This window comes from Coenobita brevimanus, chromosome 34 (assembly GCF_032717465.1).
Source record: "Coenobita brevimanus isolate Jiangsu-jjx chromosome 34, ASM3271746v2, whole genome shotgun sequence".
NCBI lineage: Eukaryota > Metazoa > Arthropoda > Malacostraca > Decapoda > Coenobitidae > Coenobita > Coenobita brevimanus.
Window position 1 is genome coordinate 6,845,668 of NC_136987.1, and position 72,089 is coordinate 6,917,756.

The window sequence follows — 72,089 nt, forward strand, 5'->3', positions numbered from 1 at the left end:
AGGGTAGAGCGACCAGGCTTTTAGGAGTCTTTGTTTATGTGCAGTCGTGAGCGTTCCACAGACTTGCCCACCACCGCTACCACCACCAGAGCTTCTATATCCCTTACTCATATGACCATGGTAAAGAAGAAAAATCTGGGAACTTCCGTGCATGTGAATCAAGAGTTGGGTGTTTATGCGGGTTGCTGTGGAATGAGTGAGATCGTGTTTTTTCATATATGGGTGTTTTTTTGTCAGTGGGTTGCGTAGGTGAGATTTTGTTTACGTCGATGCTAGTTTGGGAAATATGATTTTGCGTTTTGCATGAATGAGAGAGTGAATATGTAAATTTTTCATTGCCTGCGTTTGTGCTGTGCTTACTGCATTCGTGAGATTTCCACAGACGTGCTCACTACAAGTAGCACATCAAGTCAAGCGTATTCTTTATTCACTTGCGCTCCTAACCTCGGACAGAGGATGGTGCACCGCAGGAGGAGAGCAAGTGAAGCCTGCAGTCCCACAACAACATCAACAACTCATGAGTAAAAAAAATTAATAAATAAATAAATATCGAGGCCTTCTATGCATGTGAATCAAATAACGGTATTTAGGTAAGGGATGGTGGGACTCCGAGTTTCATGTTTTGCGTGCATTGTGTGAATGAGTCCCACACTCCTGTCCTCCATTTCAATTAGGGCATTATTTCTTCTTGCTGTGGTAAGGATAAAGAAAAACAAGTACATAACTCATAGATAGATGCGGGACCATTTGGGGCGTCGATAAAGTGAAGCATTATAGGGGGCTTTGCTGGAGTGAATCCCCATGGTGTGAAAATTCTCAAGGTGTGACTAATTGACTGACTAGACCATTCTAGGAAATCACCTAAAAATCGGTTGTCCGTTTATACGACCCTGGTAATGGAATTGACTTTGTAGTATTTTGTGTGTATGAGTTGCATGGGCGTACAAAGCGGGTGATGCGGGAGATTGGCATCCCTCCCCCCCTCCCTACGACTGGGAAAAAGTGTATTTTTCAGGGCAAAAGCTGATTTTTCGGGGCATATCCTCTTGTTGATTTACTGATTCATGCATCTTTAAAATTAAATATGATTAAAACCAGTCGAATCATCGCATTAATAGGGTATTGTCCTTAATGAATGAGGGTATGCTGTTTTAATTGCTTTTGGTTTATTTTGAGACGCATTCCTTATATCAGTTTTTAGGTGAATGCCAGATTTTACCATGGTATATTTAGGCATGTAATTACTTAAACATAAATTATATTATTTACTCATTTGTGTACACTGCATATTTAGTACTATACATTCAGATATTGTAACATGAGTCGTTCTATATTATTTTCAAATTAACTTTTGATTTCCCAGTTATACCCATATTCAACTGTATTTGTGGTATTTCATACATGTGGACATACTTAGTTCTTATCAGGACAACCTTCAGTATTTTCAAGGCAGACTCCTTTCCCCTTCCTCTCTCCCCGCGTGACATGCCTTCCCGCACTCTTAGGTTTGAGTGATTACTGTGGTTAGTTGAGCCTGTGCGGATGTGAAATTGTGTGTGTGTGTGTGTGTGTGTGTGTGTGTGTTCGATGGTTATCGCGTAGTTTTGAGCTGATGTTTTCTTGTACTGTGTGGGATAGTGTCTTGTGTTCGTGCGTATACAGGGAATAATAATGCTAAATTTATATACAACCGTGGATGAGTAAGCCTCCGCTTTTGTCCATATGTAAGATGTGTTTGTGTCCAATGGTTCTTGCATACTTGTAAGTTTACGTGTTATTACTATGTGGTACTTGAAAGTGATGTGCCTTCGTCTGAGGGATGTGTAGGTGAGATATGCTCCTGTGGTGTTTAGCTGGTCATGTTCCTGCTGTGTTTAACTGGTCATGTTCCTGTTATGTATAACTGGTCATGTTCATATGGTGTTTAGGTGGTCATGTTCCTGTTTTGTATAGCTGGTCATGTTTCTGTGGTGTTCAGCTGGTCATGTTCCCGTGGTGTATAGCTGGTCATGTTCCTGTGGTGTTTAGCTGTTGAAGTTCCTGTGGTGTTTAGCTGGTCATGTTCCTGTGGTGTTTAGCTGGTCATGTTCCTGCGGTGATTAGCTGATCATGTTCCTGTTGTGGTCATGTTCCCTTTGTGTATAGCTGATCATGTTCTTGTGGTGTTAATCTTCCGACTAACACTACAACTGTCACTTCTGCTCCTGTTACTCACTTGGAGGTAATGAGAAAACCCTCCCCCTGGGGAAGAGAGGAGAGTGTACTTCCCCAGTATCCCTGCCTGTCGTAAGAGGCGACTAAAATATGCCTTCTGGTCTCCAAATCTTTCTTTCATTACTGTTCTCCTCTGTTCTACCTTTCTTGTTGATATTTGTCCATTTCTTCCAGCCTTTGGTTCCCCTCTACTCCAATCAGGTTAAGCATTTGTTTTCATGACATGAATAGTTTAAGGACCTCTCATTGACACTGACCCTTCCTTCCATCCTAGGTCAACTGACTAATCAAACCATTTCATCGCCACGCCCCTTTATCACCAAGCCGCTTCATCGCCAAGCTACTTTAATGCCAAGCCACTTTCATCGCCAAGTCACGTCATCTCCAAATCACTTCATCGCCAAACCACTTCAACGCCAAAACCATTTCAACGCCAAAACCATTTCAACGCCAAAACCACTTCAACGCCAAAACCACTTCAACGCCAAAACCACTTCAACGCCAAAACCACTTCAACGCCAAAACCACTTCAACGCCAAAACCACTTCATCGCCAAACCACTTCAACGCCAAAACCACTTCAACGCCAAAACCATTTCAACGCCAAAACCACTTCAACGCCAAAACCACTTCAACGCCAAAACCACTTCAACGCCAAAACCACTTCAACGCCAAATCCGCTTCATCTCCTTCCTCGTTTCTGTTCCATTTGTAGTCATATATTTTTGGTTTAAATTACTGCCATATATATCATACCTGGCGCTAGGATTCTATTTTTTTATTTCAGTTCAAAGAAAAAATAACTGTCCTTTCATACGAGACAAAAGCAAGTGTTTGTGTGGGAGGCTGTGGAGTTGAAGTGCTTGTATTTTGCGTGTAGGAGAAACCGAGCGAGGGAGAAAGTGCCTTCATTTGTGAAACAGAGAGTGAGAGAGAGAGAGAGAGAGAGAGAGAGAGAGAGAGAGAGAGAGAGAGAGAGAGAGAGAGATTGTATGATATTGCTGTGTGTGTGTGTGTGTGTGTGTGTGAGAGAGAGAGAGAGAGAGAGAGAGTGTGTGTGTGTGTGTGTGTGTGTGTGTGTGTGTCCGTGTCTGTGTGTGGGAGTGTTCGCCCGCGCGTGCGTTTTGATGTGTTTGAGAAGAGTACGTGGTGCAGCTGTGTGTGCATGTTATGTGTCTGTCTACTTGTGTGCGCGTGTACGTGTATGAAACAACCAAGGAGTACCAGCATCATATTTCTATTCACTCACACACACACACACACACACACACACACACACACACACACACACACACACACACACACACAACCAAAACATGAACCCGTGTAGGAAATTCTTGCGGGCGGCTGTACGCGAAAATAGTTCCATGACTGTTTACCAAAAATCCCTGATGAAGTTGCTCCCCGTGAGGCCGCAGAGAGAGAGACAGCTGGATTATATTTACTCTCTCTCTCTCTCTCTCTCTTTATCTACCTTTCGGCATTCTGGTCGGAGGGAGAAGGAGAGAGGGTGACCGAGAACGAGCTGGTAAAAAATACAATTACGACCCATAGTTGTCCATTTTACCAGTGTTTTTTATTTAATTTCTTTCTTCTTTTTTTTTTTTGCATATGATACATTAATACTCTCCATCAAAAATATTAATAGGATATAAGAGAATAATGGCGGGCAATATTCAAAGTAAACAGGAAGAGGTGATAGAAAGAGACAGCCTCCAAAGGTAAAGAATATAGGGAGCAAGTTGCGGGAGTATGTATGTAGGGAAAGGTGGTGTGTTGTGGGAAAAGAGGATCGTTGCTGAGTAGGGACAGAAACGAACACTTGGCAATAGAGAGATAAAGATAGACAGATAGATGGACTGATAGCATTCCGGTGGGTTTGGGATTAGGATGGGAGTTCGAAATGAGGCGAAAAAGTCGGTGAAGACATAGGCCTGTACAGTATTCTCATTGGTTTAGAAATTAGAAGAAAAAAGCCCTATTATTTCTTAACCAACCAGTTCACTTCTACATATGGTGTGCTAATTAAAATCTTCAAGTGTTGGTTTAAATAAAATACCCACTTGCACACACCTCTGGGAAAGGGTTAACTCCACCTAACAACATTAGTGAGGTACCGGCACTGACTCAGCACTCATCAGTTATTATGAATCATATGTCACCTCTGACTCATCAACCCTAATAATTACACTTTGCAGTTTCATATTCTTATCAAGCATCGTCAACCACCTACAGTAAGAGTGTTACAATTGAGCTGCCACACGTCATCGCTGACTCATCACACGTCACTACAGACTCGCCATAAGGTCACCACAGGCTCATCACATTCCATTACCACCAATAAGACTCCTCTCCTGGCGCATCATACGTCATTACCATCAAAAAGTCGTCACCACTGAAGCATCAGGCACACATCGCCAGCAAATCACCATGACTGCATACACGTCATGCGTCACTACAAACTCATCACAAGTCACTAGTGAGTCACCGTATGTCACCATTGCCTCACCATACGCCACCCTCTCCTGATGAAGGAGAGAGACACTTAGGCCGAGGAGCTAGGTGAGCAGAGAGACAGTAAAAGAGACACCTGAGTTCAGTTATTGGAAGCCAAGACAGTAGATGTAAATACTGGGTGGGCTGTTAGCACATTATGTTCTCTGTACAGTGCTGTAGTTTACTCATATGAACTAGGTGGAGATATTCTCTCTTATGCAGGTGGCAGAAAAGGACAGTGTTGTAGTTCAGCATCCTTTCCATATCACTCATTCGTGACTAGCAACATTTTTTATTCTCGATCTCTTGTAACACTTCAGTATTCAAGATGGAGAGATGCCAATTTTATGTCATTTCAGAATAAACAGTGGTAAGTATGATTCCGCGTAACATTATTTTCAGTTTCTTCTTCTTGCTACGATATTTTATCAACTTTAGAAATATCTTTTATATTCTAAGGGGCTTATCAAGGCTGTATCGAAACCCACCAGTTCAGATTTTTTTTTTTTTTTTAACCTCAGTAAAATTATCAGAAGATAGTAATGATGAACAACAAAAAATTTCATCGGGTTAGCGGTAGTAGTGGTTGTAGTGGTAGTAGTAGTCACAGTTGTTGTTGTTGTTGTTGTTGTTGTTGTGGTTGCAGCACCATGATCATCTGAATGTAAACCCAGAGGACTGCAGGTTGAAGCTCTTCTCCTGTAGCCCACAGTTTTTTTTTTTAAGGGGGGGGGGTAGGGAATTGAGAGACGCTTGCACAACCGGGAAACGGAGATGCTCTGTTATATCTGTGCCACCACATGAAGGTGTCCCTTTCCAGCACTAGACCATTGCTCAATTGACTAAATTTAAAAATATGTAATAATAAAGTGACAATACAAGGCAACACAGCGCCGACTTCTGCCAATTCTCCAATAAAACCCACCGCTAAGACCTTTTACTTTTGAGCCTCTGCTGACAATATCCTCTGTGGTCAAGTGAAGTAGTTGTTGTAAGGGAGAGGGCCGTAGCGGGAGAGGTCACTGAGTTACAGGCTCATCTGATGCCGTCGATTCAGTTTGTGGTCACATTATGGCCCTGAGCACCAGGTATTCTTAATAAAGGTCAATTTAGCAGCAGCACAGACCTCGCCAGCAATATTAACACTTTCAGACCGGAAACCTCCCCCCCTCCCATCCTTTTTTGTAGTTTATTCTTCTTACTGCCAGACGGGTAATAGAGAGGGACGCCTTCACGTGGTGACACCGATATAACTGGGTTGTGGAGTTGCACGGCTGTACAAACGTTCCCCAGTCCCCTTTCTACTGTCTGAAAGGAGGATGTTGGACTGCAGAAGAATTTCGATCTGCAGTCCACCACGTTCAAGCTCAGGTGGGCTTTGGGTTGTAATTGTACAACTACTGCTACTACTACTACTACTACTACTACGAGATTTTATCAACTTTAGAAATACCTTTTAAATTCTAAGGGGCTTATCAAGGATGTATCAAACCCCACCACCTCTACCACCACCACCTCTACTACTACTACTACTACTACTACTACTTCAGCCAGACGATTTTATTCAGTGTAGGAGGGCCCCCTGGTAATGAACGAGATAAAGGAGGATCTCTTGCAATTCGAAAAGACTCTCCTTACCTAAGCGAAATCGCCTGGAGAATGAAAGAATAACATACGAAATACAGTCATCATAGTGAAGATGTTAACAAAGGTATATTTAAGAGGAGAAATCTCGCCAACACCATTATCCCTCATGGTGCTGGGGCCTTTCCTTGGATAATTACCCGTGTCTAGAGTTGGTTTTGGCAGGTGTTTGTGTATTGTAGAGGACGGTTAGCACGCGCCTGACATGGACGCTCAGCTTTACTGTTTTACTACTATACCATTTTTACTCTAACTTGGCTTAAAATTGCCAGCTCTCCATGTAGAATACTGAGCTGTAGAAAAAGATTAACGCTAGAATACGATGATAGTCACGAAGAAGTGCTACGGACAGGATGCATAGCCGTAGCATTGCTTTTTTCTGCCACTCAGCTACATGACATAAGCAGCGAAAGGACGAAAATCTCGGCCAAGGTAGGGTAAAAAGGGTATGGTATATAAGCATCGTCATAGGCTCTTGAAGGGCAGATGATCCGTAATGCCGAGGACGCAACTTTCAGTCACTGGAGAAGTAAAATCCACGAAAAAAAATTACACTCAAAAGATAACTACCAATCCTGTGAAGTCTTTTATTAATTTAATCTACTTTCCTCCACACGAATCTTTTCAGCCGAGGGGCGACCTCCTCTAGTGAAGGTGTGAATGAATGCTACTTTTGTCCCGTGCAGTTTGAAAATACATCAATCCTGTGCTGTTCAATATCATCTGTAGGCGAGTTCAATTGTCTGATGACGAAAATGTAAAAAAAAAATAAAAAAAAAATAAAAAAAGTATCATCATGGTGTAATAGATGAGATGAAGAAAAATTGTTAGAAAAGTAAATAACTAAAAGCGTATGTTTTCGAAATATTCCCGCAACGAAAAGGGATTCTTCATGATGAATAGCAAACTTCTCCACGTATTATGGCGCTGAATCATAAAACATAATTAATAATGAGAAACAAATTATTCCCCTTTATCATGACCTTGGACTTATCTACCTATAGCCAGATACCATATACCTATCCACCTCATCCCTCCATCAACTCCTTCATCTCCCCATCCTCTTCTCCCCCTCCATCACACTCACATGCTTTCTCCCACTCTCTCTCCCACCCTCAGATCTCACCACATGGCCAGGACACCTCCAGGTACTTCTTTTAATGCCTTCTAACCCATCCACAGCAATACCACAGCGCTCCTTGAATCACAAAACGTTTTCTACAATAAGTATCAAACTGCTCTCGGTGTCATATCATTCAGTCACAATGAGCAGCAAACAACCCCTTGCACTACGACCCTGAATCACCAGACGCGTTCCTCATCGATTCCAGGCTGTAAAACTCGGCAAGGCTGATGTATTTAGGCGAGGCGAGGAGGCGGGGCAGGGCTGAGGCGCTAACAAGTTTGCTCGTTACGTCCAGGATCACCGCCGGTGAGACCAGGCGAGGCTCCAGCAGAATGTTCATTTTTATTAAAGAAACCATTTTATCCGAGCGTTATTTGACAGTAATGGGAAAGTTCAATTAAGAAATGCTCTGGGAGATAGTCATTTTATTTCACGTAGTATTAAACAACATCGAGAAAAGACTACAGTTCTTTCACCTTAACTTGGCCTAGGTTTTCGTCCTTTTGTAGTTTCTTTCACGTTGCTCATAGACGGAAAAAATCATGTCTAAGGCTTCATCCTTTTCATATCACCTCTTTATGACAAGTATCGTATTCTAGGTAGTGTTAATCTGTTGTTACAGTCCATCATTCAAGATGGACAGACAATCATTTTTGGTCAAGTTAAAGTGAACAGAACACAGTAACATCAAGGATCACCAGCGCTGAAGCCAGATGAGGCTCTGTCAGCAGTGATTTATTCACGTAATGGCCAGAAAGTTAACTGTATCCTTTTTGTTTTTCCTTGACTTAAAATTGCCATATCTCCATTTTGAGTGCTGAGTTTTAGAAGTATCTTAATGCTGGAATATATAACTACTCAGGAAGAAGTGCTCTGAGAAAGATACAGAGCCGTAGCATTGTCATTTTCTGATCATTTATTATTCGGCAATAGCGGTGAAAAATAAATTAGGGATCGAAAAGGTGAGTGAGAGTTTAAGAGAGAGTCATTTTATTCGCATCAATATTTTACTGGTAGGGAGACAAATAAAAGCTCTGTGAAAGAGGCATAATATTCACGTATTTTGCATTAATAGCAGAAAAAAATTAAACTGACTATGAGGGTCCAGGAGAGTCATTATATTCACTTAGGCTAATCTTCATCAGCAGAGGAAGAAACTTAAAGATCGAGCAGTGAGTGATGAGGAAAGAATAGGTCAATCGATTCACGTGATATTCACAAACAACAGGGAATAATAAAATTATTTTATTATTATTATTATTATTATAGAAAACCTCTAGTAGTGAAGGGGTTAAAAAAAGTTCCCGGAAACCCCTTCAGGCACCCGGTGATCTAGTGGTCAGAACGCCCCGGTCGGAGTGACGGCCATCCATTGATCCAATGCCCAAGATGACTGGAGGCTTTTCGATCATATAATGACATCAAGGGGGGTAGACTGGTCATCTACCCTTGTATGTGTTGGACTACGGTAGTCTACCCCCGGGACCATACACCTCAAAGGAGTACAGGGACACTGACTCACTTTGTTTTCGCGATTTTTAGTTTATTAATGATTTTATGAATCCCACTTAGTCACGAAATTCATCCAGGTACTGTATTTCTTATCCCACCAGACGATATTACTCAGCGGAGTCCTTTCATAGGAAAAAGATTAACCGTAACCTTTCCTCTCGTGCAACACAATGGAACACTGAAACATTGGCCAATGCAATTATTACCCTCTTGTGGTTATACCGGAAGCTAAAAGAAGGACGGGGGTGGAGAGCTATTACCAGGCAAAGTCCAGGCTTAACTGTGCCAACCACCGTGGTTAGACAGGCCTCTGCTCATGTACACAGAATCGAATACGAGGAGACGTGGGGTAGGGCACAAGGAGGTTGGACAGGGAAGTAGGACAAAGTAGGGTAGACGGTGAGGCAGGAAGGAGAGAGTAGTGATGGACAATTTGAGGAAGGACACAGTCATACTCAGATGTGTTATTTCGGTTTCTAAAGTTAGCTGTATCAGCAAGAGTGGTTAGCATTCCATTCCCAGATTTACTTAGCACCCATTCCTATAGAGGAGGTCTGATCTCCGCCATGGTTAGATGCCCCTTTGTTGGTTAATGCTAAGGGACATGGTATAGAAGGATTAGTCATAGTGGTTCAGGTGATGGTTTGAGCCTGTACCTCGCAGAACCGGCTCAGGCAAATACTGCGAGGGGAACACTTTTAGTCTGATCCCTAACAGTGAACCTGCCTAGTATGGTCGCACCTGACTAGTATAGCTTCACTGATCACTGGGATACACAAACTTCTTCACCACGTCAAGGTAGTGTTCCATCGAAGAAGTACTATGGTATGGAGGTGGTAGAAGAGAGACCTCCATACCATAGCACTACCATATTGAACATAGCAATTAATTACTCCACCACATGAAACATAATCAGTATCTTTTATACCACAGTGAACATAACCACCACCTCCCCTTTACCTGTATACAGAATTACTATATACAGAAGGGAGGGGGTGGCTATCATCACTGTGGTAGAGAAGACACTGTTATGTTCCATGTGTTACAGGCGAGTGTTTGCTATGTTCAGTATGGTAGAGTGGAGGGTGGTATTGGTTTATGTTCAGAGTGCAGGGGAAGGTTGTGTCCACAGGGAGTGAGTGGAATGGAGAATAGACTCGTTTGAATCAAGCTGTGGCAGGAAAGGGCTAGAACGGAACAGGATCATGTCATAAATAATCATTCAGTGCCGGGACGTGAAAAAAGTTCAATTCCGTACGGACGAATAGATATAACTCGTACGGTGGAGGAGATCCATTCCATTGGATGACCCTTCTGACTGTGTGAGGGGCGAGGCAGGGTGTGGCGGCTGTGGCTCTGACTGGGGCGAGGCAAGGTGTGGCGGCTGAGGCTCTGATTTGGGTGAGGCAGGGTGAGGCGGCTGTGGCTTTGACTAGGGTGAGGCAGAGTGTGGCGGCTGAGGCTCTGACTGGGGTAAGGCAGGGTGTGGCTCTAACTGGGGAGAGGCAAGGTGTGGTGGCTGTGGCCCTGACTGGGGCGAGGCAGAGTGTGGCGGCTGTGGCTCTGACTGGGGTGAGGCAGGGTGTGGCTCTGACTGGGGCGAGGCAGGGTGTGGCGGCTGTGGCTCTGACTGGGGCGAGGCAGGGTGTGGCGGCTGTGGCTCTGACTGGGGCGAGGCAGGGTGTGGCGGCTGTGGCTCTGACTGGGGCGAGGCAGGCTCAGACTCGGGAGAAAGACAGGGTGACCTCGCGTGACGGTCTACTAATGGTCCAATCCATGATGCCAACACCACATTCTGCTGCAGGGGGGAGGCAGGGTGTGGCTGGGGCGAGGCAGGGTGTGGCAGGGGTGAGGCAGGTTGTGGGGGAGATGGTGTCATCGACAGATCTAACAGAACTGAGCAGTATGGCGACCGTTCTGACTGTGGCAGGGGTGAGGCAGGGTGTGGGGGAGAGGGTGTCATCGACAGATCTGCCTGAACTGTGCTGTAGGGTGACCGTTCTGCCTGTGACAGAGGTGAGGCAGGTTGTGGCAGGGGTGAGGCAGGGTGTGACAGGGGTGAGGAAAGATATGGCATAGACGGAGCAGGTTGTGGAAGGGGCGAGGCAAGATGTGGCAGGGGTGAGGCAGGGTGTGGCAGGGGTGAGGCAGGTTGTGGCAGGGGTGAGGCAGGGTGTGACAGGGGTGAGGAAAGATATGGCATAGACGGGGCAGGTTGTGGCAGGGGCGAGGCAAGATGTGGCAGGGGTGAGGCAGGGTGTGGCAGGGGTGAGGCAGGTTGTGGCAGGGGTGAGGCAGGGTATGGGGGAGAGGGTGCCATCGACAGATCTGCCTGAACTGTGGTGTTGGGTGACCGTTCTGCCTGTGACAGAGGTGAGGCAGGTTGTGGCAGGGGTGAGGCAGGGTGTGACAGGGGTGAGGAAAGATATGGCATAGACGGGGCAAGTTGTGGAAGGGGCGAGGCAAGATGTGGCAGGGGTGAGGCAGGGTGTGGCAGGGGTGAGGCAGGGTGTTGCAGGGGTGAGGGTGTGTGTGGCTGGGGTGAGACAGGATGTGGCAGGGGTGAGGCAGGGTGTGGCAGGGGTGAGGCAGGTTGTGGCAGGGGTGAGGCGGAGTGTGGCAGGGATGAGGCAGGGTGTGGCAGGGGTGAAGCAGGGTGTGGCAGGGGTGAGGCAGGGTGTGACAGGGGTGAGGAAAGATATGGCATAGACGGGGCAGGTTGTGGAAGGGGCGAGGCAAGATGTGGCAGGGGTGAGGCAGGGTGTGGCAGGGGTGAGGCAGGTTGTGGCAGGGGTGAGGCAGGGTATGGGGGAGAGGGTGTCATCGACAGATCTGCCTGAACTGTGGTGTTGGGTGACCGTTCTGCCTGTGACAGAGGTGAGGCAGGGTGTGACAGGGGTGAGGAAAGATATGGCATAGACGGGGCAAGTTGTGGAAGGGGCGAGGCAAGATGTGGCAGGGGTGAGGCAGGGTGTTGCAGGGGTGAGGCAGGGTGTTGCAGGGGTGAGGGTGTGTGTGGCTGGGGTGAGACAGGATGTGGCAGGGGTGAGGCAGGGTGTGGCAGGGGTGAGGCAGGTTGTGGCAGGGGTGAGGCGGAGTGTGGCAGGGATGAGGCAGGGTGTGGCAGGGGTGAGGCAGGGTGTCGCCTCAGCCCAACATAGGCGAACTTCTGACCGTATCCATCACGCCCGCCCACCCTGACTCCCGCCCTCACGCCCATTCTGCTAAGGAGCCGCCCAATATTGACGATGGAGGCGATGTGGTGGCCGGCCGCGTGGCAGTAGCGCTGGTAGTGGGCGAACAGGTCCTCCCGCAGAACCCTATGCTGGGGGCGGCGGGTGATCTGGTAGTGTTGCCCCAGGAACGTGACGAAGCTGCCCTTGCCCTTGAACTCGTGACTTTTGGCCACGTCCTGAACAGCCTGCCGTGCCTTCGGTTGGGGTGCAGTGGGAGAGGCAGGCTGTGGCAGGGGTGAGGCAGGCTGTGGCAGGAGTGAGGCAGCCTGTGACACGGGTGGGGCAGGCTGTGGCAGGAGTGAGGCAGACTGTGACACGGGTGGGGCAGCCTGTGGTCGCGTTCGTTCCATCGAGGAGGACAGCTTCAGCCCAACGTAGGCGAACTTCTAACCGAAGCCATCTCGGCCGCCCACCCTGGCTCCCGCCTTCACGCCCTTTTTGCTCAGGAGCCTCCCAATGTTGACGATGGAGGCGACATCGTAGCCGTGTGCGTAGCAGTACCACTTGTAAAGGAAGAAAAGCTTTTCCCTCAATACTTTATCGGTGGGGCAGCGGGTGACCTCGTAGTGCTGGGCCAGGAAGGCCTTGAAGCTGGCCTTCCCCACGAAATTATCCTCTTTTCTCATCGCGGGAGTTATCAGAGCTTAAGTCTTAATAGCAAGACTTGACAGAGAGTGATACTATATAATGCAATAAAGAGAGTGATAATATATAATATAATGTGATCCTGCAATCACGCAGCACCGCACAACTCGCTTATCACTCTCAGAATGACCCGCCGATCCTCTCTGCTGCCTTATATAACCTTGGAATACCGCCCGGGGAGTGTTTCTTACAGTAAATACCGCCCGGGATTTTTCAGGTGCACTAAATACCGCCCGGGATTTTTTTCTATTCACTACATACTGCCCGGATATTCGGGGGGGGGGTTGCACTAATTACCGCCCAGGGGTTTGTATGGTTGTTGTGAATATTGCTGGGGATTTACATGTTGCTACTAAATACCGCAATAGATAGTGAAGATGAGATTAGTACAAGAAAAAAAAAAAACAGCTGTTTTTTAATGCATGGAAGAAGAAACCAAAGACATGAAGCCTGCCATTGTTCCCTCCAAGAAAAAATGAAAACAAGATACTGAAGAACCAAATTCAAGATCCGTTCATTTCGAGATGCCTGGACACTGCGTTTAAAAGACTAGAGGTCATAGGTAGCAGGAAATACAGACAGAGGGAGACAGTTCCAGAGTTGACCACCTGCATACATGAAGGACTGGATGTAACGGTGAACTATGTAATATGTTATACCTAACAGCCAGCGCCAACTAGGATGATGTTGACGGATGGGTAACACCTGAATAAAGTAGAACAGTAAAGTTGCACTGTTGTACGGTAGTGTACAGTGTACGGGAGTGCTGTACAGTAATGTACAGTGCACAGCGGGAAATAATGTTCCGTAGTGATTTACAGTAGTGAACATTGTTCAGTGATGTTTTGCAGTACTCAGCATTTATCAGTGGTGGTTTAATAGTGAACAATATTCTGTAGTGTTTAATAAAACACAGTATTGTTCAGGAGCGTACTCAGTATTGGTCAGAGGTGTTCTGTAGTAAAGAACATTGTTCAGTAGCATTTTACAGTATTCAGCACTGCTCAGTAGTGTTCTACAGTATTCGTTATTGTTCGTTAGTGTTTTGCAGTGGTGAACATTGTTCTGCAGTGTTTTACACCGATAAAAATTGTTCATTAGTGTTTTGTAGTCCTCAGCATTGTTAACTGGTGTTTTACAGTATTGTACTCAGCATTGTTAACTGGTGTTTTACAGTACTGTACTCAGCATTGTTGACTGGTGTTTTACAGTACTGTACTCAGCATTGTTGACTGGTGTTTTACATTACTGTACTCAGCATTGTTAACTGGTGTTTTACAGTACTGTACTCAGCATTGTTGACTGGTGTTTTACAGTACTCAGCATTGTTGAGTATTATTTTACAGAAATGACCAGTGTTCAGTAGTGATTCACAGTAGTGAACATTGTTCAGTAGTGTTTTACAGCACTCAGCATTGTTCAGTTGTTTTCTACCGTAGTGAACTTTGTTCAGCAGTGATTCACAGTAGTGAATATTGTTCAGCAATGTTTAACAGTTGTGAACGTTGTTCATTAGTGTTTTACAACACTCAGCATTGTTCAGTAGTTGTTTACACAAGTCAGCATGGAGTGGTTGGGGTTCATTGCTCACATAATGCCACTCAGGGATGAGTGAGGCTGGTCACTCTCATCTTAAATGTCAGGACCAACTTGTCTAGCCCCGGGCTGTTAACGCTTCTCATGGGGCAACATAGAATTGGATGATGGATGGATGAACATTGTTCGATAGTCTTTTACGGTAGAGAACGTTGTTCAGTAGCGATTCACAGTAGTGAACATTGTGCAGTAGTGTTTTACAGTATTGAACATTGTTCAATAGTGTTTTACGGTAGTGAACATTGTTCAGTAGTATTTTACAGTAGTGAACACTGTGCAGTAATGTTTTACAGTTATGAACATTGTGTATTAGAGTTTTACCGTAGTGAACATTGTGCAATAGTGTTTTACAGTAGTGAACATTGTGCAGTAGTGTTTTACAGTAGTGAACATCGTTCAGTAGTGTTTTACAGTAGTGAACATTGTGCAGTAGTGTTTTATAGTAGTGAACATTGCTCAGTAGTATTTTGCAGTAGTGAGGCTTGTTCAGTATTGTTTAACAGTTGTGAATGTTGTTCATTGTTTTTTTACAACATTGTTCAGCAGTGGTTTACTGAAGTCAACATTGTTCAATAGTGTTTTGTGTTAGAGAACGTTGTTCAGTAGATGTTTGCAGTAGTGAACATGTTCAGCAGTATTTTACAGTGGTTAACAATGTTCATCAGTATTCTTGCAATATTGTTCACAAGTAGTTTGCAATTGTCTATATTATTCAGTATAAATTTACAGTAATGTACACCTTTCAGTAGTGTTCTACGGATGTACACTATTCCTTAGTGTTATACAGTACTGTGCACTATACTGTCGTCTTTTCCAGAGGCATACTCTGTTGCACAGTGTTTTACGTTTGTGCACAATGTTTAATATTTTTACACTAGTGCACACTAATCAGTAGTATTTGTCGTAGTGTCCATTTTTCAGTAGCTTTGTACAGTTTAGTAGAATGTACAGTATTGCTGTATTTATGCAATGAGTGTACTAGTGTTGTTCAGTAGTGCACAGTGTATAGCTGTTTGGTATTGTTATGTAGTGTATTGTAGTACTGGACAGTACTGTTCTTTGTAAGTATTATTGTGCAATGGTGTTCTACAGTAATGTACACGTAGAGCACTGCTGCATAGCAGTGAACAGTATAGAAGTGTTGTACAACAGTGTCCAGTGTTATGTTGTACGGGAATGCTGGAATTTACTTTACTGTACAGAGAGAAGTGATGTACAGTGGTGTATAGTGTGGAACAGTGTTATGGAATAGTGCACAATGTATATTTATGTAAAGTATTATTGTACACGGAGACAACTTATTCAGTAAAATCGTCTGGTGGGATTGATTAAAATCTTTAATCATTCATCCAGCCTACAGATGGAAAAAAAAAAAAATCGCTGAATGAAATCGTTTAGTGGCAAGCGTGATGAAAATGATAAAAAAAAAACAAGACAAAAAGTCACTCTATGGAGGCAAAGCGCTGTGTGTGATGGCAGGCCGTGTATGGCGGAACCAAAGCCTCGGTGTTCGGACTGGCACGGGACCCAAATGATGACGACGCTGCAATTTTGAGGCGAATGTACGGAAATTATGCAAATGTCGGCCGCCACGTCTCCAACTTTCTTTCCAATTAACGTCATTGTGTTTCTCGGAAGCTTTGTATGATACCGCAGTGTGGGTACAGTTGAGAGAGAGAGAGAGAGAGAGAGAGAGAGAGAGAGAGAGAGTGATGACTAACGTGACTTGCGGTCTTTATCATTTTCTAATATAACGAAAGGCGTGGGAAGACTGTGTCTTATTTCCTTCTCAATGCCTGTTATTACATTCTAGACTCAAAATTTCTTCATATGGATACGTGGGGGAAAGAACGGTAAAAAAAAAAAAAAAATCTGAACGTCCATTTTACTAATTACATCTTTTTTTTAATTCCTCGTCAAAGCAGCAGCTAACTGGCGTGAACTTGAATTTTTTACTAGTTTCAATCATCACACACTCCAAAACATAGTATATATTGCTCTAAGTTAAGTTTATACTTTCCTTTGACTGCACAGCGTAATTTCTTTTTGCCCCCGAGGTAAAGAACGAGACCAAATTCAGTAAATATTATCTTAGCACTAAAACGGTTTCTCGAATTATCAAAAAATAAATCCTAACGCAGTCTAAGGAAACTTGTGCAAGATTTTGTGTTTTAAGGCTGACTCAACCTATTTCAGACTCAAGGAATCACACCAGGTTCAAGTCCTCTCTTTACCTAAACATGTTATTGAGTTTGGAGCCACAGTAATCCGCTGTTCGCGTGTTCGTCTGATGATCTGCATGTGCTCGGAGTCCGTCACACACACTCGTAGTCATAACATAGATTTTCGCATGCATTCTCGTCCATACAGACGCACCATCCTCATTCGTACTTGACATGCATGGGGAAGGGGTAATTCTGTTTATCACTCTCCTTGCACTGAAAAGATCCGGCCTTGCAATGGATCTCAGAGCAATTTTTACAGCACCAGTTACAGATAAAGTTACAAAGTTTAACAGAAGGTGCACGCTCGTAACGTGACAAATGGAAACAAAGGTTGCTTTATTCCTTATTAACACTTCTGGTCTGGCATTACAAAGAAAATAAAAAATAGACAGAGAATAACACATTCAGGCGGGAAATACAAAAGTATAAAAAAAAATCAATAAAAGAATTAAAATTAATATATGACCCGAGGAAGAAACGCCAGACAACTCGACACTGACTGAAGAGAGGAAAAATATTAAGGGGGGGATAGTAAGTCTGTTAGGAATATTTCTGCATTACCAAGGCGAGAGAGAGAGAGAGAGGGAGAGAGAAAGGAACAGAGAGACAGACAGACAGACAGAGATAGAATAATTACAAAAATGATATGATTCCACCAATTTACAGACATGCACACAGAATTTAAATGTTCCTCTTTTTGCATCTCCACAATATAGATCTAACGCATTCCATTTTACACTGAAAAATAAAAACACCACATTAATCTGTCCATGAGGTATATAAATAAATGAATTATCACCACGTAACATGAGTCATATACAAAATTTATGACGCCAAATAAATGATATCCCTGGGCATCAGTGTTACAGATATGAAGCAGTAAACATGTCAGAGTTGAATATATTAATCTAACAACGAGTATAGGGCTCGTGTTCACTTCAGTATTTATCTCTTGCCAACGAGGGCATTTAATAGAAGCTGTTGCATCATCGGGCCACCAAACGTCATTAATAAAGCCTCGTTAATGGCAATGACTTTTTTCTGGCATACTAATTTTAGGTTGTTGTTGCTCTGTTTGGTTATGCAAGTTACCCACATTATAAGATATCTAGTCGTTATAATTTTATGCATAAACAGACATACTAACAAATTGATAGTTGATGGTACGACGAAGAGACATTGATGTACTTTATGACATACACACATATACATATTACACATAGATACATGCATAATTACCTACCAAACTACCTGCATACATACATACGTACATACATACATGCATGCATATAAATACAGATGATTGGATGCACTGTAGACAGGTACAGATAATTAACCAAATTAGCAATTAAGAAGAAACACCTCTCACATACCGACATAAACTCCGGGAACGAAATATCTTGTAATAATATAAACCACCACAACCATTCCCTCAGTACTTTACAGGTGGCTCTGTCGTCTGTCACCAAACTCATACGTGATTGTTGGCTGGATAGAAATTAAGTGTGTGTGTGTGTGTGTGTGTGTGTGTGTGTGTGTGTGTGTGTGTGTGTGTGTGTGTGTGTGTGTGTGTAAGAATGAATTTAGCAACTCTATATATCTTTTATTCTTGTTCTGCATCATCGTCATTATCATCATCATCATCATCATCATCATCATCATAGCTCTTTCGTTTAGTAATACATAGGAGGGTTTAGTTAAGCTTGGCTGTTATTATTTGTTTATTTTTTATTTACGTATTTTTCTTGTTACTTTCATTATTATTATTATTATTATTATTATTATTATTGTTGTTATTATCATTATTGTTAATATTATTATTATAATTTTTTTAAATTAATATTATTATTATTGTAGTTATTATTATTATTATTATTATTATTATTATTATTATTATTGTTGTTATTATTATCATTATTATTGTTATGATGATGATGATGATTATTATAATTATTAACAGTATTATTATTATTATTATTATTATTATTGTAGTTATTATTATTATTATTATTATTATTTTATTATTATTACTATGCTGACAGTGGACCGAGATGATTCGAAGAATTTATTACCGAGGAATGTATGACAAAGGTTTGGCACTCCCGGTTTTCTTGGTGACGTGATAGTTGATGGATTGACCAGTTGACAGGTGGTATACCAGGCGTAAATGTGGATGTCATTTCCTGTGAAGTGGACTCAGGATTCCGAGGGCTTCAATGGTGAATGAATGAACGTGTGACCTATTTAACTGGGCAGACATTTGGTTAGTTTCTTTTTCTTTTCTTTTTTTTAATTATTTCTTGCAATCTGGACTCCACCTGAGGTCATCCGTCTGTGGGAAAAGTGACTTGATGATGGTGATGATGGTGAAAATAGCTGCTGCTATTATTATTTTTATTATTATTAATATTATTATTATTATTATTATTATTATTATTGTCATCATCATCATCATCATCATCATCATCGTCATCATTGTTGTTAAAATTTCCTACGTTTTTTCGATCTTTCCATGGTTTTACATTTTTTTTTCCAGCTTCCAAAAAAGCGAATTTAGGCTCATGGGAGACCACTAACAATACAGTGAAAGAGCAAGCATTCATTCTAATTTTGTCATTTTACATAAATTTCACAAGCAATTCACTTCCCGCATTCCGAATACACATTCCAAATTGCCCAACTGCTGTCTCTCCTACCCTTGTCCTGCTTAATTTGCCACTGAATAGTCCTATCACAGATGTACAGAATACAGGGATTTATGTTCATTTCACCTGCATAAATTTTTCAGTCTCCTCGTCATTATAAGTTCAGGTTGGAGCGTGGACTTCGATCAGTATCATAGTTGTATTTCTTATTAAGTTTTATTGTTGTTCCAAAGGCTTTTCAGTATTGCCACTTATAGCTATTTATCGACGACAGATATTTTATCATGTTCCTACTTTTCATGTTGTTCTCTGTAGTACTGTAGGTCATATGTGGCCATCTGGTGGTTCTATCAATGTCTCATCTGGTCTTCTCGCCTCTTTTACACCTATATCTCGACTTAGATCTCTCAGTTCTTCAAAAACAACGACCAAGATTGCTTCATGAACAAGAGTTTGGACGTTGTACAGTCGATAAAAGAACTCCCGATGAACATTTGCCACAAAGCAATCCAATACCATGGACAATGAGTACTAAAGAAAATCCCGATGTTCTTAGGCAGCATTAGTATACCTGCTTCGCTGTGGATGACTTACAGTGCATGGTTGTGACAGTCCTTAGTGGCTGTTGTTATTACATGCATATTCAGATGATAACAGGTTATTTTTATTTAGACCTAGCAACATACATTGACCATTGCACATAACGTCGAACCCTTCCGACTTTGGGCATAGGCTTCACAGCCTGCTAACAAGGCCCAGTAGTCCTCCTACATACCATACACCTCTACATGTCACCACTTCGTCGCTAACACCCATCGTCCATATTGAATACATGCTAGGGCTGTCTCATACAGGACATCGCAACACCACTTCCTTGGCGACTTATTTTGCATTAATTTATATCGTTTTTTTTCTTTTTTTCTAAGTGTCCATTAACACATGAAGATATTGAAATGTGTATAACAAACCGCTAAGAAAACAGTGTTACGAAACTTCCAAAACCACTAACAATACAAGGGATACACAAAGCACTATGCGCCTTCACATTTGGGTCAAGGTCGCTTCCCGCCTCCCCCCCTTTTTTCAGATATTAAAGCGAAATTTTTCACTAATATTCCGCTTCCACTCTTCTTTTTGGTGGTTGTATTGGAGAGGACAAAACCAAAGTACTATTAGAATGGTTACCATGAATTCCTTAGTGAGCTCCATACCTCCCCAATGTAGCTTACCTTACTGAAGACTGTTTTCGTTGAGACGCAAATAAATCAAGTGTTGAAGTAAACATTTGATTAGGACTTACTGTAGTTCTTTCACTTGGCCCAGATTTTCGTCCTTTTGCAGCTTATTTCCCGTTGCTCAGTGTCGAAAAAATACAGTGTTACGACTCGACAACTTTCTACAGAACTTCGTGAGGTAGCATAATATTCAAGTGTTAACCTTTTACTACAGCTCAGATTCAGGACTTAACGGTGGCAGTTTCAGGCCAAGTTGTAATGAACAGAGTATAGCAGGACTTGGATGTACCGACCTATGCGCTGATCTGAGTGACACTGACAGGCAGTTCCACGTTATGAGAGTTCCAGTATTCTCCTGCAGAGTTGCCAAGTCGATAGCAGAGGCAGGGTCCATTATATCTTGTGCCACATAAAATCTAATTATTTACACATTATTCATACGCTTGAGGCATATGTCTTTGATATTAGATGATTAAAAATATATATAAAACAGAGAAACTTGAAAATGCTACGGAAGTGCTAAAAAGAATCCCATGAAGGGCTTTGATAAAAAAAAAATAAAAAAATAAACTGCAAATAAGAAATAAGGGCCCCATCTCGCCTTGAAGATTACCCCTTCAGTCCGATGAGGTAATTTTTATTCTAGTTATCTTCTGGAGGTTTTATTCACCTTAAGTGAGACTTCTCAAACTGATGAGCCTAGATTTAACCTTCATTAACCTCTTCACTGATATGGAGTTCCTTCCTACATTAAGTGAAGTAAAAAATTGTTTGGTGGTCTATCTATCTATCTATATACCTAGGCTGCTTCCCCCAAGGAAAGGGAGGTAGCCAAGACAGGACGACACACTCCCCATTTACTCATCCATTCAAACACATTCATTCGCACCTTAGCCCCAAAGGGGAGAACGGACAGATCCTCACCGCACCACACCACACAAGGGTCAACTGCGCAATGCAATCAGTGACATCCGCAGCAGGGCCCGACAGCAGGACTGGTTTACCCCTGCCACATCATAACAGACCCATCCCCTTACTCGCACCTGACCTGACTAGCTGATCAGACCAAATGCGGGAGAATATCCCCTCAGGGCTGCGTCATCACTTATTCATTCACAATTTCTCTCCATTTATTTCTGTCATGCACAGCCACTCTTCCTTGCTCAACAGACATCCCTCTCGCGTCCAGCGCTCTCTTCACACTGTCCATCCATCCTATTCGTGGTCTTCCTCTCAGCCTTACACCTCTCACATCAGATCTAGTTATCTTTTTCACCAATCGCTCATTATCCATTCTCTCCATAAGCCCAAACCATCGCAACACCCTCTGCTCAACTCTACCAGCCATCTCCTGAACAACTCCAGTTCTCCTTCGCACTTCATCATTTCGCACTCGATCCATACGCGTCACTCCACACATACTCCTCAGACACCTCATCTCCATTACATTCAAACTTTTCCTCTCTGCTACACCCATATTCCATGTTTGAGCCCCATATAACGCAGTCGGTACCACAACACCCTCATACAGCCTTCTCTTTACATCCATTCTAAGCGAACGACATTTAAACACTTTTTTCATTCCTCCCAGCACCTTTCCTACTTCATTTATTCTAAACTTCACTTCTGCATCTATTCTTCCATCCACAGCAACATGTGACTCTAGATATTTAAAACTACCTCCTCAAGCAACTCGCCATTCAAAACTATATTCATCCCCCTACCATCTATCAACCTCGCACACTTCATCACTTTACTCTTATTCTCATTTACTTTCAATTTCCTCCTTTCACACACCCTTCCAAACTCCTCTACCAACTGTCTCAATCTCTCCTCTGAATCAGTCACCAGTGCAGTATCATCTGCAAACAGCAGCTGCTTCAGATTCCACTCTCCACTATCAACATTCACAAGACTCAGACCTCCACCTAAAACTCTTGCATTCACCTCCCTTACAACACCATCCATGTAAATATTAAACAACCAAGGCGAGATCACACATCCCTGTCGCAGCCCCACTCTCACGGGAAACCAATCACTCACAGCATTTCCCACTCTTACACACGCTCTACTATTTACATAAAAACTTTTCACCCCTTTTAGTAACCTACCATCAAGTCCATACAATCTTAAAACAGTCCACAAAGCCTCCCTATCAATTCTATCATACTATCTATCTATCTTTAGCCCGACGCCCTAATCCCGCAAAGGGTGGCCGCAGACAAAACGCCTCCAAGTCGCTCTGTCACCCACCATTTGACTACCCTCCCCCCAACTCACCCCTCCTCCCTCATATACCTCTCAGCTCCATCCCTCCACCTCATCCTCGGTCTACCTCTCCCTCTCCCTCCCTCCACCTCACCTACATACACCCTCTTAGTCAGTCTTTCATTCTCCATTCTCTTCACATGTCCAAACCACCTCAGTGTATTTCTCCTAATCTTCTCAACCACATCCACATCCATCCCACATCATTCCTTCACTTCTTCATTCGTCAACCTGTCCCTCCACGTCACTCCACATGCTCCTCTCAAGTAACTCATTTCCACTGCTCTCACTCTTGACTTGCTCCCCTCTTGCAAGGTCCATGCCTCGCTTCCATACATCTGGGTAGGGATCATAATACTATCATGCAGTGACTTCTTAACTTCCATACTCACCTCCCTATTTCTCATCACTGCTTTCAGTGTACCAACAACCTTCCTTCCCTGCTGTACCCTTTCACACACTTCATCCCCCATAGTTCCATCCTTACTCATCACACTACCCAAGTACTTGAATGCACTCACATTCTCCATATCCTCACCATCCAACCTCACTGCACACTCTGTGACTTCATTCCTCTCAAACACCATAACTTTACTTTTGTTTACATTAACTTTCAGATTCCTCCTCCTACACACCGTCCCAAATTCATTCACCAAACCTTGCAACTCCCATTCATCTTCACTCAAAAGTACTGTATCATCAGCAAACGGCAACACCGGAAACTTCCAAATCTCACCCTCATTCATTAGAGCCACCCCCACATCCACTGCTCTACCCTGCACCTCCTTTACAACCCCATCCATGTATATATTAAACAGCCATTGAGACATCACACACCCCTGTTTCAGTCCCACATTGAGATCAAAGAACTCAGCTCACCATACACTCGCACCGTAGCCCTAGCTCCCTCGTACATACTCTTCACAGCACTCAACAATTCCCCCTCCACTCCATATATTCTTAATACATTCCACATACCTTGCCTATCTATTCTGTCATAAGCTTTCTCCAAGTCCATGAAGGCAGCATACACTTTCCTTCCCTTCTCTAGATACTTCTCCACTAAACATCTTAGAACAAATATCTGATTTACACACCCTTTTCCCCTCCTAAATCCCCCTTGTTCTTCTCCAGTTAGCTCCTCTGTCATATGCCTAACCCTATCAATGAGTATTCTACCATATATTTTACCAGTCACACTAAGTAGGCAAATACCCCTATGGTTACCACATACTTCTCTCTCTCCTTTTCCTTTGTATAAAGGAACAATTATACCTGATTTCCAGTCCTCTGGAACCCTTCCCTCTTCCCAAGCCAATCTACACAACTTCCATATCCACTCCACAACAATCTCACCCCCATACCTAAGCATTTCACCACACACTCCATCAATTCCTGGGGCCTTTCCCAACTTAATATTCTTCATCGCTTCCACTACTTCCGACCTACTGATCTCTTCCTCCCTCCTCTCATCTCTTCTTCTCCCAGCCATTCCCCAACCACTTATACTTGCACTGCTCTCACTCTCCACATTCAACAGATCCTCAAAGTGCTCCTTCTATCTCCTCAGTTTCTCTCTCTTCTCCACCAACAATCTATTATTCCTATCTTTCACTCCCCTACCATTTCCCCTTTTACACTGCCTTACTTTTTTTACCTCCTTCCAAAACAATTTCTTACTCTCCCTCCATTTCACACTCAGATTCCTCCCAAACTCCTCATCCACTTTCTTTTTACTCTCCTTCACCAGTCTCTTAACCTCCCTTCTCCTGCTCACATATACCTCTCTCTTCTCTCTCTCATCTTCTCCCCTACCTCTACTCGCCAACCATTCACCATATGCCTTCTTCTTTTGTTCCACAGCTCGTTTCACCTCATCATTCCACCATGCTGTCCCTTGCACACCCTTGCATCTCCTCCTCATTCCACAAACTGCCTCACACGCTGTGCCTATCTCTTCCGTGAATATCTTACATACGTCTTCCACCCCTTCCATCTGCTCTAGCTCATACCTTCCCAGTCTTTCTTCCACTATGCTCTTATACTCTGTCATTTTCTCACTATCTTGCAATTTCTCCACTCTTCTCACAAGAGTTGCTTCCTCCTGTCTTCCCCTTCGTCTCCTCAACCACTTTCTTTGTAGCTCTACCTTGGCCATCACAAAGTGATGGTCCGAGTCTCCATTTCCCCACCCTCTCCACACTCTTGCATCCAACACTTGTCTTCTCATTCGCTCATCCACACACACGTAGTCTATCATTGCCTTTCGTTCAACAAGTTCACCATCCATCCTCCTCATTACTCTCCATGTATACCGGTGGATCATCTTATGCCGAAAGTAGGTGTTGGCTATTGCCAAGCCCTTACCAGCACAGATGTCCACCAAAGCACTTCCATTCCCATCTACTTCAGCTGGCACACCCAACTGACCAACCACTCCATCCACTCGTACATTCCCAACTTTGCCATTCATGTCTCCAATCAACAGCACTCTCTCGCTCCTCTCAAACTTGTCCATACACGCTTCTACACTCGCCCAAAACTCATCTTTCACTCTTTCCACTCGATCCTCTGTCGGGGCATACACACATACAATCGCCCACGCTTGTATACCTACTTTCATCCTCACCCATACAATCCTTGCACCCACTGTTCCATACTCTCTTATATTCTCCTTCCACTTCTTGCTTATCATCAGACATACTCCCTCTCTTGCCCTCTCATTTTCATTGACTCCCGCACATATACCTAAACCATATTCCCATTCTCTCACCCTTTCACCTTTCCATTTAGTTTCAGTCAATCCACATATATCCACTTTTGCATCCTTAAGCACCTGAACAATCTCTCTCTCTTTCACTTCATCATTCACTCCTCTCACATTCCACGTTCCCACCCTAAGAATGTCCTTCGTCCGTTCCTTAGTCATCAACGTATGGTCCGTCCGGGTCCGAGGCACTTTGTTCGCTTTTTTAGTTAGTTCTTTTTACGGGGTGGGGCATTAACCCACCACCAACCCTTTTAGTCGTCTCGTACGACAAGCAGGGATACTGGGGGAGTATTCTTGAAACCCCCCTACCCCCACACTGCTCATCACCAATCACTCCCTCTGTATCCTCTCTAACTCTCATAATTAACACTACCATACACCTTACCTACAACACTCAACAGACTTATACCCCTAAAGCTAGTACATTCATACTTATCACCCTTGCCTTTATACAACGGGACCACACAAGCACTTGCCCAGTCAATTGGCACCATACTTTTCTCAAAGCACACATTAAACAGTCTTACTAACCAGTCAACAATAGTCACTCTACCACCCTTCAGGCATTCCACAGCACACCCAGCCATACCTGCAGCTTTCCCTGTTTTCATCTCCTTTACTGCCTTCTCCACTTCCTCCTTCGTGATCAAAGAATCATTCAACTCTCCCAACACATTTATTCCTTGCACCCTTCCATCCGCCAAAATCTCAGCCACCCTTTCCTCCTCTACATTTAACAATCTTTCAAAATACTCTGCCCATCTCTTCCTTACTGCATCCATCTCAATTAACATCCTTCCATCCTCTGCTTTTACTCATTCTTCCTTCCCAGACTCTCCCTTTCGCACCCTTTTCACCTCCTTCCAAAACATTTTCATATTCTGTTGAAAATTCTCTGTCAGCCGCCTACCCCACCTCTCATCTGCTGCCACTTTAGCATCACGCACAGCCCTTCTCGCTCTATTCCTCTTCTCCTTATACCTTTCATATGACATCTCATCCTTCCTCTGCAGCCACACTTCATATGCACGTCTCTTCTCAGCGACAGCCATACTTACTTCCTCGCACCACCATTCACTTCCTTTTCTTACACTACCACCCACACGTCTCACATCACACACCTCTTCTGCATGCCCTACCACAGCACTCTTAAACAACTGCCATTCCTCCTCCACGCTACCATTTTCCCGATCTTTCACTGCATTCCACTCATCTTTCAATTTCTCCTGATACTCTGTCTTTTTCTCTCTTTTATCCAACTCACTCACATTCAAAACCTCCCTGCCACACCTAACCCTCCTAGCTCTCACCCATCTCTTACCTACTCTTAACTTTCGCTCCACCAGGTAGTGGTCAGACATACCTCCACCCTCCCCTCTCAGAACTCTCACATCCAACAATCTTCCTATTACATTCCTAGACACAACCACATAGTCCATCAAAGCTCTATCAACAACCCTTCCACCCTCCTGTCTCACCCATGTATACTTATAAATATCTTTCTTCTCAAACAGCGTATTTCCAGTCACCATCTCTCGCTCAACACACATCCCTATCATTCGTTCCCCATTTTCATTTCTTCCAGGCACACCATGCATACCAACTACACCTTCAACTGCTACATTTCCCACTCTAGCACTCAGATCTCCCATCATTACCACATTCACATTCGCTCCAAAACTCTGCAGACACTCATCAACATCATTCTAGAAAGACTCCCTCTCTTCTTCATCCCTTTCACTACCAGGCCCATATGCACTCACAAACACCCACAACTCACGTTCAAATTTCGCTTTCACCCACATCAGTCTCGATGACACCTCCTTCCATTCAATCACACACTGCTGTACTTCCGGACTCACTAACAAGGCCACACCTTCTCTTGCCCTTCCTCTGTCAACACCTGACAGTCTTCCATTCACATTTCCAAACATAGACTCCCTCCTCCCTTTCATCTTCGTTTCACTCAAAGCTAACACATCCAACTTTCTTCTCACAAACATTCTTCCAATCTCCTCCCTTTTAGCCTCAATCGTACTACATCTACGCACATTCATAGACCCAATCTTCAGGGTACGGGGATAACTCCATCCCCTATCCCTTTCTCTGGCCTGTCTCTTTTTAGGAACTAAAAAACAGAGGAGGGGGTCCCTAGTCCCCTCACCCCGCCCCTTTTAGACGCCTTTTACGACACGCAGGGAATACGGTGGCAGTATTCTTCCTAAAACAACCTGGCCGCAGAGTAGTAGTACCACCCCATACTGCGGCCAGGTTGTGTCCCCCGGCCACAGGGGGGGACACAACTCGACAAGACGCCACTGGATACGAAAGGATAAGTCTATTCTTGTTAATTCGTGTCCAGGCACATGAAGTCCTGTCAAATAAATTCAGTTTAGTGTAGTTTAGGCTTCTTCAAGTCGGATTAGTCAATTTAGGTCAAATAACCCACCGAGACTGGGAATGGTCTTTTCGTCTTCTTGCCATCTTCTGGCGATTTTATGCAGGTCGGGATAGATTTTTCAAACTCACTCTTATACACTTTTCTAGTCAGTCTCCCATTCTCCACCATTTCCATAAGTTCATACCATCTCGGAGTATTTCTCTCAACGCTTAAAAACAGCCGCATCAACTCTACAACAGAAACGGTTGGTCCATAAACACTGCCACACTAGAGACTCATAAAGCAATGATCCAAAGACGGCTCAGTCGACTGGCGTGGGCGTGGCGGTGGCATTTCGAGTAGGAATTTAATAAATGATGCTGGGTAGACACTGGTAACACTGACTGAGCCGTCCCCACAACACAAGAGAAATCTCCCTATGGAATGGAAGTGGAGCGTTCTATAGGGGCCACCCTGTACAACTTTAATACATTATCCCAATGAGAGAGGCCTTTCCTGTCTATCACTGTATCTACAGCCAAACGACTTAATACTGTAAGAGACTGCCACAGACAAATAGCCTCCATGTCACCCTGTCCTCTGTCATTTGGCTGCCCTTTCTACAGCTCACACCTCCCTCTTTTATGTATCTTACCACTCCATTCATCCATCTCATCCTTGGTCTCCCCCACCCCCTCTACCTCACCCTTGTACACTTTTCTAGTCAGTCTCCCATTCTCCATCATTTCCACATGTTGATACCATCTCTGAGTATTTCTCGTAAGGCTTTTAAACACATTCACATCAACACGATAACATTCCTGTACTTCCCTTTCCCCAGCTGAGTTTAATCATCTGGTAGCTACGGGGGTAAACTAAAGAAGACGCCATCCAAATTCAAGAGCTTAATATTTATCCAAATACTTCAGACTGAGTCATACCCAATTAAATCAGTTCTAAACTTCTCACCCACACGTGGCCCAGATATCCATCCTTTTGCAGCTAATTTCACATAGCTCAATAGCAGAATAAGGCAATACTACAGCTCTACGTCCATTCCATAGCACTTCTTCGTGACTAGGATCATGTTCTAGTGTTAATCCATTGATACAACTGAGCATTCAAAATGGAGGGGTCAGTTTTAAAGCAAGTTAGAGTGAAAGTTGTTTCAGAACAGGGTTATTTAGAATAACTTAGGCCAAATAAAGGTCATGGATCATTTTAGATCAAACTAGGTCGTTCACATAGATATTGGTCCAGTCAGATCAGTTGAAGTTAGGTTAGGGTCATTTGTGTCCAGTTAGACTCATTCAGGAGACTGATATCGATTCAAGTCTTCTCATTCATTTAGCCTCAGTAACAGCTATTCATGACTGTTTAGGTCATCTAGTTTCTGTTAGTTATTTTCGCGACCAAAAGTTTCCCGGTAATTTCCTGACGGTAGTGACGATGGAAGATGTCACAAAGAAGGAAACAAAAAGTGACAGCAACATGAAGTAACCAACAAAAAAGCATGAGAATGATACTCTCTAATATTACTCAGATAATGAAAGCAGGACACAGTGCTGGCAAGGGACTGTCGGTGAACCTGAGATCAAAAAGGAATATTCAAGAAGTAAATCCAAGCGCCATAGTCAGTTCAGTTCATGTACCGCCCAGCTGTACCAGATTAAATCCTGTTAGGGGCTTATGAATAAATTCAGGTCCACACAGATCCACTCACTTCAGATTAGATCCTGTCAGTTCATTTCACATAATTACAGTCATCATTAAATCCAAACATCAATTTAGTAGTGTGTGTGTGTGTGTGTGTGTGTGTGTGTGTGTGTGTGTGTGTGTGTGTGTGTGTGTGTGTGTGTGTGTGTGTGTGTGTGTGTGTGTGTGTGTGTGTGTGTGTGTGTGTGTGTGTGTGTGTGTACCAGTCAATATCAGTATCAACAGTCAATTACTTCTAAACGATATAAGTCTACTTTTTTCATTCAAAGCTGAAAGACATATAAAGCTCGAAGGAATACTGAAGCATGAGCTGATACCTGCCCCTCCAGCGCTTGCAGAAATGAATGACGATCTCTGATCAGGTTCAAAGTCACTCCTGTCGGAGGCGTTGATTGGTGACACATCTTGCTCCCAGAGCCTGCAAGCAATAGACCTTGGTGAGGGAGACACCCTTATCATCGATGGCCAGGCTTGCGTGATGGCTATTGGAAGACCAACGAAGGCTAAGACCTCTGGGGATCTTGCCGACACATTTGTTGTATCTGTACTAGAGTGTGGCGCTGCAACCAACCAGACAGATGTCTTTGACAGGAACTGTGAACTGTCAATCAAGAGTGGCACAAGAAGGAGACTAGGAAAGCAAGCAGTACTTGTAAGAAGAGAAGCACAAGACAGATATGTTCCTCTTAAGCCTAGGTCACACATTCACGGATGAAACGCCGGATGAAGCTGGAGGACTGGTCCGCCATCATCCGTGGAGATCCCTGAGCATCGCATAGATGCCGGCCTGGTGTCCGACTGCATCCTTGGCCATCCTGCATTGTCAACCCAGACGGGTTAAGAAAATGAGCAGTGTTCATTTTTTCTTCTCGAATCTCTCGGAAGAAAACGATCCGTGTTGATGCCGTGAGCTGCTGGGAGTTGGCGGGAGCCTCCGTGAAACCACCGAAAACGTCCGTGTGCGCCGTGTAGAGACGGAGCCATCCAGGAGTCGTAATTTCATCCAGGACAGCTCAGAGAATGCCTCCAAAATGTGTCCTGTTTCTCTATTCATGGTCCTGCTCTGGCAAGAATTTCCTCAAATATCGCAGGGTCCATTCTTAAGAAATTCCTGAAGCCAGTCACATCTTCTGCTATAAGTTCATTCATCAACTTCTCATATTGGCCATGCAGGGATCTTCTGAGAAGCCAAGGATTAATCCACAGGCATTTCCCCTTTTGTCTTTTTTTTTCTTCTCTGTTCTTCTTCTTGGCTCTGTGTTAACACAATAATTTTCGCTGCCAATAGGTCCATTTTAGCTGTAGCCAACTGCAGTTGTAGTAATTCAGCACGCTCTGAAGAAATATACATCTTGTCTGTTGATGATGACTCTCCAAAGTAAGTAGCAGAATGAGTAACAGCCTCTACAGCGTTCTTTTATATGCTTCGTGAGGCACCACTGACTACAGTCCGGCGACAATCGGAAAAGACCACCTGGAGATCGTCTAGGTCCTTCTAAGCACTGTGTAAATCAGTCTTCTTCCGTATGTTTCGGCTTTAGTCCGGTGCTATCCGTGCATGCACTGGGAACATCTCCAGCAAGGACCAGCTAGTGACTGCAGTCAGCCGGGAAGAGACCCTAATTTTCCGTTTGCCTGCCGTGATCACGCTGGCTTCGATGACGTCACAGCGTCTTAATACGCCGGATCACCCCGGATGGCCGAAATTTCTCGTCCGGCTTCATCAGCCGTTTCATCTGTGATTGTGTGACAGAGGCTTTACACAAACATGGGGCAATTTCATCATGCTTGAAGAAAACAAAGCAGACCTGGCAAGGTTCTTATTGCAGAAGCTGATCGTACAGGCACCAAGGAACAAAACCATTATTGCTGCTGGAGGTTTCAGCAGTGAAGAGCAGGTCGAGTCCTTTATCCCTGACGTCAACACTGAACAGCTGGACGCACGCCACGATGAAGCTGGCACTTGAATAGTTTTACACTGTGTGTAAGGCCAGGCTTTGGTTGTGACATTGATGTGCTGGTTCTCCTGCTGGCTCACTTTACAAAGAAGCCATGCTCGAGGGTCTGGATGAAATCGGGCACATCCAAAACACCGATATACATCCCGATTCACTCTGTTGCGGCTGTGTAACAACTGTGTTCTTAACACCTTGCCAGCCTTTCATTCATTAAAAGGTACTGACATAACTTCATTCCTGGCTACCTCACCAAAAAATCCTGCCGGAACATCATCGTAGAATATCATGACTTCCTGTCAACCCAGGGCAAAGGTGATCTCATTAACCAAGCTTGTGCTGGTGCAGAAGCCTCCATCTACGAAGTCTACAAGGACAACACAAGTACATCTGTGGACAGCACTAGGTCAGCCCTCTTTGCTCAAGCTCACCTCTTGGAGACACTGCCATCAGCAGATGATGTTTGTTCTTCCACATCAAGTGGGCACACTATCAAGCAACAGTATGGGAAGAGGCTGACAAGCAGCATCCTATAGTGTCCCCATCAGATGTAGGGACCCAAAGGGTTTTTCCTTTGATTTTATGACCGAAATCCCTCTGAGAAAACATAGTGTAATTGTTTTCCCTAATTGCTGGTCCCAAATTGACGTCATTAGGAAATAATTCCAAAATACTCATAGTAATCTACTACCGTATGGGAGAGGAGAGAATATTTTAGTTGCCCCTCTTGACAAGAAGGAGAATGGGTTTGTTTACCATTTTTATTTTAATAACTAAGAAGATTTTCCCACCGTTTGTGATAATATGTGATCTGACAAATTGACAAGAGTTACATACTAAGGAATCTGTAATTTTTCTAATACATAAACCTAATATGGAGTGTGAAAGACCCATGGCTTTGGTTGTTTTGAGTCTGGGATGACCTTGAGCGGCTTTTTGTTTGGGGAGCGATTAAGACTGGGTGTGTGGGCCGTGTCTGTATTTTGGGAATATTAAAGGTAAGATTAACTGTCACTGGCCAAAATTAAAGCAAAATGAACTAATGAGACAGTGGTGTATGGTATAATACTGTCAAAATATCATGCCAGTATCCCAAAACTAGACCAAGCTTTGTTCTTTCCACTAAGGGGGTCTTTTGTGATGAGGATGAAGGCCCCAGTTTTATAAGAGAACAAAGAAAGGAACCCGTTTATGTAAGTTACAGTACTTATACCAATATCAGTGAATGTATCATGACATAGAAATGCACTTAACTCTGAAATACGTAGCTAAGCTAAGGAGTAAGATAAGAATACTCAAATGTATTTTCTTTGTTAACAAAAGTAAAGCCAAATTTTAGTTAGTGAGTAATATTAAGGATTGAACGTTCGTAAGTTTAGAATTGAATTTATAGGAACGGGTTCAAGAGTTCGAGGGTTGGAGAGTTCGAATGTTGCAGAATTACCGAGATTTGGTCCCCCAGAGTCGTCAGGGACTGTTTCTAGGCCATGGACAGCCTAGGGAACCGGGTCCAAGCAAGGAGGGATAAGCGAATGACTGATGGTGCTGTGATAAGTGGATGATTCATGGTGCTATATTAAAGATAAGTGGATATTATACTCAGTACTCAGTATATTTTTCTCATTTTCATGATGTATCATTCTAGTATTAATAAGTAATGTAAGTCTCCAATATGAGTTTCCTTTATAATTACCTTCACACAATGATCATGCACTGCACAATTACCCCATGTTAATTAGTAAGAGGAATTCTTAATAATAAGGGCTACCCTTAGTCGGTCGAGGATTCCCTGAAGTCTGAGATAAGAGAGATTGATGAGAGGGAAATTAAGACTGAAACTTTTATACAAGAGGAAGAAGAAGGGAGGGGCCCTTACACAGAGACTATGGGATGAAGAATTACGAGTGTCGCTCTAGTCCAACCATCATGTCCCTGTGCTCAGAGCCCGCGTCGTGCTTGAAACTGATCAGCTGCAACTGTACCACGAATTGCACACGTGGCACCTGCCGGTGCAAGAAGAGTAAGCTGTCATATACTGTTGCATGTAATTGTAGCATGAGGGAAAGATGTGAAAGATGAAAGTGTCTGCTGACGAAGTCATAACCACTGTGTAATGATTAACGCACTACATCATAATATTGTGCCGAATTGAATAGGCTTTCATCATATTTAATTTACTGTTATATTTTTTTTCCTTTCTTGATAACTTTTTTTATGCGAGGAAAAAGGAACCAAAGGCCACGAGCCCGCAATAACTGTTCCTTCCAAGAGGAAAACAAAATAGAAGAGAGAGCCAAATTCAAGATCCGATCATTTCGAGATGCCTGGACACACTGCGTTTGAAAGACTGGAGATCATAGAAAGCAGGAAATACAGACAGAGGGAGACAGTTCCAGAGTTGACCTGTTGCATAAATGAAGGACCGGGAGTAACGGTTAAATCTTGCATTAGAGAGTGGGACAGAAAAGGGATGAGAGTTTGCTGCTAGACGGGTGCTACACACCTGTCGTAGAGGTGGAGGAATGCATGCAAACAGTTCAGAGGAGCAATGACCACTGAAGTAGCGATAGAAAAGAGGTAAAGATGCAACAGTGCGGTGAAGAGACAGAGGTTGAAGGAAGTCAGTAAGAGGAGGAGAGTTAATGAGATGAAAAGACCTTGATTCCATCCTATTGAGAAGAGCTGTATTTGGGGAACCTCCCCACACATGAGTTGTACTCCACACAGGGTGGATAAAACCCGTGTATCGAGTCAACAATTGTGCGGGGGTAAAGAAGGAACGGAGTCGGCTTAGCACACCTAATCTTTTTGTAGCAGATCTTACAAGCGATGTAACATGATCTTTCCAAGATAAGTCCCGTGTAAATGAAACTCCAAGCATGTTCAAGGATGATGCAGAATTAAGCTGAATATTATTAAATATTAGTGGGTATACCTGTGGAGGATTTTGTCGGGTTGATAGGTTTAAGAACTGAGTCTTTGATGCATTAAAAACAACAAGATTATTTTTACCCCAGTCAGAAATACGAGCCAAGTCAGACATTAGGTGTGCCATAGCCTCATCCCTTGTTTGTTGAAGTAACTGTTGAGATGAGCATTGCGGGAAATGAATGGAAAGGTGAAGGGTGGAGTCATCAGCGTATGAATGGATAGGGTTAGATGTGCAGCTTAGAAGGTCATTGATGAATAAAAGGAAGAGAGTTGGTGATAGGACAGAGCCCTGAGAAACACCACTGTTGATAGATCTAGGAGAAGAACGATGGCCGTCTACAACAGCGACTACTGAACGACCAGAAAGGAAGCCAGAGATGAAGGCACAGACAGAAGGATAGAAACGGTAAGAGGGCAGTTTAGAAATTAAAGATTTATGCCACACTCGATCGAAAGCCTTTGAGATGTCAAGTGCAATGGCAAAGCTTTCGCCAAAGTCCCGAAAGGAGGATGACCAGGAGTCTGAAAGGTAAGTGAGAAGGTCTCCAGTAGAGCGTCCCTGACGGAACCCATGCTGACGATCAGAAAGAAGGTTGTGATAGGAAAGATGCTGTAAAATTTTTCTACTCAGAATTGACTGAAAAACTTTTGAGATACAGGATGTTAAAGCAATAGACGAGTTGTCGGTTCTGGGTAAACATGGCCAGTGCACTCTGCCATGTACTTAAAAACTAACGGTATATGCATCTTTTAATTTAATTTATCATTTGCACTGAACAAGACGTGATAACTTTAATTCTTTGCGGCTGGAGGGAAGGAGCCGCTATGTTGGCGATGACGTCAGCATTCACACTGCAGACGACGCTCCAATCCATCACACAATACTTTACCAGTAACAGAGATGATAGTTGTACCTACATGGCCACCGTAGATCCAAACTACCCCCTTCAGGTATGTTGTGAAGGAATATTTTTCATGGTGTAAATGGATGGTACCTGTTAGGTAAGTAAATTGTGGTGAAATCGACCAGAAGTAGCTTTACAGCTACACCATTCCCGAGCGGTGCTCGTACCTCATGAGGTGGGAAATGTCAAATGTACAGTATACCGTACAGTATCAGTTGTATGAGTTTATGATGGTATTATACTCATATTTAATATTATTTTGACCTCTTCATTATTAGTTTTCTGAAGAAAAAAAAAAAAACAGTTTCAGTGACTCAACTACAGTACTTCAGGGGAGTGTGACGAAATACCGAATCGGCGGTCATTTACCGAATCAACGCCGAATTGGCACTTTTTAATTGGTAAGTGTTATAGATTTTATCACCATAGAGGTTCATATTCACCTAATTATTCGAAATCTGGTCAGATTTTTGTATTTAATTTACCTTGTAAATAATCCGGATTCACAGCGAAAACTGGCTAAAATTAGCGAAAGTGTTTCTCCTTTAGCTGAACAGCTTCCCTTGGCAGACTTCTGCTTTGTATAATTATTAATTTAACATACAAATGCACTTATTTGCACTTTAAATAAGTATCTGTGCAAAACAGAAGTCTGTCAAGGCATGTTGGCGATCTAAAGTAGAAATACCCGCTAACCGCGAACCTTAGCACGTTTTCGCTCTGACTCCTAATATTCTATTAATAATTAAATAAAGTATGGTTTTTTGACTGAATTTCAGAAAATTAGGTGTGTATGAACCTATATGGTGAAGAATATAATATTTTCACAACAGTAAAGACTGCAATACAGCACTGGGAACTTACGACGAGCAGCCAGCCACCACTGTTTTCGTTTATTGTTATTGGATGGTTTACAAAGGAATAATTTCCCTACTGTGCTTTTGTCAGTGCACTTACACATTGGCACGAAACATTAGGAATTATTCCTCTTGTCACTGGACATTCTTAGAGGTCAGAAATAAGCACAGTGTATCCTGGCTAAACGTTAACAAGGCAGACTATGCTGCCTCAGTGTGATAGTGACGTCACGACCAATCACAGGCCGTTTCAGTGTCACGAGATTTTTCGGCTACTTTATCTATTATTTTTTCATGTTTCTGCACATTTTTATGAGAAATAATGGTTGACATAGTTATTTTCTGAGTAACTTTTACCCATACAAGTATCTAACTTCAAAAAAATTTTGACCAGAAACTCGTCTATTGGACGATAGTTAGAGGGTTGGGAATGGTCACCCTTCTTTGGGACTGGCTGAATGAGAGCAAACTTCCAGCTAGAAGGAAAGGTACAAATTGATAGACAAAGGCGAAAGAGTTTGCCTAGGCAGGGTGTAAGCACAGTTCTTGAGAACAACAGGGGCAAAACCTTGTTTTGTCAAATAGTACTATAAATGACTGAAAGTGATGAAATAAAAAGACAGTTTTCATTCATACAGCAAATAACGTTGTCTGTGTGTTTGTCTGGTAGCCATGTTAAATAATTAGTTATATTTCATGAACAACGCACAACTGTTTTTTGCTAATAGCAATAATAAATTCAGCATACACTAATATTTCAGAAAATACTATTGCAAACTTTGTCTTGCATTTGCCTACCACTCTTAAACTAAGCCGAATTCACAAAATTCACAGAAACGGTGATATTCAACAGTGTTTAGTACAGAGGAAAGATCTGTCTTAAAGAAACCTTTTAGGAACAGGTGATGATACAAAACAAAAAGTGTGTCTACTTACCGTCTCTAATCCAACTTCTTTAATCGCCTTTTGCAATTAGTCACTAGTTGTATAAATACAAAATGCACAAATTCTTGTAATAAATATCACATTAAAAAAAAAAAAAAGTATATCTGCAGCATTAATATTTGTTTGTGTTATATTTAGAACTCATAAATTACTAACAGTATACATTTTGAATATTAAGTGACAAAGGACAGCTTCATTAGGTTAAATGCTAGGCGATTTCGTCAATGATCGGCGGCAATCAATTGACAATTTGTTACTGATTGTAAAGGATGTAACTGAAATACATGAGTCACAATAATTAGTGAACAGTGGTGCACACACTCTGATTTCAGTGAAGGTATGTGCATCTTTGATCTTCCTGTCAATAACAGTTCTATGATCTTCAGTGTGTTTCCCTCTGTTTATCCATAACTTTTCGCTACTGATGGTCAGATGTCATATATATACACCCTTAAATCATAATCCTCGAGTAGCGCGTTACCGGTATACCATATTTCAGTTATTCCATCTGAAGTCTTGTATACCTAGTTCCATTAACCCGCCCCATCCCGTCGATGTATGGGTATGTTGCAACGATTTGCATTTCCCAGTCCCGGCGACGTACCAGTACGTCGTGCAATTGCAAGGTCCCTAATTTGCACAATTTTCAATTTTCGCGCGTGATTTTTCGTATGTATACACGGGACACCTTCCTCTATTCCTCTACAAGATGCCAAGCAGGGACAATGCCTTACACTGCATAACCTCCCCCCTCCCCCCCTCACGCCATTGTCTTGGCAAAGGACCTGTTACCAGTGACCTGGCTAGTAAAGATATTCAGGGCCAGAGTGATTCCCCAATCGATGACAATGTGGAGGACAATGTTTACATAGCATTAGAAAAAGAAACAGCCAGAAATAATGATCAGGTAATGTGGCAAAAAAAGGTCAGGTATGGTGATTTGTTAGTGAGTGAAACAATGCTTATAATGCCTTTATTACTGCTTGAAAACCAATATACTCTCATACTACATATACATTCGTACCAAGTAAATAAATAAATATCGTTTATGAGTGGATAAAATAGTTACCCTCCCATAGAACTCGTTTTCTTTGGTGCCAGCATGTTAGAAAACCCAGTCAGGTAAGGAGGAACTCCTACCTGGATTGGATATTTTAAACCTCATGTGAGCGATTTCTCTATGAATTTTCGATGTTTCTCACCAAAAGCGAAGGTTTTAGCCAAAAAAAAAATTTTCGAAAATACCTCGGGACTGGGGGATGTCGGAGGTGCGGAAATCCGCGGGACGTGACGGGTTAAGGCTGCAAATTATTTCTAAAGATATGGAAATAATAATGTTCACATAGCGAAATATATATCAAAAGAAGTTGTTGAAAACATCAATGTTCCATCGTAGAGTAGCACGCGATATCACTGAGAGCAAAGAGTAAGCAACAATGATAGAAAATTTGGTACTTAAAATAATATTGTTTATCCAAGAAACAGAATCAAGCAGATACAACATCTACCCCCCACCCGTGAGTGTTAGTACCAAGCATCAGTAAATGTATGCCAAACAACAAACTTTGATGTAACTCCTGTTTCGAAACATAACAGCCACTCAGATTCAAACCAGCATTTAACAAAACACGATTATATGGACGATAGGCCATAGAGGCAGACGCCTAACTTCTACAATGCACAGGCACCAACAGCTTGTCCTTGAAACAGTCTGAAACTGAAACCCAGTTTTCTCCAGCCACGACCGAGTGTGCACGGTGTGAGGTGACTTTTAAATGCTTGAGACGGCAACGGTCCCCTGGTCAGGCATCCCCTCTCCCGCAGATAGTTGGCTACACACGCGTAGTGACGTGAGCGGCAGTGACTATAGCAGGCCTATATTTGCTACTATCGCCTAAAATTGTGAGATATTATCAATAATGTGCAACATTTACTACCGTCACCAACATTCTGAAAAGCAGCAGTTTATTTCTAGTTTGTACCTCCCATTGGCTATAAGATCTATCAAGTATGTTGAACTCGTATGCAGAAAACCATGATCCTTCTCTCTGGTGTGGCTCTGAGAAGCAGAATATGACAAATCGTGTTAAGTTTGACCTGGTCTATAGCTGCTGCCCACTTGGTTAAACATTCTACGTTTGAAAGAATGTCCACTCAACATCCTATTGCCTGCATTCCTAAGAACCCGGACATGGAACATGACAGTGCTTGAGCATATGGTGTGGTCAACGTGATATTTGCATCCACAGAAATTTCTCGTCTTCAAGGCATTTGTTAAGACAGTTAAAAAATTACATCTGAGAAATCATTTTTTTTTTTTACTTCATGGGTTTCTCAGTATAACCAAACGCACTCCATTCCCCTATGATGTTTACTGTACACACTTCCCTTGTTGCTGCATCCTCGCAGTTGTATAAACAAAACGTTTAGTCCGAACCCGTCTTACCATATTATACTTTTGCTACTATCAAACAATGTATATATTAACTTCTAGAAAGACTCCTCATTATAATGGATTAGAAATTATCCCCATGAAGCTTTTCAGAACAACAATTTCTAACGTCTTTCTTTTCACCACACATCCATTTAATTTAACTCAGGGAAAGCTATCTGAGACTGACGTGGCTAAGAATTACCTCGTAACGATGATGATACTTGATGAATAAAGTTGACAGTTTTATCAGTAACTTCCGGGGGACGAAGAAGGTTTAGGATTAATGTCTATCAGCTGCACGAACGTCAGTATGACAGTCAATTTTTGCCCATTACAAATCTTCTAATGGAATACATTTCACAACAATCAGTGTTGCATTCTGGTCCCCAACTCTACCAGTAGTTGATATTCTGGTCCCCAACTCTACCAGTAGTTGATATTCTGGTCCCAAACTCTACCAGTAGTTGATATTCTGGTCACCAACTCTACCAGTAGTTGATTTTCGGCTGGGACAACGCTGACTGTGGTGGTGACTGGGCAGAAGGGCGGCGGTCTGGTTACAAGGACAGCTGGAGGGCGATGACCAGATAGGACAACACGAAGCTGCACGTCTGTCAGACAAATACAGAAAATTTTGTTACATCAGATGCTTTACTTCTCACGGATTAACGTTTAAAGAATTTAGTTTCCAGTTCTTCTGGTTACTGTTGATATTTTTTATGCACCCAGCTCTGGGCATAGGATTAATTGCACGTTCCCTTAGGCGCAGCAGTCCTCCTACATACTGCATCCCTTCACATGTGGCCGTTTCGGCACTAACACCCTTCGTTCATACTGAATACATGATAGGGCTGTCTCATTCTGGACGGGGAATTAGGAAGGATTAAGGAATATCTCACTGTGTTTAGGAAGATCTCATTAAATTTAAACACTTTCATGACATTATAATATTTAGCTGCAGCTGTACACTGACTGCCATTACTCCTCACTGCTTTTACGAAGCTATGCCTACTACATTGTATCTGCATCTGTCCACTGTTGACCATAACCTTTTTCTTAGGGGAGTGATAGCTAATAGTGACCCTTCCACAAGCTGGACAAGTACGAGATGTAATGGCATGTCTATTATGATATGGACATGAAAATCAAAGTATTTTAACCAAAGAACAAAGAACCAAATGTCTGAAGTCTGAAAAAAAAATACATTCTTTCCAGGAACAAGAAGAAACTATTTTCATAGACAAACTGCAAAACTACAAAAAACAATTTTTAGGATTCTTTCTTTGAAACTTATATTCTGTGAAATTGTTTAATTTATTAAAATGCCTGCTTATGGTCAAAATTGAAAACTGCTAAATAGTCAACTGATATATCAGATCTACTGATATATCAAATCTAATCGAAATTTCCAGCTGAAAAATTTTGTATTTCATAAGAAAGTCGCTAAAATGTTTCTTTATATTCGAAAGCATTTTAGCCTAATAGTCAGCTAATGTGTCAGCTGAAGTGATAGCTGGCATATTAAATCAGCTCAACATTCCAAGCCGCACATCTTTGTATTTCATAAAAATATCGCTCCGAGATCGCCAAGAGCAGATATTCGAACGTTCCTTGCAGGAGAAACAAAAAAGATCCCCCCCTTCCCCCTCCCAAACAAAAAGTACTACTTATAGACCTGTCGGCTTCAATCACTTCCTGTGGCACCCCACGGGATGCATAGGGCCTCAATGAACTCTCCACCAATATTTGTTTCTTGCCATCTCCTTCAGGTCGCACCAACACTCCTCTCCTGCTTCTTTTTTCATTGTCCTCAACCAGATTTCCCTCGGCCTACCTCTACCTCTTCTTCCTCTAGCAGTCCACTCTGGCACATCCTGTATTAAACTACCTTCCTTTCTGTATATGTGCCCCAGCCACTTCCAGCGAGACAGTCTCACATATTCATTAACTGATTCCACTCTCGTAATATCCCTTACTCTTGCATTTGTAACTCTGTCTTGCCACTTTACCCCAAGAATCCTTTTCAGTATTTTATTCTCAACTCCTAATACTTTCTGATCTGTTGCAATTGTACTGTACCATGACTCATGCCCGTAAATTAAAATTGTCTAACCATGGACTTGTAAATTTTCACTTTAGTATGTACCGAAAGCATATTATTATTCCAAACAGATTTCAACATTCCAACAGCTCGCCAAGCCTGTCTAATCCTCTCCTCAATTTCATTGTTTAATGATCCATTAGATGATACAATCGTTCCCAGATATTTAAAGTTTTCTACATTCTTCACCACATTATTCCCAATTATACAATCGATTTGGTTCTCCACGTTCGTATTAATAATTTCAGTCTTTCCACAATATATTACCAATCACACTTTTTCTCCTTCCTCCACCAGACAATCAAGCACCCTCTGCATCTCGTAAATACTTCCGCAAATCAGTACAATATCATCAGCATAGTCCAAATCCATCAGCTTCTTATTTTCTTTCCAGTTAATTCCTGCACCTGTTCTGCTTACAACCTTTTTCTTAACATAATCCATAACCAAAACAAACAACAATGGCGAAAGAACTCCTTGAATCACTCCTGACCTAACTTGAAATGGATCACTCAAAGAACCACCCACCATTACCTTACAAAAAGTACCTTCATGATGACCTCTAATAATATTTACAAACTTCTCTGGTATACCATAGAATCTCATAATTTTCAACATAGCTCCACGTGAAACACTATCAAACGCCTTTTCAAAATCCACAAAACACATACTAAGTGGCATTTTCATCTCATTAACTTCTTGCATTAGATACCTTACAATAAAAATCTGATCATTACAACCTCGACCCTTTCTAAATCCCGCTTGTTCTTCTCTTAAAATTTTATCAATTACCGGCTCTATTCTGTTCAACAAGATTTTGGAAAAGACTTTTGCAACTACAGGTGTCAAAGTTATCCCCCTCCAATTGCCACACACACTTAAATCTCCCTTTTTTGGTATTTTTATAATCACTCCATTTTTCCACTCTTCTGGAATTCCACCATTATCCCAAGCCACATTAAAAAGTTTCAAAAGCGCATTCATCAACTAGTCATTTTCCACCTGAAGCATTTCAGGGAATATTCCATCCTCTCCTGGGGCCTTAAAATTCTTTAACTCGGCTTCACTGCATGTAAAAATAACAAAAAGCACGATTCAGGATGGGTTTATTTTGAGTGTTTGGAGAGAATGTGTTTAAATGACTATGGATCATAGACAGAGGAGAAATACAGAATGAAAAAGACAGGCCGAGACTTGGCCTACTGCATATATGAAGGCCTAAAGGTATTGATTACTTTTGGATAGAGATCCGGACAGCAGTGTGGTGAGAGTGCATTACCTAACAGGTGGTACATAAGAGTGCGTTAACAGATTAATTCTCTGTGTCCATCGTAATGGAGCAAGGATGCAAGCAGACAGTTCAAACGAGCTGCGACCATAAAAATAGCGATAGTACTGAGGTAAAGATGTCATAATTATGTGTATTACTGTAGAGTTTGTGCATGGCATCCTTATAAAGGGAAAGGATACAAACACTATGCTACATCCACTACAGTTTAGAACTCTTTCAAAAATCCTTCGAAAAACAACATATTACCTTGTAGTTCTTTTGGGTTATTCGGATTGTCAACGCTTGTAGCAGTTATGAATTGGAAGGAACTTTTGACTGTATGTAAACCAGCCACCACCATGGGGGCTCAAGAGGAATGTAAAAAAAAAAAAAAAAAAAAAAAAAAAATTATTAAGAAAATTGACACGGTTGTGTTAAACTCATGCACCGGACTTTAACCAACTGCTGCAGACATGAAGTCAAAAACAAACATATAGGGTGTTAAAGGCTGTAGGTAAGTGATATAATGTTATCATTCTAGTGAATTACTGAGAGTGATGACTGATACTGAACACTGATGTTGGGAACAGTAATCTATCAAAGATGGTGTTTAAGACCTACTGCTGAGCATGGTTATTGCAACAATAACAGTGAACTACTGGTGCAGGTCCTGAGAATAAACTCAGACTATGACGGTCCTTCTGGACTGACTGTAAACCCTGCCATGATGGTCCTCCTAGAATACCAGGGGAAATTTTTATTTCTCACACCTGTTTTTTCCTGCCTAATTCTTGTTTATGCTCGCTGAGCCCCCTGGGCTGTCTCAAGGTGTTGCCCCACTCGGTCATCCACTGGCCGTCATAGAGTCAGGATGTTGCCCTGTTACTCCCAACTGCTCCCTTTTCCCTATTATTTCATTTTTTCTCTGTCCAACACCACTTCGCTTCCTGTAAACCTCGCCTTCTCTTCCTCACTGAGACTCAGCTGTGTTAGGCAGCTGACAGCAAACCCTTCTCTGTATCCTCCTACCTTTTCTATGCTCACATCAAAGCCAATAGTGGCCGTTGAGTGTACTCATATATATGCAGTAACATCTTGCCCTCATGTTCCTGAACATGAATCTTCTGAACTCTCTACCCTCTGGCTTCAGCTATCATGTCATTCTCTGCGTACTTATCCCCTGTAATTCTACGGGCTCCTGTCAATTTCTCCTTTCTAGGAAGTACCAATTCTGGGCGATTTCAATGTTCACTATCACCTTTGGCTCTCCTCATTCATGGATCCACCTGGTGAACAAGCCTACATCTTTTCCATCCTTAATGACCTAGAGCAGCTTGTACACCACCCTACCCATATCCCTGATCGCCTTGGAGAGAGCTCCAACATACCTGACTTCTTCCTTCTGCTTTCGCTGTTAATGTTTGCTTTCCATTGGGCTCCGATCAAAACTCTGTTAGCTTAATCTGTCCTATGGCACCATTAAGGCCTGTGGACCCTCCCAAGAGGTGGCAGCTATGGCACGTGAGCTGCTAATTGGGAGGCCCTCAGGCAGTGCTTCTTTGATTTTCCATGGAGTGATTATTGCTTACATGGATGAGAGCCATCTGCGTGTGCCTTACTCATTGTGGAGGTTACTCTTTCAGGCATGGAAGCATTCAGTCATTTCTCTTATCATTTGACTAAAGCAATAAAAAAAAATGGTTTAATCACTCTTGTTCCAGTACTATTCACAACAAGGAGAATGCTTACAAAGGTCACTGGTGACAATCCACCCCTGAAAGTCATATCTATTATGCCTATGCCAGAACTGTGGTAGGTATATTCTCCGCTCTACTAAGAATTATTTCATTCACCCTAAATACTCTGAACTCTCTGACTCAAATTCTCACTCCTTCATGCACCTTGTCAAAAACCTTTCTAAGAAATTTACTTCATCCTCTTTTCCTTCTCTTTTCCACCGTGATGGTTCCGTAACTGTTTCTTTTACTAAAAAGGCAGAAGCCTTTGCTCAGACTTTCTCCTCCAGTTCCACCTTTGGCAGTTTTCGTGTTGTTCGTCAATCTCTTCCCCCAACTGACGTCCTCAAGACTAACATTAAAATTACTTTACTTGATGTACTTCCTGCCCTCAGTCATTTTAATACTAACAAGGCACATGGACCTGTGTGTAGTCCCTCCTGTTGTGCTCAGTAACTATGCTTCTGTGCTTATACTCTGCCTAGGTAAATGCTTTCGATTTTGCCTGTCGACTTAGCTCTCATTCAGCCTGTCCCAAAGAAAGGTAACCATTCTCACCCCTCCATCTATCACCGAATTGCCTGAACATCCTGTATTTCTAAGGTTTTTAAATCTATGGTTAACATAAAATTTTTACAGCATATTTCCTCTCTAAACCGTCTTTCCAGTAGCCAGTATGGGTCTCACAAGCGACGCTCCACTGACGATCTTCTCACCTTCCATTCAGACTCTCTACCATCCTTCTACGGGACTTGGTTGAAAGCTTTGCCTTTGTACTTGACATTTCGAAGGGTTCTGGTTGAATCTGGCATAAATATTTAATTTCCAGACTGCCCTCTCATGGTTTCTATCCTTCTGTGTGTGTCTTCACCTCTAGCTTCCTTTCTGGCTATTGTACGAATAGCCGCTGTTGTAGACGGCCATCGTTTTTCTCTTAGAGCTATCAATAGTGGTGTTCCTCAGGGTTCTGTCCTATCACATACTCTCTTCCTTATATTCATCAGCGACCTTCTCATCTCCACATCTAACCTTGTCCACTCATATGCAGATGGCTCCACTCTTTATCGTTCCATTCGCTATTCGCTGAGTCCATCTCAGCAGTTACTTTAATAAACATGGGATGAGGCATGGCACACCTTATGTCTGACTTGCCTCACATCTCTGATTGGGTTCAAAATAATCTTTCTGTTTTTAATGCCTCAAAAAATTCAGGTCTTAATTCTTTTGACTTGTGAAAATCTTCTGTAGGAGTGTCCTTTAATTATTAGCAATATTAACCTCAATCCTGCAGCATCTTTGAACATACTTGGGATTTTGTTATCTCGGGATTATCTAGGATATATCATATCACCTCTCTTGTAAAATCTGCTTCTAAAATATTAGGTGTGCCACACCGACTCTGTACTTTCTCCACCCTCACACTGTTGTTGACTTTATGCACGAGTTTTATTCCCTCCTGTGTCGTGTACGAGTACAACTCCCATATGTGGGAAGGCTTCCCACACACACCACAGCTCTTCTTAACAATATGGTGTCAAAGGCTTTTCGTCTTTAATTAACTCCCCTCCTCTTATATTCTCCTTTCAACCTTTGTCTCTTTGACACACTGTTGCATCTTTATCTATTTTGTATCACTACTTCAGTGTTCATAGAATCTCTGAAATGTCTGCTTGCATCCCCCCGCCGCTATAGCGGGTGTATAGCATCTGTCTAGCAGCAAATTCTCATCCGCTTTCTGATCAAAATGAAAGAGTTAACCGTTACTCCCAGTCCTTCACGTATGCAACTGGTTAATTCTTGAACTACTATATCTTCCTCTGTCTGTATTTCCTACTCGCTATGACCTTCAGTCTTTTAAACTCCATGTATCCAGGCATCTCGAAATGAACGGAACTTAGATTCGGCTCTGTTATTTTATTTTTATTTTTTTCTTAGAGAGAACAGTCTTGTGGGTTTGTAGCCGTTTGTTCTTCTTCCTTTAGTTTTTCTTCCCTGTATAAAAGTGGCATAAAAATAAGTAAATAAGTATCAACTTTCGGTGGTCAGGTGCAACATTTTTATCCCTCACCTGGCAACTCTGCATAAATGTTACTGCGGTGCCTTGTGAACTATTTTGTAGTAATAAGTGATAATAATGAGTAATATACATAGGCCTAGTAAGAAAACGCAAACAGTATAGGGTAAACGTGAGATAGAAAGTTACGACTATATAATTTTGCCCAGTGCAAGGTTGGCCTTCGTATGGGAGAGTGTTTACCCTCCTACCACACCTCTAAATGCTCCGAAGCGTCAGAAAATATTGTCAGTATGAGTTAATATCCTGGTTTAGTATTTATGAAAATAAATAATTAATGCACCTGCGCGTATGTAGACAATGGAGAGTGACATCGTGGTGAACAACACACTAGCAAGAGTGACACTCGCTACGAAATTATCCTGGAATGTTATAGCTCTATATTAGACAGAAAAGTGACCTTGTAAGTGCATAACTAGTAATAAGTAGTAGAAAAATAAACAAATAAGTGACTAGTTTTGGTGGTCAAGTGTTACATTTCTTTCTCACGTGGCAACTCTGCATATATGCTACTTCAGTACCTCGTAAGTGCGTTTGTAGTAATGTGTGATAATAATAACTGGTATATTTATAGAGAAAATGCAAAATTTTTAAGGAAGCTTTGTGTTGTCGCCTCAGTTACTAGCTCATGAAGCATGTTTAGCGTTATGTGTAGCGCTTGTGATTTTACTCTCTCAGGTGCATACCACAGTACAGTGCAACAGTTATTATCTTCATTATTAGAAATTAATAACTTGTTTAAGTGTTGTAAAGCACGGGAGTTGCCTCCAAAGCTTCATCTTGCACGTAACGTGGCGGCCACTTGCAACGCTGCTTCACACCTACCTGGATAACTTGGGTTCTATCTATCTATCTATAGCCCAACGCCCTAATCCCTCAAAGGGTGGCCGCAGACAAAACGCCTCCAAGTCGCTCTGTCACCCACCATTTGACTACCCTCCCCCCAGCTCACCCCCCCTTCCCTCATATACCTCTCAACTCCATCCCTCCACCTCATCCTCGGTCTACCCCTCCCTCCACCTCACCTACATACACCCTCTTAGTCAGTCTTTTCATTCTCCATTCTCTCCACATGTCCAAATCACTTGGGCTCGCCGACTAAAAAAAAAAAAAAAAAAAAAAAAACGCCTCTACTTCAACACTATCTTCCTCCGCCCTGGACAGCCTATAGACATCCAGGCTTTTTGAAAGGTTAGCGGAAAGACTGAAGTTTTTGTGACTAAAATTTAAGTCTATCTAGTTAAGTGGCCAAACAGTTAGTGATAACACCCAATTTTTCCCGTATCTGCGACACAGAGAACACGCATTCATAGGCAAAGGTTTAAGTAATGAATGAGGTACTGACGGTGGTGACTGAGGATCCTCCCAGAGTGAAGAGTCCCATCACTCGCAGCTCCATCCTTCTGTCCAGCCCGGCCGCCACCTCCTTCACCACCTCCTGCAAAACATACATATCATGTTCTCCTTGACCAGGGGTGCTCAGCTCACTCCCTGAGGGCTGCTTGCATCTCTTCTGGGAGTTTTTATTCCAGCTCTCGACAAATATCAGAAGTATAACAGATACTACTTGATCTGCATGGCACCCTCTCAGAGAAAGCTCCAAAGAAAGCAGTAAGTTCATGTTTCATGCAAGTTTGCCCGAAACATTTGTGTCATGTAGGCTTGAATAAAAAAGTCCCTCAGATCACATACATATGGAAACAACCTTTTTCGAGAATGAAAATGATTAGGTCCAAACTTCGATCAAGATTTACTGACCAGTATTTGCACAAAGACTGTGTGACAAACATTGATGCTGATGGCATTTCACGTTCTGCTAAATTGCAACAACAAAAAGCACACAAATAGGAAATTGTAAGAGTGGCATCTATGTTTGTTCAGTTAATAAAGCATATGTTACATTGGCTTTTAATCATTTCCAAGTTTCCCGTTCAGTAAATAAAAGTCTGCTTTTTCCCTAAGTACCTACTTAAATTTTTCGGTGTACCGAAATCATTATTGTAATGAAACCCGCAGTTACTGAGAGCAATGTTCTGATTATGGGTTTCGAAAAGTACACAAAATATCGTTATTATCTAGTAATCAGTGTTATTAATATGCAGATTGATTACTAGGCTTATACGGATTTAAGTCAACATTTTGCCGTCATCATACATTGCCCATCTAATGTGACCCAGTCGCCCAGAATGGGTGAGTACCACTGTCCTAGACTTAGAAGGCTCACTAACACCTACTTCACCACGTCCTGCAACACACATGTACCCTAGTCTCTTAGACTAAGGAGCATCACTAACATCTCCCTCATCATCGTCTGCTCTGCCTTAATATTCTTTTGTATATAATGAAGGAAGACTGTTAATGGACAGTGAATCTCTACATGTACAGTCACCAACTAAAGTCCCGTTGCCTCCCCTGCTATTCTTTCTAAGGACATTGAATATCAGCGTGGTACACATGCCGCAACCGACACTGATGACATTGATCTGCGGCCAAATAAAGCAATAAGTGTATGCTGCATACCCACCACTCCGATGTTCATAGTTCAAGAAGAGAAAAATAGAAAGAGGCGACAGAACTAATGGTGCCAACTGTACCGCTTAGTGATGTCCTGTGTGATAAATGTAAAGGTTTATGAAATAAAGTAAAATTATTTTAATTTTGCATAACCGCCTAATAACTTAATGTTATGTGTCATATAAAGTATGGTAATCACACTCCTGTGGTAGATCTGTCAGTAACAATGATGCTATGTTACCGGCACTGAGTGAAACCAAGGTGTGAAGCCTAGATATTCTTAAGATTGTCCAGCATTTTTTGGCAAAGTATGAAATAAGCTTGTTTCATTCTAACCTTATATATATATTTAATTTACCTAGGGATTTGGACAGAATGCCTAGGTATTCTATAGAATGTCTGGCATTTTTTTTTTAGCAAAGTATAACAGATAATACTGGATTAGATTAGGATATTCTAGATTAAGTTTAAGTTAGGTTAGGCCAGGTTAGGTTAGGTTAATTTAGAAAAACTCCACATTATGTTAATGACGGGTTTCCCACTTTGCCTGTAACAGCTACTGTACAAGACAAAAAACAATGTTCATACTGGTTCTATCTATCTATCTATCTATCTATTGCCAGACGCCTCAATCCCGTTCGGGGTAGCCACAAACAAATCGCCTCCAAGTCGCCCTGTCCCCCGCCATTTCACTGCCCCGCTCCCAACTCACACCCCCCTCTCTCATATACCTCTCCACCCCATCCCTTCATCTCATCCTCGGCCTCCCCCTCCCTCTTCCCCCCTCCACCTCACTCACATTCACTTCGTCAGTCTTTCACCCTCCATCCTCTCCACATGGCCAAACCACCTCATTGTATTCCTCCTAACGCTTCCTATCACATCCACATCCACACCACAACGCTCCTTTATATCCTCATTTGTCAACCTGTCTCTCAATGTGACTCCACAGGCTCCTCTTAAATAACTGATTTCCAGTGCTCTCACTCTTGACCTATGTCCTTCCAACAACGTCCAAGCTTCGCTTCCATACGTTAGAGTTGGTATCACAATACTGTCATGTAGTAACTTTTTCACTTCCATGCTCACATCCTTCCTTCTTATTACTGCTTTCAAGGAACCAGCAACCTTTCTTCCCTGCTGTACCCTTTCAAGCACTTCATCCTCCAAACCTCCATCCTTACTCATCACACTACCGAAGTACTTAAACGTACTCACATTTTCCAATTCCTCACCATCCAACCTCACTGTACATTCACTGACTTCACCTCTTTCAAAGACCATCACTTTACTCTTCCCTACATTCACCTTTAGATTCCGTTTCTTACACACTCTCTCAAACTCATCCACCAAGCCTTGCAGCTCTCCTTCGTCTTCACTCAACAACATTGTATCATCTGCAAACAACAGTACAGGGAGTTTCCAAACACGACCCTCTCTCACCAGGGCCACTCCAACATCCACTACCTTACCTTGTACCTCTTTTATTTTCCCATTCATGTACAGGTTGCACAACCATGGAGACATGACACATCCTTGTTTCAACACAACCTTCAAAGAAAAAAATTCACTCAGTTCACCATCCACACGCACTGCAGCCTTAGCACCATCATACATACTCTTCACAGCATTCAACAACCTCCCATCTACTCCATATATTCTTAATACTTTCCACAATCCTTGTCTGTCCACCCTGTCATATGCTTTCTCCAAATCCACAAAAGTTGCATACAACTTCTTTCCCTTCCCTAGAAACTTTTCCACTAAAGATCTAAGAATGAATATCTGATCTACACAACCTCTTCCCTTCCTAAAGCCTCCCTGTTCTTCTCCAACTAATTCCTCTGTTCTTTCTCTAACTCTGTCAATAAGTATCCTACCATACACTTTTCCTATTATACTGAGAAGACAAATGCCCCTATGATTACCACACACTTCTTTTTCCCCTTTTCCTTTGTACAAGGGAATAATTATACCTGACTTCCAATCCTCCGGGACTCTACCTTCCTCCCAGGCCAATCTGCACATTTTCCACGTCCATTCTACTACTATCTCTCCTCCATGCTTCAGCATTTCACCACACACTCCATCAATTCCTGGGGCTTTCCCCAGTTTAACTTTGTTCATTGCTTCCACAACTTCTATCCTACTGATTTCTTCCTGTCTTCTCACCTCCCTCCTTCTCCCAGCCATTCCCCAGCCACTTATACTCGCATGACTTCCATCCTCTATGTTCAACAATTCCTTAAAGTGTTCTCTCCATCTGTTCACTTTTTCTCCCTCGTCCACTGGTAATCTACCATTTTTATGTTTCACTCCCCTGCTAACTTCATTTCAACCCTGTCTTACTCTTTTCACCCCTTTCCAGAACAGTTTCTTACAGTTGCTCAACTTTACACTCAAGTTCCTTCCAAATTCCTCATCCGCTCTCTTCTTACTCTCTCTTACTAATCTTTTCACCTCTCTCTTTCTTTCTACATATAACTCTCTCTTCCGCCTCTCAACTTCTTCCACGCCCCTATTTCTCATCCATTCATTGTATGCATTCTTCTTTTGTGCCACAGCCTGTCTCACCTCTTCATTCCACCACACTGTTCCTTGCACACCCCTCCGTCTTCTCTTCATCCCACACACCACAGCACATGCTGCACATATTTCTTCTGTGAATATCCTGCACACACCTTCCACGTCCCCCATCTACTCCAATTTATATTTACCCAATCGTTCCTCCACTTCTCTCTTATACTCTGCCTTTTTCTCATCCTCTTGTAACTGGTTCAAAGAGACTAAATCCATTATTCAGGTAAGACGAAAATGATTATACCTATGTAACACAGGAAGCCATCTTCAGGAATTTGGTACATGTTTGACATTGCTATAATCCCTAGATGTCGGACTTCGTACTGGGTACTGACCTTGTGCTTTACCAACCCATGCTGCATCCGATACAGAGTACCAACTTGGGTTATGCGCAGTAGTTTGAATGGTTGTGTAGGGAAATGGATTATTATTTTATGACATTATTCCTTATGCTGTCTGCGGTAACTGGTGACCTCTCTACACCAGAGTTCTGTCTGCTTGCGCGAGGGGATTTTGTACTAAACATCCCTTCTCCCCACAACGTAAACTTAGGCATTGAAAATGTTATTCTTTATGCCACTTCAGGCTCATTTCAGTTCAGTAGCCGAACTTTTCGAATGGGGTGGGGGTGACTTGCATAGCAACCGGTTGGTCAGAGGTCTGCTACATGCTTATTACGGGGGTCTGTGTGTATGTATAAGTGACGTTGAGATGCAGCACAAACTTAGATACATCGGAGATTGACTCTTTTTGCACTGATGTTAAAAAACAAACTGTAAGAATGTGAACCTTTAGGCAGGTGGTGGTGAGGGTCGTCCAACCTTCTCATCCCCCTCCCCCATTGTTATGACTGCATTTGAACAGGAATTCAGTGGATTACAGCAAGCAAGCCAATTCAACCAACCTCTCCTAGAGGCCTTTTACTGGATTTATAGTGTTGTCTTGTGACAGTGTGCTATGTGAGTAAGTGTATTGTGGGGTGGGGACCACATTGCAGTGTGGGTATAGTGGATTGTGTGTGAGCTGTATATTGTATTGATATTGTGGCAGGGAAGGGTGGTGACCTCATCGCTGTATGGCTAGGTGTATTCTTGTCTCTCTGGGAGGGTTGTGCCTTAGGGTTGTATGTGTCATGGGAGTTATGTTATTAGGCTGAAGGTTTTCTATAGCTATGGTACTGTACCTATGTGTTTATGTACGTGTGTGTGTTTGTCAGGGGCACTGTAGAGGAGGAGGGATGATGCGTAAAATACTCTGTGTAGCGTTAGGCAGTTCTCGTTTTTTTTTTTTTTTTTTTTTTTGAGGGGGGTTGGGGAGAATATGAAGTGATGAAACGTAGTAATGATGGTGGGATGAGTCCTGAGCTGAAAAGATGAATTATGTGTTTTGCATATTCATGTGATGTATTATTGGAAGTATTTTTTTCGTACTGTGAGTGATCTGCATTTGTGGTTTTAGTGCATTATGTTATTATTTTTAAGGCTTTGTTATTGTTTCTAACTCATGTTTATGTCGGTTAAGTTTGGAACCCAGCTTGAGCTAGCATAATTCACAGTTGTTCTGATGATCTGTTCATTGATGGATTGCAGACATCCATTCTGATGCCCAAAGGCATTGCCTGTGAGTGTTTTCAAAACATCAGGTGTATTAGATGCTTTTGTAATGATACTTGTATTCTAAGAAAAGATCGTGTATTTGTCCAAAGTAAGTCCTAGATGTTCTAGTGTTTTTTCATTGGGAGTGATTGGTTAAAGGGGGATGCTTGAGGGTGTACTTGGGATTTATGTGTGTGTCTGGTGTGAAGAGGGTAATGGTTGACTAGGTTGGGTAGGAGTCATCCAGTTTTGTCTATCCCAGTATTCTAGTGAGTATAGATACTATTAGAACTGAGCTGCTGCTTGTCTGAGTATTGGAATGCTGTGAAGGTAATGCCAAGTTGTTGGCCAGTGATGTTACTGAGGGGGGAGGGATTTGTAAGTCATATAGGAAAATTAAAAAGTAAAGATGCAAGAACTGAGATCAGTGTAACACTGCTGGACAGTATTCAGAATTTAGAATTTTGTTTTTGGTAGAACATCCGGGCTTCTCTGCCAGAGACAAATTTGGTCAGCCTTTTTTTTTTTTTGAGTCTAAGATTATGTTTAATATGATGTATCTTGGTACTGTGTCAAATGCTTTGCTCATGTTTGTTGCTACTATTCTGGTTCTTAATGATGGTTGTTTCCTGATGTGGTCATCTGGGATTAGCTGAGTTAACACTGAGAGATGGGTGATGGTTAAGTGTTTAGGCTGGAACCCGTGTTGGAAATCAGACAGACGGATATGGGGTTTGATGTTTTTTTTCATAGGATTAACCTTTCTATAATTAGGATGGTGTACAAAGCATTGATATTGGTCATTATGGCGCAGTACTGTTGAGAGGTTGTCCTGATCTGAGTATGGGAATGGTGGTTGCTTTCTTTCTGCTGTCAGGAATATTGTGAGTTCAGAAGTTGAAAATTTCAGTGAGTGAGTGTATTGTAATGGGCCCATTGCGTGTTAAGTGGTTGTTTGACATCTTGTCTGGTCCCACTGTTTTTTTTTTTTTTTTTCTGATCATTTGTAATATTTGTTGTGAGCTGAATGTATACAGCTGGTGTTTGGCTGTTTCCTTTAAGACTAATTATTTTCTTTCTAATAATGGCTTTTTTATTCATGTGTTTTGTGCATGGCTAATGCATGGTGGTTTAGGTTCTTTGCTTGTTTCGTGATGGTAATGGTTCTGTCACTATTTAGTATGGTTTCATGAGATGATAAAGCCAATGTTTCAGATGTGTTAATAATTTCTTACTGTTTTCCACAATTTGCAGCCATTTATTCTAGAATTAAGGGTGTCCACATATTATTTCCAGTTTTCTAATTGTATCTTATGATAATTTCATCCATGATGTTATATAGGTAATGGAATGTTTCTAGTAATAGGCTTGTATGAAACTGAAACTGTGTGATATGAAAGTGAACTATGAATAATTATGGGAATCAGTGATAACTACTCTTTGTTATGTACTTTTAAGGTAAGCTGGGAATTATATGTAGAGCTTCGTTTTCAGGTCCTTGAAAGAATAACAGTTTAAAATGGTAAGTTTACGTGTTTTTTTGAATTTTTATCACCTAAAAATTTTCACTGGTTATATTTAGTGCTTCGATGGTTATTACTGGTATTATTTTGTAGTTGAAGCGATTTATATATGGTTGTAGTGCTTTATGCTTGACTTTGTGTTTATAGCTAACTCAGGAGGAAATGTTAAACTAGCCCACAGCTCCATGAAAACAATACTAGGTAAAAGCTGATTTTTCTTCGTCTGTGTTATGTATTTGCCGTTTTACAAGTGTGCAGTTATTTATGGGAGACAATTTTTCCCCAAATCATTACGAAATATAAAAACGCCAAATTCGAAATCCCTGTAGGGAGATTAAGGAAATAGGGAATGTTTGGTGGAAGGTGAGGGTTGTCCAAGTGTTGTCTGATAAAACAGATGATTGTATTACATAGGTGTCTGTGTTCTGTCCACGTAATTTAACGTAAACTGTGGCCTGATAGTTATAATTGCCACATTCACCTGTCAACTTAAGTTTAAAAAAAAAAAATGCACTTTGGCTTCTCATGTGGTCATTGTAACTGAGATACACCCACCGTGGATGAATGATAAGGCATATTATCATATCAACAGCTAAGAGATATGTATACGAAATGTTAATACTATTTAACTATGTCGCATACATATGGTCATATGAATTTTTCTCTTTAGAAGACTACTACTGTCGTTTCTTAATAGCTTTAAAGCGAAGCCAATCACAATCGTTTACATCCTGTAGATGGACTGTTGTTAAAATTTAATTCTTACTATTGGCAGGTAGACGACAGAGGGATGATTCAGCACTTTTTGATACGTCCTGGCACACCGCTTGCGCTGGAAAAAAGAAGTAATTATTTTTTAAAATACTCTTTTATTCCTCTACTAATCAAGACAAGGAAAGTTGTTGCAGTATTTCAGAACCTGGAATCATATAAAATATCCTGTAACTCTTGCATTCCTACTACCGTAGAATCAATGGGTATGACGAGCCTACTTTTTTTATCAGTTTGTTGTCTAAGAAAAGCTGCAATCCGTGGCACGTGAAATGCAAAATTAACATATAATTTTATTTCTATTTCTCAATATCCTGACGCCATAATCCCTTAAAGGGTGGTCGTTTGTCCTTGAGTTACGTGTTTTACGGGGAGGGGCATTAACCCTCCTCCAGTCCACTTCTTGCCATGTAGCGGACACGTTTGGGTTGGTTATATGGTTACCACCCAGCACTGTAAATAGTTTCTTACCTTACAGGAAACCATTTGTCTTGCCAATTATTGTAAAACCACCCGAAACGGGAAAAAATAGATTAATAAAAGGTGACTGGCAAGTTGGGGGAAATAGGAAGAGAGGAGGACAGACACAGGAAAAAATGATAAAGGTTAACGAAGAAGTAGTCAGCACTACATCAAGTGAGTGAATGATGGTCGCCACCACCTACCACCATTTATAATTTTTACTGTACAAAATAATCCTAATTGTTCACTGTCTATTAACTCCATCTTCAAATAACCAAAGGTAAGCTTCTGTGTATCATACTTATGGCAATGGACATACTGTCAAGTGGTTAACAACAGGTATGCAGTCCTTACCTCTTCAGTCAAGCCTTCTGCCACAATATTGATGGTGAAGAATGCCAAGAACGATACCAGCACCACCACAAAGGACAATCGATCAAATTTCCCATCACTTAACAAGACGATAACAAAATAACTCGAGTAAGTAAAATAAGCAAGTCCAAATATCTGACACAAAAGAAAAGCGGGACCTATGTAGTTAAGAAAGGTGTCAGCAACCTCCTCTATCTCTATCACCAGAGTCCTGATGTACTGGAGTTGAGTGGCCGGATCTGAGTGGGGGTTGATGGTGGACTGTTGATGCGATACAGCTGAAGCGTGTACCTTAGCAGTTTTGGGAAAGATATCCGCTCTTACTCTAAACAGGCCGGACTCCTCATTATCCTTCACCATTTGTTCCATCCACGTTGGTACAGTGTAGTGAAGTGCAACCCGAAGCTGGTACAGTACCGTACACATCAAGTACACGATAAGTATCATGTTCACTCCACTCAAAAGAAACTCGAAACATGATGGAATATCAGAGTACCATGTACTCGAGTTGTTAATTGCTAAAGACACAGTTTTTTTTATACAACGGTATAAGCTTTCAAGATAACACAAACCACTAACACCCATATACAGAGCAACCAGACACCTACTTCCAGGACTTATGGATTTGTCACCAATCACCCTTTTCATGCGACTCAACCTATTAACAACTTTAGCAAGTTTGGGACTCCGAACTAACAACAGAAATGGCAAAACATTCATTAATACCTTTGTACCATAAAACAGAAAAAATATTCCCATCATTGAAATAGTGTCGTGTGAGGATCTGAACTGCCAGTTTGTGAATGGCGGGATGACTGATGTGACAGCAAGAGTCACGGCAGTTAGGAGCCTTGTGGTGGCCCAGGCAATGAGGGCGGGGCTGGGGCGACAGTCACCCTTAGGGAAGTTGTCCCAGTAGGGGAAGACTCCACACAGGCGTAACATGGCTAGCAGTACCCTCATGCTTCTCATCCTGGTCAACACTGCAGTCTGACTTTCCTCACACCCTCTGCTGCCACCACAATCGACATACATTGATCCTTTCCTGCCACTCCCTACTCCTTATCGCCGTATCAATGCAGTGCACACAGTATATCTATCTATCAATCAATCTATCGATCTGTATCATCATCATCATCATCATCTAATCCTATATTGCCCCACGAGGAGAGTAGAAGCTGGGGGCGAGGTAAGTTGGTCCTGATACTTAAGATGAGAGTGACCAGCCTCACTCATCCGTGGGTGGCATTACTGAGCTACGAGTATAAACCCCAACCACCCCTTGCATATAAACCTGCACAGTCTCAATCCAATTGAAGCGTCTTAATTACCCTCTAAACCACTAGGCGTCATGAATAGATTACATGGTTACCAGCCAGCGTAGTCAATGGTTTCCTGGTGTAAAGGAAACCATTTGGCTTGTCACCCAATGTAGAGTCACCCGTAGACAGAAGGAAAGAAAAAAGGAAAGAAACAAAGAAGTGGAAGGAAGAGAAGAAGGAAAGATTATATATATATATATATATATATATATATATATATATATATATAAAGACAGACAGGGAGAGAGAGAGAGAGAGAGAGAGCGGGGGGGGGGGGCTTATTTCATCCTGTCTGCCGCATCACCCACCACCTTTTCCCTTCCAACCCAACCAACCCATTTTCTCCCTCCCTGAACTTTGACTTACACCTCCCCGTCTACTTAGAACACCCACTATATCCTTCCCCTGGCATGCCTCATGATCCACCACCATCCTGGTCCACCTGCAGATAGGCTTGATTCTGGCACACTTCTTCCCAGGCGTGACCCAAATCCATTTTCGCTGACCTAGGTTGACTTGGTGGACCTGAAGTAACCTGGGAGATTGGAAGGACCTAAAATGCCTGGACTAGTCCACAACTCATCTTCTTGACTCTAAACATTGCTTAAGTGAACTAGATTGGCTTGAATGGTTTTTGCTGAGCTGATCGGATATGAGGACGGGAATTTTAACTGGATTGGGTTCGACTGAATATGCACTAAATGAACCTAATTTCACCTGAATGAGGCGGAATAAATGTGGCCGACTTCAGTGATACAAAAATGACTAAGGTGGATCTAAGGTAACCTGAAAGGATATGACTGAAGATATTTTTATTTCATTACAAATGGTTGGTCATGAAAACCCTGAATCGATCTTGTTGGATGTGAATGGCCCTGAGTGGACCTGAACTGACCTGACTTAACATGAACGGACATAAATTACCAGAATGGCCCTTTATTTTTCTTAGGTAAACCTAATTAATCCTAAATAGACCTAAATGGTCCTGAACTGACTTGACTGAGCCTGAATGGATATTAATCACCTGAGTGTAACTAACTGTCCTGAATGGGCGAAATTCGTTCGTTTCGTTCGTTTTTAAAGGCTCCAACATGCTTGCATGTGTCGGCCTTGGTCACCTAATGGCGGCTCTCCACGCTGCACGATCCATTGCAGCCTCCCTGTTCAGTCCCTTAACCCTAAGGTCACACTTAACGACCTCGTCCCATGTCTTTCTCGGTCTACCCCTCATAACCCCACCCCCAATATTAACACATCTCACCTTCCTCACCCAATTATCATCCCCCATCCTCTCCACATGTCCAAACCACCTCAATCTACCTCTCCTGATCACAACACCAATACACTCCAGTCCCATCTTACCTCTCAACTCTTCCATTGTAAACCCAGCCCCTCCAGGCCTTGGACGCAGGGACGCACTGCACATCCACCTAATCATTGTCATTTCTGTACGTCTGAGCCGGCGAATATCTTCCTCCTTCACTGCCCAGGTCTCACTGCCATACAGCATTACACTCCTAACACATGCTGCATACAAAGACATAAAATGACCTAAGTGGTCTTAAATGGACTTGATGGATATAAACTAAACTGGCTGAGTCTGTTAGGATGTGAACCCCCTGAATGGACCTGGATTGACCTAATTTATCTTAAAGAGCTGTAAACTGGCCTGGAATGACCTGACTAGGCTGGTATGGATATGGTACTCTTGACTGGACGCAAAGTACCATAACTGATCATGTTTAGAAAGGAGCCAGTTTTTTTCTTAATCGATCTAATACACCCTGGCCGTACGTGAAACAATATTGGGGAGCCAATTTGTTGTAGAGAATATGACTGAACAATAAATGGCCAGAAAAGGCCTAAATAGACTCACCGGCCTTGAGCTGACCTTAATCCCTCTGGAGTGGACGACGGACATACAAGAGAGAAACCCGACACAGATAATGCACGTATTATTCGAGCTTATTTCAAATATTTATTTTTGAGTCAGGTTGAGCTGAAACATTCATATCAACACTTTTTCATGTTTGCCACCCCTCACACTCATACGTTGGACTGAGGAACGTTGAGGATATGATTTGGGAGCAACTTTTCATTTTTTTTTTTCTTCCTGGAACAATACGTCAAAGATTACAATCAAATGGCAAGGTGAGGTTAGTTTTTTTTTTTTTTCATCCTATTTACACCAAACTTTGCAGAAAGGTTTAGGGTTAATGCATGGATGAAAAGACTTGATATTGAGAACACCCAGTTAAAAGCCAAGGTCACAGAGAAGGCTCAAAGGTCAAGTTACATGCTAAGGGTCGGCATGAGAAGTAGGGGTAGGCAGCCCCGCCCAGGGAAGTACTACCACCAAGGTAACGGGAGACTCAGGGAATAGCCTGGATTCCATTTTCTCTCCTAGGCCTTGGTAGCTGGTTACATATCTTTCTGCCTCACACACCGGAGGGCATCAGGCTGCCCTCTTTACACAACACACACATCCACATTATATTACATTACCTTAAACCGCTATCCTCTCTCCAAAAAATACCGATCTTGTCATTACATATCATACCCATTCCACAACACATCCCTGTTCTCCCCCCCATAGAAAGAACCATGGCTGCTGCTATACTGGCAATCAGTGCGGTGGTTTCTCGGGTGACCACCACCGGCAGGGCTGGGTTGTCTGCACAGGGCCTTCCCGGTCGTCATCAAGCGACTGTGCCACCTCCAGTGTTAAGGCGCCCTAAATCTGCTCGACAGTGCAGTAAAATTTTCTTTTGCAATATTAGGGGACTTCACTCCAACATCAACTCTGTTCAAAATCTCCTCCAGTTTGAATCCCCTGATCTGCTATTTCCGACAGACACACAAGTAAGCTCCACCTCTGATTTAGCTAGATTTAATTTTCCTGGTTATATCTCGATTCAAAATTTCAGACCCAAAGGAGGCGTATGTTGCTCTGCTAAATCAGAAACTGCCCTGAAGGAGATTACTAAATTTAATTGTCCTTTATTCGACTATTCCATATACAAATTAAATTCTTTTGGTAAAATTAAGTAGTTCTGTTGTGTTTATCGTTCCCCTAATGCCCCTTCAGAGCCGAGTTTATATGACTCTCTGTCTTCACAACTAAGTGTTCTCAACATTAATACTGCATCAGAAATTGATATTATGGGTGATTTTAATGTCCATAATGTCGAATGGCTCACTTATTCACCCAGAACTGATGACTCTGGTCTTGAATGTGAGCTATTTGCAGACTCATTTAATCTCACTCAGTTAGTCAGTCAACCCACCCGTGTACCAGACAACCCCGATCAAAATCCCCACCTATTGGACTTGTGTCTAACAACCAATTCAGATAATTATAATGTCGAAGTGAAGTCCCTCCTCGGATCCTCGGATCATTGTCTGATTCAAGCCACCAGTTTCACACCTATCACACCCTCCTGCTCTGAACCTGTCATGATGACTAAATGGCATTACGACAGGGCAGACTGGGAGGGACTTCAAAATTTTCTCATGGATGTTCCTTGGACCTCCTTTTTCTCCCATGATGCAAATTCCACATTGGGCCACATACAGGATTTCATTAAAGTCGGCATGGAAACATTCATTCCCCATCATAGTTACAGAAAAAGATGTAATTCTCCTAAATGGTTTGACCACAATTGTGCTAGAGTAACAGAACATAAAACAATAGCCTATAACACTTATACAAGGACCAAAACCAAAGAAGCCTTTAACTATTATAAAAATATCAGAAACCATGCCAAAACTATTATCAATCTTTCTAAATCAAACTTTCTACACAGACAAGCTAACAAACTACTAAACAGTCCAAATGATAACAAAATATTCTGGTCAACCCTTAATTCATTCAAAACTAACTTCACTACCACCTCTTCCATTCCACCTTTACAGTCCCCCAATGGAAATCTAGTGAGTGACCCACGCGGGAAAGCCAACCTTCTTGTTGACATTTTTTCAACAAACTCAACCCTAAATTCAGAAAATTATAATATTCCTGTACTTGATTTTGATTCCCCTCAAATACCTCCTTTCATGATTCACACCAGACACGTACAAGCCGTATTACAGAATCTATCAGCAGTCAAAGCCATTGGTCCAGATGAAATTCCTTCAATAGTACTTAAAAATTGCTCCTCAGTGTTGGCTCCTGTATTGGCAAAATTTTTCCGCTTATGCATCCGTACCTCAATTTTTCCAGCCTTTTGGAAAGAAGCAAATATCCATCCTGTTCCTAAAAAAGGGGGCAACTTCTGATCCATCAAACTATAGACCAATTGCAATAACTTCCGTTCTCGGTAAAGTTTTTGAGACACTAATTAACAAACACATAGTCAAGCATCTAGAAATCAATAAATTGATTAATGATCGGGAGTATGGATTTAGACAGGAAAGTTCAACTGTAGATATTCTTTGTCTTCTTACCCATCAGATTAACAAAACAATAGACCAACACAGTGAAACACACACAGTAGCACTTGATATTTCAAAAGCATTTGTCAGAGTATGGCACCAGGCCTTATTGTCTAAGATGTCACACTATGGCCTGGCATCACTGGTTCCTCTAATTTCTTCTTACCTTTATAGTAGAAAAGTACGGGTCATGGTAGATGGAATTTATTCTCAGTTTCATTCCATAAATCCTGGCGTACCTCAGGGATCAGTTTTGGCGCCAACCCTCTCTCTCATACATATAAATGACCTATCTGTCACGCACAACCCAATACATTCTTATGCTGATGACTCGACCCTTCATAGTTCTTTCACATTTAGTACCTCCTTTACACAATTTGATATTATAAATTCCCAAATGAACACAGCAATTTCTCTGAACCAGGACCTTTCTAAAATTAATCTATCTATCTATCTATCTATCTATTGCCAGACGCCTCAATCCCGTTTGGGGTGGCCACAAACAAATCGCCTCCAAGTCGCCCTGTCCCCCGCCATTTCACTGCCCTGCTCCCAGCTCACACCCCCCTCTCTCATATACCTCTCCACCCCATCCCTCCATCTCATCCTCGGCCTCCCCCTCCCTCTTTCCCCCTCCACCTCACTCACATACACTCTCTTCGTCAGTCTTTCACCCTCCATCCTCTCCACATGGCCAAACCACCTCAGTGTGTTCCTCATAACGCTTCCTATCACATCCACATCCACACCACAACGCTCCTTTATATCCTCATTCGTCAGCCTGTCTCTCCATGTGACTCCACAGGCTCCTCTTAAATAACTCATTTCCACTGCTCTCACTCTTGACTTGTGTCCTTCCAACAATGTCCAAGCTTCACTTCCGTACGTTAGAGTTGGTATCACAATACTGTCATGCAGTAACTTTTTCACTTCCATGCTCACTTCCCTGTTTCTTATCACTGCTTTCAAGGAACCAGCAACCTTTCTTCCCTGCTGTACCCTTTCAAGCACTTCACCCTCCAAACCTCCATCCTTACTCATCACACTACCCAAATACTTAAACGTACTCACATTTTCCAATTCCTCACCATCTAAACTCGCTATACATTCACTAACTTCACCTCTTTCAAAGACCATCACTTTACTCTTCCCTACATTCACCTTTAGGTTCCGTTTCTTACACACTCTCTCAAACTCATCCACCAAGCCTTGCAGCTCCCCTTCGTCTTCACTCAACAACACAGTATCATCTGCAAACAACAGTACAGGGAGTTTCCAAACACTATCCTCTCTCACCAGGGCCACTCCAACATCCACTACCCTACCTTGTACCTCTTTTATTACCCCATCCATGTACAGATTGAACAACCATGGAGACATGACACATCCCTGTTTCAAACCAACTTTCAAAGAGAAAAATTCACTTAGTTCACCATCCACACGCACTGCAGCCTTCGCACCATCGTACATACTCTTCACAGCATTCAACAACTTCCCATCTACTCCATATATTCTTAACACTTTCCACAATCCTTGTCTATCCACCCTGTCATATGCTTTCTCCAAATCAATGGGGACAAAAAAAATCTGGTATTTTTTAATGCTCAGAAAACTAGATACATTAATTTCTCCAATAGAAACAATCCTTCAGACTCTCACATAATTTTAAATGATGTCAGTATTCCCATATCCACTACAATTGATATCCTAGGTGTTACTCTAAACCCCAACCTAAGCTGGACAGCTTATGTTAAATCCCTTGCTAAAAATGCTTCTAAAAAACTGGGACTTATGTACAGAGTTCATGAGTTCTTCACTGACGAGCAGATGGACACAATATACAAAAGTCATGTGTGTTCTCAGATCGAATACTGTTCACCACTGTGGAGTGGATGTGGAGCCGTTGCATTGAGGCAATTGGACAAAATTCAAAATAAAGCCATTAGATTAATCAATAATCCTGCCATAGCACAGGACCTTCCTCCGTTATCAGTACGTAGAGATGTTGCTTCTTTAGCACTATTTTATAGATATTTTTACCGTAAGTGCTCTAACGAACTGGCTTCAATTGTGCCTCCCCTTCACATTTTCTCCCGAAATTTTCGGGCAGCTGGGAGCGCCCATGAACTCACACTCTCTCCCCGACAATGCAGAACCTCTGCTTATCAAAATTAATTTATCCTCAGAACTACTATTCTCTGGAATCACTTCCTGGGAGTTGCTTCCCACATACATTTAATCCTCTCAATTATAAATCCAATTGTTATAAGTATTTTATGAATGGAGGATGCCTTTAGGCACATGGACTTATTTTGTTTCCTTTGTTTTTCCTTCCTCCATTCATTATAAAAAAAAGAAAAAAGTAAATGCCTCTAGTGTTGGCAGATGAGGAAAGAGGCCCACATTAAAGGAGGGTAAGGGACTCTTACTAGGGGCAACATTTCCTTTCGTCCTAGAGTGATTTTGTCAAATTCGGGATAACTTAACTTCCAACCGATTCTGTGGGATCGGAATGTGCGACACAGACCGCTGTAGAAAGGCCAGATCAAAACTGCCCTAATCAGACATTCAGTGAAAAACGTGAACCTAAATGAACCAATCTTATCCTGAATGGTTCCACTTGGTACTGACCGGGCCTGTGTGAACATGAGTTGGTCTACCTGAGTCGAAGTGGATATGAAGAATAGGAATATATTTACTAGACATGAATGATTCTGATGTGATTTTAATAAGTTTTTACCTATTTGGAGTATGATTAACAAAAATAAACTGATTAGTCTGTGTAGCTCTGAACCTGGATGATATGGCGTGAAACAATTGCAACAGTTGAGCTCAGAAATTTTTGGTACAGAGGCTTGAACGGCCAGCCTTGGTAGATAGAGAGGGAATTGTACTGTAAGTCTAGTTCATACCTTAACCTGGCCCACATTATCGTCCTTTAGCATCATACTTCACGTAATTCAGTGACGGATAAAGACAATATTACAGTTCCACATCCTTGCTATGACATTTCTGTCTGATCTGTCTCATATTCTAGTACTTATCTAGTACAACAACTTAGTATTCAAGATGGAAGGATGGAATTAAATGCAAGATTAACGTAAAATATAAGAGCATAACAGTATGATCGGACCATAACTAACAGTTTGTAAAAGGCAGCTTAGCCTTGTGTACAATGCTGTACAAGGTTATGCAAAACACCGTACAGCCATGAACAAAAGTTCTGGGTCAATCATTTGTCAGCACTGTGTCCTGTCATCCATTTTCCTTTCTAAGAAGAAGAGTATCCTTCTTTCCCATACATTCTTGTATACTTCATATTGCCATAACATAAAGTTAGTTCATCTAACACTCCACTGCCACAGTCACCAGAGAAACGCATGTGAAATTTGTACCACGATTTTGTGAAATCAGTTGTTTTTTAATTGATCTGAATCGACCACTGGGCTAATTTATATACTCGTAGTTCAAGTAGGAAATAGAAATGTGATTTGGATACTGTGCCAACATTTATGCCATGTTACATGTAATGCCTGATGACAGTATGCCGGCTGATGGTTGTGTCGCAGAGGAATGGGCTTGTTTTTGTATCTGAGTTATCTTCAAACAATTATATTAATGTCTTTCACCCTGAAGAGGCGTGACAGAATTCCCATTAACCCCTAAGCACCGTGACATGTGCAGTTTACCAGTGCAATCGCTTAGGCAGGATTAATCAGCCTACAAGAGACACAGCGCAATGGAAGAGTTGATTAATTTGTGTCACCGATGATTTATGTTGAGACGACTGACTGGTTATTGCTTTTTGTTGTCGTTGGCTTATGAACACTTGTACTCCCAGCTGGGGTAATGAGTTGTATTATAGCCAATAACAGTGGGGGCTTACGAGGCTCCTTATCACCTCTATCTTATCTGTCTGTCTATCACTCTATCTACTCTTCTATCAATCTATATGTTTAAGTCTGTGTATTAATCTATTTGTCTATCTGTCTATATCTATATATCATTCATGTTACATTCCGACACAAATTTAACTAATGTGGAAGAGAACCTGACTACAGTACATCATACTCCGGCAATCGGATCAAAACTCCTTTAGTTGACCTTGTCCTGTATCCTTGATCTTTGATGAATAGTTCTCAGAATAAAAATTCTTTATCCTTGGCTGACCTTCAGTTCTTCCATCAAGATTGGCAGAAATTTGACCTTGCCTGGTGACCTTGACCTTTTACGAACTGTTCTCAAAATCTAATCTCATCACCTTTGCTTTACTGTTTCCTCCCACGAAGTTTCATCTGAAACGGCTCGAAACTGTCTAACATAACCTTTAGATGTGACCTTGTCCTTTGACCTTTCTCTGTGACTTAGACATTCAATTTAATATTTCACAGTCGAATTCCTGGTTTCTCGCCTTAACCTGACTCCTTCCACAAAGTTTGATTTAAATTAGATTAAACCTGTTTAGGCGAACCTTGCTACGTATCTCTGACCTTTTGCTTATCATTCTCAAAAAGTATAGACCAAACCTTTGGCTGACCCTCAACTCTTCCACCAGGTGTAATCCAAATCACCTCAAAACAGTTGTAGATATTTTGTTCACACCCAGACTCACGCATCGAACATTAACCTTGCCGAGTGACCTTGATCTTTGACTGTTCTCAAAATTTACTCCATTGGTTTCTGCCTTACCTTCAACCTTTCCACAATATTAGGTTAAATTGGATAGAAACTCCTCAGGCTGACGTTGCTAGGTCAGACTTTGACCTATTTCTTTGACTCTGATGTTTAACCTACTGTCCTGTAAAATAAGTTCACTCATGGCTGACCTCAGTCCCTCCACCACGTTTGGGATGATCAGATTGACTAGTCTGGTTAATTTTAAACCATTATTATCTGTTCAAGGCCACCAGATCTAGTTAGGTTTATCCAAACCATTCAGAGTTAAATCTGGTGCTGCATATCCAGTCCATATGTGTCATTAAGTCCGTTCATCCACCAGACTATCCATTACCTCATCCAGTAAGGGTCATCCATTATCTCACCCACACATCAATTCTCATCCACCAGGATATGTCCAGTCTTCCCATCCATCAAAACATATTCCTTCCTTCCTTCCCACCAGAACTCAGTCCAATCCCATGTACAAAATCCCAAAGAAGTGATGACCCGATTCCCAGCACCTTTCGCTCAGAAAGTGGTATCTGGCAACTGCCACGGCCTAGTTGTATTTCCTAAACTGCACACCAGAAACAGCAGTATTTAGGTAAACAACACCAAAAAGCAATATATAAGCATTTTTGCCGTGCATATCTCGCATTACGGAAGAGGAAACCATAATATACAAAAGTTGAGGCTTAGCAGTACGAAAGAATGTGAAACGCACAGCCTATTGCTCAATGGTTTCAGGGTTAAAATGCGGAGAAACTCGCATAATACTTATTTTACATCCTGAATCAACAATACCGAATGAAAAATGTCCCATAACATAAGTCACACAGATATTGGTAATGTCAAAATCATGAACGCCATCAGCTCAGGAAAATAAACATCTAAAAATATATTATTATCCATACTTAATTCTCTATGCGGGATGTTGTATACGTGGGAAAACCCGTGAGTGCTGTAGCAAGATGGATCGCCAACACGATATTATAGCCGGTCAATGGAAGCAGATTATTGCCCTTTACTTAGCAAATATTCCAGGAAGACAGATATCCCGGCAACTTAACATCGAGGAGGACAGTTGACGGACAGATAAGCGATATAGAGAGGTAGAACATAGAAAATTTGCCAAATGGAGCCCCTCCTAGCACAACACAGGACCAAGACAGACACATTATTGCATGTGCCCAAGAACAACCCCTAACCACCTGTGTTCAAGAAGCAAATTCGTCTGCCGGTATTCAGTTTGTGAAATCAATGCGATTATCAGAGGAAACTTGGTCAATTTATTCACACGATGAACATCCAAAATATAATAAAACACGAAGAGCAGTTTCATGAAAGAAATAAACAGGGAGAGGATTATAGTCAAAACCGAAAGTAGGAAAATGAAGAGAACTTCAGACAAAAAGATTACATAAAAGATGGGGGGGAGGGGAGGGGAGCGTGACAAAGACTGAGACATCCACCCTCTCCCATGACATGACACTGACTAACTTAAGGCCTCCCGGGAAGTGTTGCCAAAGGAAAACGATAGAAATCCGCTAGATTGGTCTCAACGTAGTAACAATCCGCCAGATTAAAAACACGTCTTTAAAGTACATAAAAGTCGATTTGGCAACTATAGTCGCGGCGCACGACTCTGAGGTTGTCATTATCGTACCTTGGCAACCTACCATTCAAAAGTGTGTCCGATTTCATATCATACACGAATCATATTATTATCCACGAATATATTATGCACGAATATTATTATACACAAACATAGTATACACGAATCACATGGGTCTCACATTATACACAAAATCGGACGCACTGTTGAGGGGCAAATTGCAAGGGCACGATAATAACCTCAGAGTCGCGCGCCACACCTTACAGTCCCCTGACACTTGCCAGACAAAAGGACTCACACCTCACGAGTAGACTTGCAGCGAATTTATGCTGAAGACTGTACACACACACACACACACACACACACACACCGCTCGCTGGTGCAGTGGTAACGTTCTCGCTTGCCATCTGGTGGACGGGAGTTCGCGCCTCGCTCAGGTTGCGAAAAGTTTCACTGACGAAGTGGGTGGTTACTATCTCCCTTGAACAAGGGGACGGGTGTCTGCGTGTGTGAAGGTCACAGCCTTGCTCTTAGATCGGACTATATGAGCTCTCAACTCCCTTCCGGGAGGGTAAAAGCTGACGATCACGACCATCAAGTGATCCTGACCGACTCGGTGAATTACACACACACACACACACACACACACATATATATATATATATATATATATATATATATTCTCTTGACCTAGTGTGTATCTATGTTAATGCAAATGCAACGTATATATGTATGTATATGTACGTACATACATGTATCTATAGGTATATACATACATGTATATGTATATATGTGTATATGTGTATATATTTGTATGTGTGTGAATATACCGTACAGTATATTTGTGCATATATATATATATATATATATATATATATATATATATATATATATATATATATATATATATATATATTGTTACGGAACAGAGAAAACTGTCCAGCAAAGTTCCAGGTTCAAAACAAAAGAGTTAGGTAAAATTATAAGTTAAAGTTTAATGCTCAAACTAACACCTAAACATTCAGGACTCATAAGGATAATGTAATGGCAAAAATAGGTTAAATATATGGTTAACTGCAATAGCCTCTATTAACACGAAATTAGCAAGAGTAAATTTATCTAAGTCAGCCCTGATAAAATGAGAAAACCAGATGATGCTCAGTTAATGCAAGATATATTATTACAGATAAAAAATATTATCAAAAATGACTGACATAAAAACACATGAATCACAAAAACCCCACTAGGCCTACGAATCAACACCTCATGCTATACAGTACAAGGAAAAAATGTAATAACACTTATACTCAAATTACACAGCTGCTAGATGGCTGGAGACTTCCTGAGCACTCACAATAATAACAACTGTACAGGGGAGGACAGAGATGTGAGCAAAATGAGGAGTAGATATAAGTGGCAATTAATGCAGAGACTGAACTCATTATATAGGGGCCGGCAGAGCTTGATACAACTTGTAAGAAGGACGCGCAAATGAAGCCATAGGGGACAAAGAGTTGACAACCCTGCTCTGAACAACAGAAAGAACGACTTAATCTACTATAAGGGAGGAGGGGGGGAGTGAGGTAGAATGCGCACTATTGAAGCCACGAGGCGAATCGTGATCAAACATGCAGCATACTGTACGTTAGAATTATACAAAGGATGATGAAATCATAGGCTATGTAACACCTCCCCAAAAGAAAAAGAAATTTACAAAGGAAATTTCTTATTACTTTAAAACAATCTGTCTAAAGTCTAGATAAGCAATCTGCAATAACATTTTCTTTCCCCTTGATATGTTGTATGTCTAATGAATACTCCTGAAGAAGTAGACTCCATCTTGTCAATCTCTGATTTTTATCTTTAAACTTACAAAGGAATTTCAGTGGGGCCAAAACCAGAACACAAATAAAATGAAAAATGCTGTAAACCCAAAATCAAGGCCAAAAGCTCTTTCTCAATAGTTGAGTAGTTCTTTTGAGGTGGAGTGAACTTCTTACTGTAGTAAGATACATGGTGTTCAATACCCTGATCATCCTCTTGCAGCAAAACAGCCCCAGCTCCTGTATCACTTGCGTCAACAGCCATCTTAAAAGGCTTAGCAAAATTTGGAGTAGCGAGCACTGGCTGGCTTAATAGGATAACTTTAAATTTACTGAAAGAGGATTCACAGTTATCGGTCCAGACAAATTTAACTCCCTTTTTCAGTAGGTCTGTAAGTGGTGATACAAGAATTGAAAAGTTAAGAACAAATCTCCTGTAATAACCTACCATTCCCAAAAATCTTTGTAGCTCTTTCCTACTTTTAGGTCTGGGAAGATCACTTATAACCTGAACCTTAGCTCCTGGTGGTGCAACATGTCCATCACCAATTACGTACCCAAGGTACTGAACTTTAGCTTGACCAAACTCACATTTTGATAAATTAGCTACAAGATTAGCCTGAACCAAACGGTCAAGAAATTTACTGACATGGCATAGGTGATCTTTCCAGTTGTCACTGAAGATTAATACATCATCAATATAAACAACACACCCTGCCAAACCCTCTGTTACAACATTCATGAGCTTCTGAAATGTGGCTGGTGCATTCTTCATACCATATGGCATTACAGAACATGCAAAAGTCTTTCCTAGGGTTACAAAACATGAGATCTCCCTAGCACGTTCAGTCATAGGTACTTGCCAGTATCCATTTAACAAATCAAACTTACTTATGTACCTAGCCTTTCCGATCTTGTCTATGCAATCTTCCACGCGAGGGAGAGGGTAAGTGTCTGTTTTGGTTATCTGATTAACACGTCTGTAGTCGATGCAAAGCCGCTGTGACCCACCTGGCTTAAGGACTAGAGTGACAGGAGAACTCCACTCGCTCTGACAGGGCTCAATAATCTTGTGGTGCAACAGGTAGCCAAGCTCCTTCTGGATGAGAGGAACTTTCACTGGGTTCATACGGTAAGGAGGCAGTTTAATTGGCTTTGCGTCTCCAACATCGACATCATGCATCAACACAGTGGTTCTTCCCGGAGTGGCACGGAACACTTGCGGGTACTCCTGCAGTAATGCCGAAAACTCCTGCCTTTCCTCGGGAGCTAGATGAGAAAGCTTAGTCTGGAGATCATTCATGATATCAGGATTCTTCCCCAAACTATCACTCATGCTCATGGTGCATGGGAGAACTTCACTTGCAGACTCGGGTGGAACAGCTACAGTGCAGACTGGGTTATTTTCGTCCCGCCTGTGATATAACTTTAGCATGTTGATGTGACAGGGTTGCTTGTTCTTTCTACGATCTGGTGTGGCGATGACATAGTTGATATCACTGAG